Source organism: Mytilus galloprovincialis, chromosome 4, assembly GCF_965363235.1.
Source record: "Mytilus galloprovincialis chromosome 4, xbMytGall1.hap1.1, whole genome shotgun sequence".
Classification (NCBI taxonomy): Eukaryota; Metazoa; Mollusca; class Bivalvia; order Mytilida; family Mytilidae; genus Mytilus; species Mytilus galloprovincialis.
Window position 1 is genome coordinate 8,897,115 of NC_134841.1, and position 72,089 is coordinate 8,969,203.

The following is a 72,089-nucleotide window of genomic DNA, read 5'->3' on the forward strand; positions in this document are numbered from 1 at the left end:
TCAGCTTTTATCTCATTTCTAGATATCACCCGTATAATCAACTTCCCGTTTTTTTAATCTCGGTTAAAACATTGTTTAGGTTTAAAGATTTTCACTAATACAAACATTCATATTATCAACAATGTAGGAGCCTTACTGAAAAATATCGATCGAAGAATAAGAAAAAGTTAAAAAGACCATCCATTGCATTTTGTATAGAATATGAAATATAGTAGATAAGATGTAAGCTAAAAATAATGACCACTTTCAATACTTTAGTTAATACTTACTTTTTTGTTGGAATAAAGGCCATTATAGCCATCTGTAATTGTTTAGGCGGCGCTGTGCTTAGAATAAAGCGTTTATGGTAAGATACATTTTTTTTAAACAATCATACTGTGCAAATTCAGAATTGATGTTTTATTGAAATGATTAATTATAATCATGCATTTTGTATTTTGTTTCAGCTAGTAACAATAAATCAGTCGATCCTTCAGTTCAAACAGAAGCAAATAGATTTTCGACAACGACTATCTTGTCTTGAGTAAGCATTCTATTTTAATATATTTGATTGGATTAAAGCATAGACTATTATGAAAATCATCACGCAAACTCTGGAATACCGGGTTAACTTTGCGACACACACTGCCAATGAAGTCATTGCTCGAATTTTGCTACATAGAATTGGAAAATTTGAATCATCTGCTTTGTCGTAAAGCTATGATGTTAATTGCTAGATGTCAAGATATAAATTTGACTTAACTGAATGTTATATCCTTTTTTATCTTAGCTTCTTTCAATCTCCCACAAACAACTTATTAGTGAAGAATACCTCATCAAGATATGGTGCGAAGTACTTTCCAAAAGGAAAGCCGATTGTCCATTGAATAACAAAACGTTGCAAATATGTTGTTAGTAAAAAATATTTATGTCGCGAAATAAACGATTGCATTTCCAATTTTTCAACTCTTAGGTTGTGAGTTCGATTTCCGCTCCTGGCAAGTTCTGTTCGACTCCAATCCTAAAAGACAAGGATTTTCAGTGTTTCTGCTAATGTGGGCGCAACTCTATCTGACATAAAAGGTAAAAAAGTAAAAAATTGGTAGTCAACATTGCGTAATATTCTTAATCATTATAATACACAATTATGTTAAGGCAACTATTTAATATTTGGATTTTCATTTGAATAATAGACACTTATGAATTATTTCTTTAAGGAACCAGAACCTGTCAAGTTTGAGAAGTCAAAGAGATGAAAGTAAGTATTAAAAACAGTATGAAAATAAAGCGAAAGTTGAAAGTAAATAAATAAAATTATTTTGATCTTCTTATCTACAACAACTTTTAAAGTCGTTTTTGTGCTGTTTTTTAAGCAAACAGTGATAAAGAAATCTGGCATGGTTGTGTTTAACAAATACTTCCGTTAACAATCTGTTTATATTGATACGATCGAATGATATTATATAATATCACACAGTAATTCGTTGGTGTACACATTATCTTTAAACTACACGACAAGTTAATATTTTTGTAAGTTGTTAGCTTATAGAGTTTCATTTTTGTGCTTGAATAATAGTTTTAGAAAGACAAGTTATTGTTCAGATAAACCACAAGCTTTCTTTAAGTGCTAATTAACTCAAACCTCAAGCAAAAAAAGGAAGTAAACATATAACTGTACAATATATTGCAGAAGTTGAGGAACGCATCAATGCACTGGAAGGGCAGTATTCACAGCAAGGAATTAATATTGACGAAATCAAAAGTATACTTGAAAAATTGGTTGAAAAAGTAAACAAATTACATGGTGACACATTAACTGAAAACAAAACCAAGATTGGAACAAACCATCAAACACCCAATTCCAAAAAATCATCACGAATTAATCATTTTGAACCTGGATCTATAACTGACTTAAAAGGTCAGCTTAGCTCCAACGATTTAAGTTCAGAAGAATCTACAGAAAGAAAGAAATGTTCTTTGGCATACAGTTTCAGTCAAAAACGTGAAATTTTAGCCTCTGTTGATGAAAAAATCCCGGCAACTGCTATAGATACTTATAAAAAGTCACCACCTGAAGTTCAGAGTGATTTATACGCAATTGGAAATCCAACGTCTTCCAATGCTCAAAATCTACTGGATGTAAACAATAAAACTGCGACGACTAAACATGTATACAACAATGATGAGCAATATCAAATGTATTCATGTCACATGCAGGTTCCATTAAACAATATATGGTTTCCAGCAAATATTCCTGCAAATAAGACAGGCAATTTGAACAGAATGGAGTCCCACGATCCTATGCCGAAACATGGGCATCATATGGACGACAACAGCGATACAAGTGATGAGAACGTAGAACACAGTCCAGGGGTGCCATTTAATACCTTAGAAACGGAGAGGGGAATTGAATCTACAAGTTTCCATGCATCAAATATTCTTACTAAAAAAACATTAAAGAACAACTTTGGTTTGAAGACCTCACGTACAAATTTGATGTTTGACAATCGTGTAAGATTACTTACCGACCAAACATGCTATGAAGGTTTGTTTATTGCATCTGTTGAAGGAATCAATGAAGAGGTACCGCCATTAAATAATATCACTCCGACTCATTCGGAGCAGCCTACAACGGGAGATTTCAGGTATTCAAAGCTTAAGGCATAACGCGAATAAATTCTTAACAAATATTATCCCTTTTATACAGTGTAAACCATTCATAAAAAAAACCAGAACCAGAGTAAAATAGAGAAATCAAAACTAAGAAAAAAGAGAGAGATCAAAATATTGAAACAAAATACATTAAAAGAATACCGATAACACATGCAATAATAACAGGAAAATAAAATAGATAAAATGAACAAAACAAAAAAAGTACACAAAAACATAAAGACTGAGCAATACAAACCCAACCATAAAGCATACAAAAAAGGTTGTAAGCTAGGAGAGATGACAGTAAAGACAAGAAGTTAGCAATATCCTTTATCTCTACTTTTCGATATATAGATGATGTTCTTTCACTAAATAATTCAAAATTATCTATCCCATCGAACTAGAGATGAAGGATACTACAGATACAGTTAAGTCGGCCTCATATCTTGATTTACATCTAGAAATTGACAATGAAGGTCGGCTGAAAACGAAATTTTACGACAAAAGAGATGATTTTAGCTTTCCAATTGTGAACTTTCTATTTCTAAGTAGCAACATTCCAGCAGCACCTGCATACGGGGTATATAACTCCCAATTTATACGATATTCCCGTGCTTGCATTTCCTATCATGATTTTCTTGATAGAGGGTTGCTGCTCTCAAGGAAGCTATTAAACCAAGAGTTCCAAAAGGTGAAGTTGAAATCATCCTTTCGTAAATTTTACGGACGCCATCACGAGTTGGTTGACCATTATGGAATAACCGTTTCACAAATGATATCGGATATGTTCCTAACGTCGTAACTAAAAAAATCCCATTCCCTTTCATGAATGTGACCTACCGAATTAGACTATTTACCGGATTTGTTATCATATTAGCAACACGACGGGTGCCACATGTGGAGCAGGATCTGCTTACCCTTCTAGAGCACCTGAGATCACCCCTAGTTTTTGGTGGAGTTCGTGTTGTTTATTCTTTAGTTTTTTATGTTGTGTCATGTGTACTATTGTTTGTCTGTTTGTCTTTTTCATTTTTAGCCATGGCGTTGTCAGTTTATTTTCGATTGATGAGTTTGACTGTCCCTTTGGTATCTTTCGTCCCTCTTTTATAGGTTATTTCAAAAATCAATCGCAAACCTTTTCAAAACATTCGCCGCCAAATTAGATGAGTGTTCGTGTATTTCCAATATGGACATTGGCATAGGTATTATGCTTTATGTGCGGCGTGATAGATACTAGTTTTAAACGTCCCTATGCATATATGTTTTGACAGGTATGAATATGAGGCTTCCGATATATTTGAAGATGGTGAACAACGTACGGCTGGAATCGGTAAATGATAACGTTTTATGAAAGATAAATTTGAAAAAAAGTTTTTAGAAAAAAGATACTTTTCTAATATTCAGTTGCGAATATACATTAAATGATTTTTATATCTTTAAACCTCAACAGTAAAATGTAAATTTTACATATCTCCCTCTTGGACAATATATGCGATACACTTTCCTATAAATGAAACTTTTGATGTTTTTATTTGATGACATTGAATCGAATTTTACATTATCTTACCAGGTGAAAGTAGAAAAGCAACTATTGATGACTGGCATAGATATACTGAACAATTTACCATGGAAGGTGAGTGTAATTCGAAAGATATTTAACTAAAATAAATTTAAGATTAAATTTTAGACATTCAGACATGAAGCAATGTATCAGTTTGTTTGAGGGATAACAGACAAAAGATTTGCCCTCCGATAAGATTAAGGTGAAAAATAACAGGAATAACACTTCAAAAAATCAGCTGAACGTTCTAATCATATTTTATTGTTAAATTAAGGAAATTTCAAGCTTCTCAATGATGAAAATTAGTGATATATATCCAATGAAATTTTCCGAGTGTGATTCAATTGTTTTTCAATTTTATATTTTTTGTCAAAGGGTCAAAGTAAATATTTTGTATAACTTTAAAGAAAATTAAACAAGCCAACTTAATTTAAGTGTAGGTGTTTGGTACCATTTTAATAAAACAATCCAGAAACAGATTATTTGCTCATTTTCAGCAAACCTCAGGGTAAAGTCAGGTGTTGTTCAGCGAGGATGGCATGGCCACGATGTTACCCTAGTACTAGATGCATGTGAACATATGAGAGGAGATAAATTCGTCTCCATGAAATCAGCTGCAAGAAGATATATTGAAGGTACTTTATAATGTTAGCAAGACTAATTCATAGCATGAAGGTAGGATAAGTAAGTGAGTTATTTTTTTTAGAATTAAAGAGATTGACCAAGTATGCCAAAAAGGTTATTATCTCCTACTAAGTAAATTCGAATATTTTTCCCTTTATGCGAGTCCGGTTATATCCAGTACCTGTGTTCCATGTCATTACGAATATGGAAAGTTGAAGTAATAGGTTAATAGCTGTTTAACGCCAGGCGATAAATTTGACATGATTTATTATGACGTAATATGTTCATAAAACAAACTCTTCTCTACTTGACCCACCGTCCCCCTAAGTCAGCATTTTGATGATGTAGTTAACTGTTAACAGTTCGTACTTTGAACCGGGCAAATGTCTTATTATTAAATTCCACGTGTGGAAAATTGGCAAATACTATTTTAATGTTCAAGGTTCATCAAATGTTCATCTTCGGTTAAGAAAGTTACCCTCTAGAAATGAATAAATACAGATAATACAGATTGAAAATGTTGATCAAACTAACAATCATACACCTGAAACAAGAACGAAATCAGCGATACAGTCTACTGAGTTGGGACTGTGAAACATTTGAGATATAAGTTCTTTGCATTGTAAATAATTTACTGCATAAAACCCCTTCTGTTGATAATATTTTGCAGTTTTATATATGTAAATATGATAGCATGTTGAACGGCAACCTTAGTTTAACTATATATATTTACATTCGAAGGTGTCAAACAGATTCAGAGAACAAGAGGTTTAGTAGAAAATGTCGGAATCGCTGTGTTTTGTGGACGGAGTAGATTGTTACACGAGCATACAAGTGACTACGATCTACTGCTCAGCTTAATAGGTAAATTTATCTTCAGTTCTTAAGTGGTTTTTTCTGATGTTGTATTTGTAATCTGGGTTTTGTTTTATCACAAAGGATGAAAATTAAATCTAATCAACAAAAGAAGATGTGGTATGAGTGCCAATGAGACAATTCTACATCCAAGTCACAATTTGTAAAAGTAAACCATTAAAGGTCTAAGTACGGTCTTAAACACGGAGTCTTGGCTCACACCAAACAGCAAGCTATCAACGCCCCAAAAATAACAAGTGTTAAAACAATCAAACGGGAAAACCAACGGTCTAATTTATATAAAAAAAAACGAGAAACGAGAAAAAATAATGAACCACATCAACAAACGACAACTGCTGAACATAAGATTTCGGACAGGTGCAAACAAATGCAGCTGGTTAAACGTTTTAATAGGTACCAATCTTCACCCTTATCTAAAACAAAAGTGTAACATCCCAACACAGAAAGACACACTACAAAATATCAATTGAAATGGCTTAACTCAATCAAAAGAAATATAAACATAAGTGAACATACACTGAACGAATGAATTTGATCTATAATACAATGCAAATACAAATGTATACATTTATTTTTTTCTCTACTTAAGATTTCTCTGTAACAATTTATTAAAGCTAGATTCAAATATTGCAACCGAGTAAATTTGTCATTTCGCCAAATCACTCTGTATCCGTTTCCTGTCACGACTAAAACATAAACAACATTTGGAAACCTTCTTGAATTTTAAGCGCGTTTAAATAATGATACTAGCTACATTTTAAATCAATTTGAATAAAGTTTTTCTTACCTTTGTTCTTTAAATGGTAAAACAAGTCCAAGATGTAGGTATCTTAGTTTGTTCACATGAGACTGTGATACTGTAGATTATAATTAATTTGAAATACTGAAAATTTGCTCTGATATGCAATAAATTCTTGAGAAATTAACACTACATTTTTATCAGTTTTCTTTACAAAAATCATATGTCATATACTAATAACGAAAGTCTATTTTTTCTTACAGACGAATTGGAACCAGAGGGAGAAGCTCCAATAATAGGGGGACTTTTAATGGGAATGGCTACAGTTCTAGCTGGTAATTCAAATGTTTAAAAACAGCTGCATCATAATGCAGTTTTGATATTCCAAGATACATAAAGGTTGAGGTCTTAAAAAACTAGTGTAACCCCTGTACATGATTACGGCTTTGCCTATGTCCTTTTTCACACCTTAGTGTTTATTGTTTTATTATTTATAGTTGATCGACTATCTTTTTAAGTTTTTCTTTAATCTGTCAAAAAAATGCGTTTGACTCTCAGACGATTAGGAGAGGCAAAATATACCATATGGACATTAAATCTGATAAATAAACTGACAACGCCATGCCTAAAAACGAAAAAGATCAACAGACAAACAACATAGAAACTGAATACTAAGCAACACAAACCCCACCAAAAATGGGGGTAATATCAGGTGCTTCGTATGGGTAAACATATGCTGCTCCACATGTGACACCCGTCGTAGGAGCTTGACATTGGAAGTTTTGTAAACAGTTGATTTATAAAAATGACAAAATCAATGGTAATTCATGTCATTCACAGAAGTAATGACAATCGGGATGTTGAAACCCTCGGGTAGGAATCCTACACCAGACTTTCAACATTTGATCACATATGTCTTCGTAATCCTGCATATACAAGCAAGTTATCAATTATTCATAGGTAAAATTGACAATAACTTTTATTCAGAATCTGGTTTGTTTATATATATATAAATATAACTATTAAGTCATACACGATGTTATGACTTCTTATCTTTTTTGAAATGAACCCACAACATAAATGAATTACGATTGCACCTGTTTTACTTTTCATGATATCACCTTTTATACTCTAGGGACAACCACATGTTCTGGAGGCGTCCTGGTTCAAGGACACATGATAATGTTCACTGATGGTACTTCCTCAGACAAAGACCTGATAAGCGTAACGTATTCAACATTTATAATTCATTGCTATCACAGTTTTCATTTTCTCATTTGTGTATCATGACGATACACAACTCTGAAAACTTGTGGTTTTGTTATGGATTTGTGACATGACTGTCAATGAGATAACTATGACCAAATGCCATGGAACGAGAAACTATTTCTCAAAACATACCATTAAAAGACCAGCAAATTCTGTTATAAAATCAAAGGCATTATAAAATGTGTGACACAATAAAGGTCTCGTGAAATAATAGTTGCAAGAGAAGTTATAATATTCTTCATACCATTTATCAGAACACTTTCATGCATAGCTGCATGTGTTGGTGTCGAGAACAAAACATACCGGCGATATAACTTATTACTTCATTCTGAAAATTTATAAAATTTATAATATCGAAAGATACCAGAGTGACAACCAAACTCAAAGATCGAAAATAAACTGACCACCCAAAGGCTAAAAAAGAAAAAAGATAAACAGAAAAAAATAGTACACAAGACACAACATTGAAAAATAAAGACTAAGCAACACGACCCAACAGAAAACTTGGGGTGACCTCAGGTGTTCCGGAAGGGTCAGAAGATTCTGATCCACAATAATGGTTACATGTACCTATACTACATTTAAATATGTGTCATGCTATACTTATATCAAATGGAAATTATATGAAACAGTCTCAAAACTTCTTCGAACAAGTTAAAGATTGACCACACCCTAACAAAGATTGACCACACCCTAACTTTTTCAGGTGCTGTTAACTACATATTTTTTTTTCAAAATATGTTCATTTGTTATTTTTATTCCTATCATATAGTTTGTAACGATGTTACCTAGAGAATTCGATCCGTCAAAAATATCCCTTCAATACAAACAAAAGTGAGAAAAAAATTTAGGAAATGGTTTTACTAGTATTTAAGAACATGGATAACAACTGCCTTGTTCCACACTTGGGACAGGCATTTAAAAAAACTCTTTTGCCTCTAAAGTCTAGCATGTCTTTTTCGATTCCTTTTTTATGTTGAAAAATACTGTGATAGAAAATGATTAGGTGCCTACAAATAAATGCACACATATCAAACCTAACGCTTTTCATGAATATGATGTATTTAAAAAAAAATCAATTATACATACTATTGAAAACTGTCACATTTGTTAGTTTGATACAGAAAGTACGGTACCTTATCTCGGATTATGGATGTTGCCGAAAAGCTAAAAAAGTGTTTCTTTTTTTTTCCAGACTGATTCTGAGGTTTTAAGTGTAATAAGAACAATAGCGGAACATTCAATTAAGGTGTACTATGTTCAACTTGGGGAACAACAATTAAGCGTTGTGAGTAGATAATTATATTTTACTAAAAAGGTGGAAAAAAAACCCTAATGAATTCTCAATATTGAAAGACTAACTTGGTATGATTTCAATTCATATAATTAATTACAGTTTATTTTTTAAGAATGTAATTAACTGTACTTTTCTTATTTTGAAAACCCCGGGATAGTTCCAGTGTGTCTTCAGGTGACTTTGAAACGCCATTTAACCATCAGTACAATAGAAATCTCTTTCTATTGCGCTCCGGTAATATTTTGATATCCCGATGAAGTTACGTCCTCATATATAGTCATTAAAATTGTCTAGTATCGATATAAATATTTTTTTAGAACACATCGACAAAACAAATAATATTTTGTTATATCATGTATGTCAGTACGCAAAGTATTGTGCAACGCTATAGACATGAGCGCAGTTTATACTTGTGTGTTTGCAGCGCAAAAACGGTTCATTAATAAATAAACATACTCATTAATAAGATATTAAAGGATTGTTTTACACTTTATTCAATTATGCACCAACAGAACAATCTTGTGCGTGAAAAAATTATAAAAAAGCAGTATATCCCAAAGAATCATTCAAAAATTAGTCATGTATAATCAAGTACACACAGGTATTCCCAAAAGCATTGTTTTATTTAAATATTAGAAATTTGGAGCTTAAAATTTAATTTTGGTTATGTGCAGCTTTTTTGGAGGATACTCAGTTTCTTATTTTCACTAATCTAAATTATATTTGAGTATGTAACAGGTTGCAAGTTATGTCCTCGGCTGGTCATACCAAAATACAGAACTTGTATACAATTTAAATGCGTATTTCGAAAGTAATTTCTTCAGTGTTGCTCGAGGTCCAAATATTTGAAAATCCCATATCTTCTGCAATCGTTGAGGAACTGGCGTACTAAATTATAATCCTGGTACCTTTGATAACTATTTACACCAATGGGTCGATGACACTGCTGGCTGACGTTTCGTCCCCGAGGGTATCACCAGCCCAGTAGTCAACACTTCGGTGTTGACATGAATATCAATAATGTGGTCATTTTAATAAATTTCCTGTTACAAAACTTTGAACTTTTCGAAAAACTAAGTATTTTCATATCCCAGGCATAGATTACCTTAGCCGTATTTGGCATAACTTTTTGGAATTTTGGATCCTCAATGCTCTTCAACTTTGTACTTGTTTTGCGTTATAAGTTTATTGATTTGAGCGTCACTGATGAGTCTTATGAAGACGTAACGCGCGTCTGGCATACTAAATTATAATCCTGGTACCTTTGATAACTATTTACTCCTATCTTTTCCGTTTAGGTTACAATTGAAGACTACCACTGCTTCAAAGAACTTTGAATTTTTAGTTTAATGAATGTTATAATGTTTAATATTGTCATTGTGAAAAATAAGATTGCAAACCTTTACCAAACTTGTTCCGAGTTTAAGAAAAGAACTCAATGATCTAGTCTCAATGTGTCGTCTGAAATTAACGTTTTTGTTTGTTTAATCCAAAAAGTACTATGTTGCTGTATATCATAAACGTTTGATTAATTTCAATACTGTAAGAGCACATACCAGTTCTTTGACATAGAAACATACTAAAACACTTTTGTAAATTTAATTCGGTTATGACTTTTATTAAAGATTATGGAACAAGCAGTGAAAGAGACGAAAGGAAAAGTGATATCAATTAGTGAGATGTATCGTTTGATTCGAATGTCACAACTTCTTGTAAGTTTATTCCACTTTCTTCTGTATTCGTTATGTTTATAAAGGGAAAATGTCGTCACTCCACAAAATCAGGATAACTTACACCAACTTGGCGTTTTAAATGGAAAAATGTACATTTTGCCGATAAGGTCAAATACTTAAAAACAATAAGAAAGTAGTTGCACGATATTGAATACTAACTTTCCGTTACGTTATGTGGGATGTATTACCTTGCAATTCGACAAATTCAATTATCAATTAATGCAGAATCGTCCGAACCTTTTATTTATATCTAAGACTTGTACAGGTATTAGGTATGACAAGACACATTTTATTCAATATTTCATCAGAAATACATTTTGGTTAAATTATCAAGTTATTTCACTTAAAGTGAAACCTGTGTCTCGAAAAGCATAAGCTTTGCAGCACAAAACACATTGAATGATGACTAAATCGCGTGGTTAAGTAAATAAACAAGAGCATCACATATCTCATGATAATTGAAACACAATTACTATCTTCCATTTCAATTATAAAATTCCTTTTGTAGGATGAATAAGACTCTCGAAACCTTTATTGTAGTGCTTTGTTTACATCGAGATTTTCAGGTTAGGCTCTAACAATATTCCAGTATTTAACAAATAAGAGCAAAAGGAGTCACAATAATGTGATATGTCCTCACTACGTCACGTCACTACATTTTCTGTCTGTGTGTCTTTGTATTATTAACCAGCTTTCTTATATATATCATTGACACATTGTTTGTCTTTAAGGGAGTAGCTGCAAGAGTAGCAGGAGAGATGAAATTTTTATCCGAAGAACCGAACAGAGATTTCATCAGTCAAAAAATATACGAATTAACAAGAAATCCTGAGGACCAAAACGTAAGATATATTAATTTCTTAATTTAAAATAAATGACTTAAGAGAGAAAACTTATACACAATGTATACTTTATGTAAGTATCGGACGCATAATGCAGGACATTGGAACAAGGTACAAATTAGATAAATCCTCCATTTGCCGGAAACACTGAGTATGATTGATTACTTGTCGATTTTGAAAGCAACTTTCAGCAGTCGTTGACTATATTCTAAACGTAAAGTTTTAATAGACGAAGAAGCCAGAGTACACAAAGAGAAATATAGATCTTCAACAAGAAAGCTGACTAGCTCTAACAATTAAGATCAGAGTCGAACACACCTTGCCATGATCTGGATTCGAATTGACACCATCAGAGTTGACTTGATAAATAACTTAACAGAATGCTTTATATGTGTCAGTATCCAATTAACGTTATCTAATCAAGGCATGTTTACGTTATGTCTCTCATGTGTTTTTTTTAAGAAAGATGACATAAAGGGTATACATGGACCAAACAGTAAGTAGCCAACACGAAGAAACAAAGAACATTTAGAAAGAAACAAACGTATGACTAACAGAAACTGAAAAATAAATTGGCTCGTGTAAGCACAAATTCGATAGATTTGATTTATTATTAATGAAATACCATTGTTTTTCCTTTAATTTATTACACTCACACAGGAAGATTGTATTGACTTCGTGGTGGAATTTACCAACTCGCAATTAGAAGAAGGCATTTATAAGGAATTAAAATGTCGAACATTACATCTGGGAGATAGGGTACGACGTGGCCCTTTATGGACGTATGGTGACCAAGATGGAAACTGTCCAGGTACTGTAATAGGACAACACGACAATGGTAAGCATAGGAGTCGTTTTGCATCTTTAAGTTCATTTCAATATTTATTCTTAAAAAAACAGGTCATAAACAAACATTCAAACATTCTAAGTACAATACGTCTCGAAGTACGTATTAAGAGTTATACGTCAAAGGATGTTAACATCACCATTCTACGCTATCCTATAAATAAAATTTGTAGTGGGGGACAGGATTGCTGACGACAGGTTCGTGATACCTTCAAATACTAAATGCCCATCAGTAATAGTATCGACTCTCATCATGAAGATACCTGGCTTATTTTAGATCACATACCTGTAATTTGCTTAAATGCCACTGGTTGTGGAGTTTTATTCCCCGAGGGTATCACCAGTAAAGAAGTCAGCACTTGTTGACATGGATTATCATTGATATGATCATAAATAAACCGTTCACAGTATTTAGAATTTTTGAAATACTAAGCCTTTTTTACGTCATAAAAGATAACCTTAGCTGTATTTGGCAAAACTTTTAAGAATAATTGGTCCTAAATGCTCATTGACTTTGTACTTTAAACTTCAGCCTTTTGATCTGCTTTTATTCGAACGTCACTGATGAGTCTTTAGTAGACGAAACGTGCGTCTGGCGCGAATATAAAATTTCAATCCTTGAATCTATGAAGAATCTATTTTACACTCTTCAGTTCAAGTGACTCGAAGCAAAATAGAAAGTCTCTCTTTTTAAAAACAAAAATAAAGATCATTGAAAACCAAAATTTCAAATAATTTAGCAATATGTTGCCAAGATCATCAAAACCTCCTTCTGGAAAGGCTTAAGTGTTTAGATAAACTTATTTACGCTAATTTGCACAATGGGTTTGTTTTCAATTCACACTAATACTGATTTGTGTTGTTGCAAGACGAATCATCTTATTACGAAATATATTTCCTTTTTACATTAAAGTAATATTATGTTGAGATTTAACATGAAACACAATCTTTCACTAGGCAACACCTTTTTACACATTCTTATTGCACTTCTCGCAATATGTTTGTTTGTTTTGTTCAAACATGACTGTAAATATAATGGAATTATATGCGATTGTTATATTAATATGACAGTTGTTATCTATTCCTTTGATGTGTTTGGTGTGTTTGAGCTTTTTATTTCATTTAAATAGGGACTTTTCGTTTTGATATTTCCTTGGGGTATTTTTTTTCATTTTACCTTTTTTTTCAAACAGATAAAAAAATTGTTAAATAAAAAAATGTAAATATGAATTAATGTGTTATAATAGAATATGATTACATTTTCAATCTACTAATATTTAACGAGCTAAAATATTTGAAATCAACATCTTATTATGTAATGATATATTAATGTGTGCAATAAAAAATATAAAGTATAATTAATTTTTCACATGGCTTTAATCTCACTAGATAGTTTTTGTCGAAGTTTTAGTTCAAATTTTCCTTTCTACGATTCATGAATGTTTTTCACTTGCTTTGATTTCGTATTAACTTTCAAAAACCGGTTTTCAGTTCCATAATAAAACTTTCACATCTTCCATCTTTGTATATAGAGTTCATTTCGGTAAGATATGCAACATGAGATGAATCAGCATTGTTTACAATTTGAATTACAGGTTGGGTTCGTGTTATGTGGGACAACGGACACAATAATATATATCTATTTGAATTACAGGTTGGGTTCGTGTTATGTGGGACAACGGACACAATAATATCTATTTTGAATTACAGGTTGGGTTCGTGTTATGTGGGACAACGGACACAATAATATATATCGATACGAAGAAAGTTCTAACACATTTAACTTAAGGAGAGTGAATGAGAAGAGAATACTGGTTGACGAAATGATTGCTGTTGGATGTAGAGTTGTTAGAGGTGAGAAAACATAGATATTATATATAGGAAGATGTGGTATGAGTGCCAATAAGACAACTCTCCATCCAAGTCACAAAAAATTATAAAAGTAAACCATTATAGGTCAAAGTACGATCGATCTTCAACATTGAGCCGTGGCTCACACCGAACAGCAAGCTGTAAAGGGGACTAAATAATTACTAGTGAAAAACCATTCAAACTTACATATACATATTTTAAAGATAATTTGCAAGAATTTATCAATATATTTATATACAATTTTGTAATCTAGGTCATGCATCTTACTTTAATTGCATATTACGTAGTTACCTGATTTATAAAATAGTTATCTTGATACTGGAGAAACTTTGTCTTTATCTATTTCTTCGCAATTAAGCCCTTTAGCGCTAGCTCGACGTTAAACTTCCATCAGTCAATAATCAATCTTAATCAGTAATGTTTTAATATAAACAGGGGGAGACTGGAGATATGGAGATGATGACGGTGGATTTGGAACCATGGGAACAGTTCTAAACGTAAAACCGGAAGGTAGAGCTGTAGTAAGTATTTGCTTTTATTAGAGAAAATCCTGAAGACTGTTATAAAGAACCATTTAAATTTATTAGCATAAGGTAAGATAATAAATATCAACAAAAAATTATTTGATCGAATAAGAAAAATCAAAGTTTTTTAGAAACTTTTTCGATGTTGGTCATCAATATGTATATAATTATGATAATTCTTTAAGATTGATTTAATTTCATGACATTGCATTACATATTTATCAAATGAATATCTAAGAATAACAATTCATTGAAATAATCAGCTCCAAAGTCAAAGAATTTGTCAGACCTATTGTTACGATATCAATACAACTTTAAAACTGTTGAGTTGACATATCTTTCTTTTCCGCTAAATAACCGAAAAGGAACAATGCATGGGCTATCCATCTCAAGTTAAAGGTGTTAATTTGAAGTTCATATGAATATGGATTTAATGAGGTCGAATTATAAAGTGAATAATTCATCACCAGTGCTTCTTAGCTTAATTTGACGAAATTAAACCATACTGGTTCCTGAAAGCGAAAATTATTATTTCACAATTTCACTTTCATAAATGATGGAACAAAACAAATCATACAAGATTGTATATATATAACTCGTCTAAACATCAACCCAACAATGTTAGATCTGTAAATTCGCTTTCGCAAATGTTTTGTTCTTCCCTCGCCGGGATTCGAACCCATGCTACTGAGATATCGTGACACCAAATCGCCTGCAATGTAGCCGTCCCGCTAGACCACACGACCACCTGGGCTTCACAATAATAAAGCTTTCGGTGGCCGTGTGTTACCTTTCCTCGTCAGTTTTAATCTATTTAATCTTATATATATATATCAAAGCCAGTGTTCCTTTAATATGTGATAGCAAATGGTTACACTACACTAATTACGTTACTTACAGATATGCGGCTTTAGTTTAGTTTCTTACGAAAATTACATACCGTTATAAATGCCCTTTTGTTTAAATCAATACACTGTTTATTTCATGTATTTATAAGTAAAGTATATAAACATAAAAGGTAAAATCACAAAAATACTGAACTCCGAGGAAATTTTAAAACGGAAAGTTCCTAATCAAATGGCAAAATCAAATGATAAAACATATTAAAAAAATGGACAACTGTTATATTCTTCACTTGGTACGGGCATTTTCAAATCTAGAAAATGGTGGATTGAACCTGATTTTATAGCGCTAAACCTCTCACTTGTATGACAATCGCATCAGACTCAATTATATTTGCAACGATGCGTTAATCGATAAAACAGCTAAGAAAATATAATGTTTTGGAAATGCTTGCAAATATTTAGAAAGAAATATTGAATTCTAATTTCCTAAAATTACAAAATTAATACGTCATGTTGTTGTTTTAGGTCAGATGGGATAGTAAGAAAATGGGAATTTACAAAATGGGATACAATGGGTTCTGCGAAATTATGGTTGTGTGAGTATCAAATGTTTTTACAGATATTTATTTCTAATTGAGTTTTAGAAAAAAAATTCAATTTCGCGAAATTTAATATGATAATGATTTATGAGCGCAATCAAAACTCAAATATTCCTTGTATTTCTTAGGGACGAAAGCAGTACATACGGTGATGAACAAATACCATTTACCGATCTGGAGGGAAGGAGTCAAAATGAAGGTTTTACGTATTCAAATTCATGGAACCAGGCAAAAGATACAGGTATGACGATTTAATATCAATGGTTTAACTATGATATCGATTACTTTATAACCAGTCAAGTAGTCAGTACTTCTAACAACACATGAGTTATCATTAGAAGTATCAAAATTTTTAATAAACTGTTAAAAAACGTTTGAACCTTTATAAAAGTTAAGGATTTTCTAACTCAGAAATACATTAATTTGTCTACAGTTGGCAAAACTTTTCGGACTGTTTTAGGTCATCAATGATTTTCAATTTTGTACTTTTAAACACAACAAATGCGATCACACACCTAGTCTTGTGGAGTACGTAAGTTTTTTTGTAAATTTTACCACAGTTTTAGGCAAATCATGATGTTCGGTCATCTTGGAGTTATTTATTTTTTATTTATAAAACCATAATTGTGTGTGTTTAATTCATAATTTTACAACTTCATCATATAATGGGACAAATCTCAGATATTCTAAGTTATAATGTTTTATTGTATGGAACAGTAAAGTTGCCTTTAAGGTTTAGTAGCATTAAACGAGGTATCTTACCATGTTAAAAAAGTATTTTTCTATTCTCAAAAAATTGGTCATAACATATTACATTTTTGCAAAATCTAATAAGTTGGCACCATTTTTAAGTAGAAAAAGTATATGTTTTGCCGAAGTTAAATATGAGCCAATACAACTTCATCCTACAAAATGTGTTATTAAAAGGCAAAAAATTACCGAGAGCCTAAATCCATCCATATCTGTTTCAACTTATCTTTTTTCCATGAAAAATATATTGTTGTTGTCCCCACGTCAATCACATAACATAAACTGATTGATAAAGGAATTATATATTGACGATTAACTTGGAAACTCTGCATATACACCAACGACACTTATCAAAACAGAAATCCTTAATAAAACTTAAAGGCAACAGCAGTATAAAGTAAAATCACAAAAAGACCGAACGGTGAGGAAAATTCAAAACGGAAAGTCCCTAATCAGCTCAAACACATCCAAGGAATGGATAACTACTGTTATATTCCTGATTTGGTACAGGATTTTTTTAATGTAGAAAACGGTGGATTTAACCTGGTTTTATAGCTAGGTTAAATCCCCTTGCTTAACCTATCACTTGCATGACAGTTGTATACAATTCCATTATACTGACAACGATGTGTGAACGAAATAAGCAGACAAAATAGTGTGTTATAAAAGCATTTTAAAGGATGATATCTGCAAGGTCTTGTACGAGTGTCGACTAACTATTTGTACAGGAGTTATGGCCGTTAGAAATAGAAATATATATTTTTTTCTAGTTGAATTTTTATATCATGTTTATGAAGGAAGGATGTCGGCAAGTTAATGAAAAAGTTCCAATGATCATTCTTATAGGAATTATGCCCATTGGAATAAGAAACATATTGAAAATATTTTTTCAGTTTTCTCATTGCTAAGATATATTACCAAAAAATTAATAAATTAGCTACTTGTCTTTTCTTTTTGTTGTTGTTGCCCATTGGCTGACAAAATATGCAACGTATTTGACGACTAGTACTTTTTACTTTAGACGGTATTATACAGTAAGTTATGCTTTACTCGTGGTAGTGTTTTTATCGCAATGATTACGAACAAATTTGATTAAGTGACCTTTCTTGCGAGATTTGAACAGTACATTGTTGGTCTTTTGTTTAATGTTAATTTAGATTCAAATGACGAAGGTATGCATTCTCAAATTAATGTGCCTGCAGATGGTCACGAAACAAGTAAGTGATCATATTTTTTAAACTTTTAGAAATCTTTGCTGATGAAAAAAAAATTATTACGGTGCTACTGAGAAACATTTATGTTTGCTTGTCTTTAATTTGTTTTGCTAATGTGCTTTTTCTATATAACCTTTTATGTTTCTATGATACATATATAACGTGGCTCTGTAGTTATACATCCCGTCATTGTGTTATTCTACTATGGTAGTTTGTGTATTCTTATTTTAATTTTAGATTTTTGTGATTTTACTTTTGGTAAACTTTTTGGTATATTTTGATAAACAAGACACTTGTTTATTCAAAAAAAAGTTCAGTTCACAATGTCATCAGTTGCACATGAGTCAGACTTACTTTCTTTTAAGTGTGTCAGATATCTTTGGAAAATCGGTGGATATTCATTATGGAATATTTATGTCAGAAATGGATATTAACTTTTTGTAAAACTAAGATACTAGTATACCTTTCTTATGTTTTACAGAAAATGCGTCATGGGAGTACAAAGACAACAAGGATTCAGAATGGAAGAAATATCCTCTAGATATTAATTATAAAATAGAAAACGCTTTCAAAAAAAAACCAACAGAAAAAACTAATTTTAAGATGGATATGAAAACGTAAGTTTACTAAAAGTTAAGAAAAAGAATACCCATGTCCTAACAATAACTTGGTTGCTTTTGGAACTTTCGGTCCTCAATGCTCTTCCACTTTGTACTTGATTGGCTTTCGAACTTTTTTTATCTGAGGATCACCGATTAGTCTTGTGTAGACGAAATGTGTGTCTGGCGTATTCAATTATAAACCTGGTACCTTTTAAGAGCTATTATTTGTGTGTTTCTTTGTCCTATATGTTCTCCAATTTATTTGTATTGTAGTTCTGTCATGTCATGTACCAAGTCAGGAAAATGGCCATTGTTATATTATTGTTCGTTTATGTGTGTGTTACATTTTAGTGTTGTGTTTCTTTTGTTTCGTTGTTCTCCTCTTGATGTGTTTCCCTCATTTTTAGTTTGTAACCCTGGATTTGTTTTTTTTTTCTCAATCGATGTCAACCGTCTTCTGGCAAGAATTTCTCCGAATGCACCCGAACTTTTTCAATGTTTGTGTATCCGGAAATATGTTTCACCGACTTGCACTTAACTCTAATTCGTTAGTTTCAAACTCGTTGTCGAAATCAACATTATTTTGTCCAAATCTTAAACAATAAGTACAATACTTTTCCATGTTGTTACATATAACAACAGTGTGACTGTCCTAAAACGATGACAATGTCATTTTATAAATTACATTGTTTCGAGCTTCTCTTTGCGATAGAACATTTATCGGATACTTGTATATGTGCCTTCATACAATGAGCTCCGTGTCGATGTACTTTAGATATGCTTATTATAACATACAGTTTTAAGATGGTGACGTTATCTTGTCACCATCTTACGGTGTTTATATATCTCAACTTGTACGATTCGGTCGTGTATGTAACAATGTTTTAGATTTTAACGAGAGAAATTTATGTATTACTGAAAAATTATTACACCAGGGTTTTCGATATCACAAACTAGTTAAAACATTTACTTAATTTTATCATCGGTATAAGGACATCATTTGTAAATATAGCTTAACATGCAAACTTCTTATACGTTCAGGTATTTCACATCCAATTTTTTATGGAAATATTCTTTATAAAGCACAAAGGTGTCAGTATTCACCTCAAAAACTAACAAAACCTTTGAATAGACTTATTAAGAAGGGATATAGTTACGATACTGTTGTCAGGTCATTAACAATTGCATATTTTGTGTAATATTGATTCGCTTATAGGGTCTTTGCATCGGAACTAAACACATTTATTCAAAAACCAGTTGTTGGCATGACACGGGTTATGTTCTTCTCATATATGTTATGATGGTATGATACTAAACCCCTAACGGGAAGGATTGTGCCTGATGTTCATATGATGAAATCATAATCTTTCAGTCAGTTTAATTGAAGTCTGGAGCTGGCATGTCAGTTAACTGCTAGTAGTCTGTTGTTATTTATGTATTATTGTCATTTTGTTTATTTTCTTTGGTTACATCTTCTGACATCAGACTCGGACTTCTCTTGGACTGAATTTTAATGTGCGTATTGTTATGCGTTTACTTTTCTACATTGGCTAGAGGTATAGGGGGAGGGTTGAGATCTCACAAACATGTTTAACCCCGCCGCATTTTTGCGCCTGTCCCAAGTCAGGAGCCTCTGGCCTTTGTTAGTCTTGTATTAATTTAATTTTAGTTTCTTGTGTACAATTTGGAAATAAGTATGGCGTTCATTATCACTGAACTAGTATATATTTGTTTAGTGGCCAGCTGAAGGACGCCTCCGCGTGCAGGAATTTCTCGCTACATTGAAGACCTGTTAGTGACCTTCTGCTGTTGTTTTTTTCAATGGTCGGGTTGTTATCTCTTTGGCACATTCCCCATTTCCATTCTCAATTTTAGATATAAAGGTTTTTTTTCTTCTATAAACGAAGTTTAAAACGATTTATTTGTAAATTTTGAATCAGTGCACTGAGTGTTGTAAGATATGGGAGAACATATTTTCACGTCAGACAAACAGCAGGTAACGTCATAAACGACGAAGTAATTTCAAAAGGGAGTAAACTGTCCATCTGTCAGCAAAATTTCAATATGGGATCAAAACTGTATCATATGCCCTTAAAACAAGTTCTTAGTATCTAAAAATGTCAAAATAGAGCCCGTTCTGAAACGTGCACTGGACATTCCAACTGTTTAAAAGTCATATTGACATCTAAAATTCTTTACACTTAAAACAAGTTCTGAGTACCTCAAAAGTAAAAAAAGAGTCCGTTCTTAAACGCTCACTGGACATTCCAACTGTTTTAAAGTCATGTTGACCTCTAAAATTCTTTACACTTAACACAAGTTCTTAGTATCTCAAAAGTCAAAATAGAGTCCGTTCTTAAACGCGCACTGAACATAATTTTTATAATTCTATTCAGACTTTCTACAGTTTTATCAACAGTAAGTGAACTATTTTTTTTATATATTTAATATATTGATTGTTCAAAGCACATAACAAATAACTTAATTCAGCTAATACTTAATACTTTGATTTTAGGTACATTATAAATTTTGCAAAAAATATTCAGGTGAACCCACGAGACGGCACGGAGATTGAAGTTCGGCGATCAGGTATGATAAATATTAAGTGCAAGTAATGCCTAGGTCACACATTCACGGATCACCTTGCCGGATCTGCTACGGATTATATCTCACAGATGATCCCGGAAATGCATTTTCCGTAGTCTGATATGGATCCGATACAGATGCAGAACGGTATGACTACGGGTTTGACGTTACTACCACGGATAACGAAGGAAGGGGTTCATTTTGGCGACATGAGTGATACGGGTTTTTACGGTAAGACACGGTTAAATATGGAAATGACACGGTTTAGTACGCAACAACACGTGTCGTGACGTATGTTCTGCGGATAAACAACGGTTTTCTACGGTAAACGTAAGGGTTAGTACGAATGAGAACAGTTTGAAATGGAATAGTACAAACTGTCACATTTCTATAAGTTACTTGTTATTTATTATTCCAATATGGCAGTTAATCGTAGATTAGTTTTCGTTGTTGTTAAATAAATTATTTATCTGTCTGTATGTACTATGTTGTGTTATTCGTAAGCCTCGGACCAACAACATGTAGCAGTTCTTGAAATATATTTAGGACCATTCTTTCAAAGTTCTTAAATGTAGCTGAATTTTCCGCACATAATTGAGTCATGAGGGGCTCAAACTGGCCATGGATAGGAAAATCAGTCCCTAGTCCACCATACATTCTGCCTCCTGTCACCTCTACGTCTGCCACCAAGTATCTGGACCCTGTATTTATACAGAATCTAGCCTTATGTCAGTTTGTCGTCGTTTCAGACGTAATACTGTGGATTTGTTATTTTTCGTTGGATACCAATATTCGTGGTTTCGTGGGTCTCGTGCGTACAGGTGAACCACGAATTTGAAGGTTCAAGGAAAAATAATTGTATCCAGACTTTGGCAGAACCATGAAATCAAATATCCAAAAATTCAAGATTTCCGGAATCCACGAAAATTTGTAACAATGAAAATAAAAGAATCCACAGTATTCTGTATTTTGTCAGGTTATTTTCATGATATTCGAACGCGCCCTTGCCATAACCACGGTAGGCCAGAGCTCCTCGAACAACAAAAGAAATATTGATATTATACGTAGAAATTCTTTAAATTCTGATTTCATGTGACTTCATTAGACATTTTCCCTAGTGTTGAGTGCAAATTGAGGTGCATATTGAAGTTATTTATCGTAAAAACAGTGTAGTTTTGCTGATTGTTGTTATACAATATTATACAATATGGCGGACGGAGGGACAATTCCAAAAACCCAGACTAAAACGTATGCTGAGATAGCCTCTTCCGAATATACATCTTCAAAAGATCAGTCAGTAAGTGACGTAAAACCTATCTTCATAATGGAAGATGATTTATTTGGCTCTAGTAAGCCCACAAGAGATCAATATCTCACGCATGTCGAACTATATAAAGCAGTTGAATGCCTTGTAGACCCCAGTCACTTAAAAGGTTTACAAAGAGTGAGGGGGATGTGGAGGTTGTACTTTGATAATCATGAGGACAGGGAAAAAATGCTTACTAATGGTATTGTCATTCGAAAGAAACTTATTCAAACTTACGCCAGAAATCCTATGGTAGCTAATAATGAAAATCCATCGAACATTTGGGTGAGAGTAAAAAATATACCCTGCTCAGCGGATGATGGACAAATCCAAAGAGCATTAGAAGAGAAGAACTGTATTGTACACAAAATAAATAGGGAGAGGTTAAGAGTTGATGGGCGTCTAACAAACTGTCAGACCGGTGATCGCTTTGCTATTTGTGATCCCATCCCCACACCATTACCAAAAACTCTTCTTATTGGTAAATATAGAGCTATAGTTCTCCACAAGGGCCAAGAAGACACTCAGAAAACAGTCAAATGCAACAAATGTCTGCAAGAGGGGCATAAACTTTTTGAGTGTCCAAATGACTGGGTAAGCAGAACTTGTGGAGGCAGTGGACATAAATCTAATTACTGCACTACTTGTCCGAATGACTGGTTGTGTCAAACTTGTGTCAAATCCGGCCATACAGCCCAATACTGTAATGCAAATACAGTCTCCTCCAGTGAAGACAGCCAATCAGAATCTGATTCTGATTCCGACAACAAATCTAGTCATCAGCATGATCAGGAAAACAGAAATTATACTAAACACCAATCACCAGATCTGTTGGATTCTAAAAACAGATTTACATTCAACAAACAAATACATGTTGTAAGTGAAACAGGAGAGAAACAGGACAGTAACAATCAATTAAAAGAAAATCCGAAAGCATCTGATACGAATTCTACAGACGAAAAGAGGCAGGTTAGAAAAGCTAAACGACAAAAAACAAAAAAAGACAAACAACACCGTTCTTCTGGTGATCAGCAAAGCATGGATCACTTCTTAAAGGAAGCTTTTCTAACACCTTCTCAAAAACCCAATGATGAGACAAGAACACGCAACAAACAAAATGCAACCACCCCTACTGATGAGCTGCATGCAAGAGAGGAACCTGTGAAAAAAACTAAATCCTAATTTCCTCTAAAAAATTATCAAAAAATCAAAAAACAAAAAATACTTTCTATAAAATATGTTTTTAATTTTATTCAAATTGTATATATATTTTTGTTTACTTTTTCTTATAACTATAGACTGTGTCTATAATGTTAACATAAACATAATTTGTGAGTGTGATGTCTATATAACAGATAGAATACATTCAAAGAAGAAAAATTTAAATACAAGTACATGTAAAGAGTTATTTAAAAATATGGTAAATATTTCAAATACAGATAAAAGTCTATATGAAGACTGTTTAGATTGTAAAAACAATCTTTTGAATAAAGAGATAAAAACTCTATCAGAAACAAACATTGTTAATAAGTCGCTTGAAGCTGGTACGGCATTCATGAACTGTAAATGCATCAGCATCACTTTAAAAGATTTTGTTGATATGTCCAATATAATTCACTTATATGGATCTCAGTTAGGCAGTAAACTAATTCAATTTTATAGTTCTAAGTTTGGGATTAATATTCTGTCAAGGTCCATTCTTCTAGTATGTCAATTCATAAATTTCCATAAATGGTTAAAATCGATATCAGTTAGAATATCAATTTCACAAAATAATGATGTATCCACACTATATTGCAAGGTAAATCCTGTATATGATGTTTCAAATGTAAATACTCCTAGAATTATTCATTTGTTTACATTCCATATCATGCACATGTTGACTGTAAAAATAATTCAGGTAGTTGTTAACTCATACAAGGTCAACACATCAATCTTTGATGTTGAATCTGAAAAAGAAAAGAAAATTTGTTACCAGGTAGAAGGTAGCATATTTTATATAAATACCGTAAGTGTCAATTTTAACATAAAAACAAAAATAATTACACTTCAAAACTATCTAAATCCGGTACATTTCAATTACCTATTAAGAGAGATTTTCGGAAAGTCAGTAATGAAACTAAAAATAGATTTAAACTTTCACAATGCTATATATAGATCTATAAATAACCTGGTGTATATCTAGGTCATGACCAAGCTCGATAAGCAAAACTTCTGTTGGCATTTAAATGGATTTTTAGAACTGTTTTCTATAATAATAAATACAACTAACTACTATGAACATTAAAAATCTTCATATTTGTTCATTAAATTGTCAAGGGTTAGCAAAGCAAGATAAACGCTTTAGACTATACACATGGTTTCAACAACAAAAGTGTGACATTTTAATGGCACAAGAAACCCATTTCTCAAAAGATATTATAACGAAAATTAATAATGAATTTCATGGAAAACACCACCACAGTCTAGGCAAAACAAATTCAAGAGGCGTTTCTTTCTTTATACGCAAAACACTCGATTTTAAAATAATAAATGAATTTTGTGACAATGAAGGAAGAATAATTTTAATTAATTTGGAAATTCAAGATAAGATATTTACTTTATTAAACTTGTATGCACCAAATGAAGTCCACGCAAGGAACACATTCTTTAAAAAAGTACATGGTTTGATTGAAGAGCACAGTCTTGGTGCATTAATTGTAGGAGGAGATATGAACGACCGTTTATCTAGTTTAGATACAAAAAATCAAAATCTTCATAAAAAGTTTAAAAAACCAGTAAATAATCTTAAACAGGTAATTAAAACAAATAAACTGATAGACATTTGGAGGCTATTAAATAAAACCAAAAAACAATACACTTGGAAAAGAAAAAAATCAACAAATGAGGCAAGTAGAATTGACTTTTTTATAATAAGTTCACAAGTACGCATGCTGACAGTATCAGCTGACATTAGACCAGCTCAAATTTCAAGTACAGACCACCAAGCTATTTCTTTAAAATTAGATATTTATTCAAGTAATCGAGGAAAGGGTTACTTTAAAATGAATAATAGTATATTAGCTGACTTTCAATATCAAGAAATAATAAATAAATTGATTGATAAGTATGAGAATAAATTTAATAATGAAAATCTTCTTACTCAGTGGGACTTGTTCAAAATTGATACCAGAGATACTACAATTAAATACTGTAAATCGAAAGCCAAAGAAAGAAAAAATAAAATCAATGTTCTGGAAAGCAAAATTAAAACTTTAAACGAAAGGTTAGATACATTACCCACGGATACAAATAATAATCTTTCTAATGAAATTAAACAATTAGAAAATGAACTAGACCATATATATTCATTAGAGGCAAAAGGGGCTCAAATTAGGTCAAGAATCAAATGGGTTGAAGAAGGTGAAAAAAATACAAAATTCTTTTTATCTTTAGAAAAACACAGGCAATCAAAAAAATCTATTAATAAGTTATTGTCCCAAAATGGGGAGGTAACTGTAGATCAAAGTGAAATTCTTGATATGAGTAAAGAGTACTACAAAGTCCTATACAAAAGCTCTAACCCTGATACTGAAATCTTAAAATCATATATTGAAGGAACAAAGATAAATCATTCTTTGACATCTTCTGAAAGTAAACAGGTAGATGGTAAATTAACACTAGAAGAGTTAACATCCTCCATTTTTAAAATGAAACTAAATAAAACACCTGGGAAAGACGGTTTAACTGTAGAGTTTTACAGACAATTTTGGCCAAAACTGAAGAACATAGTTTTGAAAGTTTCTAATACTTGTTATGATAAAGAATCTTTATCTAGTACCCAAAAGATTGGGATTATATCATTAATTTATAAGAAAAATGACCCTTTGTCCCTGGATAACTACCGTCCAATAACTTTATTAAATATAGATGTGAAATTAATAACATATACTTTAGCACAAAGACTTAAGAAAATCTTACCATTAATAATCCATAGAGACCAAAATGGATACATAAAAAATCGCTATATAGGATTCAATGTGCGTCAAATTCAAGACATCATAGATTATTCTGAAAATTATAATATTGAAGGAGCTATATTATTTATTGACTTTTCTAAAGCATTTGATTCACTGGAATGGGATTTTATGCTGGAATCATTAAAGAAATTTGGGTTTAATGAATCATTTCAGAAGTGGATTAAAACCCTATATTATGATATAAAAGGATGTATCTTAAATAACGGGTGGATTTCAGAAACCTTTAATATTGAGCGCGGAATTCGACAAGGGTGTCCTTTAAGCGCTTTATTGTTTGTTTTATCAGTTGAATTACTTGCTTGCAGAATAAGAGACTCTAATGATATAAAAGGAATACAAATCAAAATTGATAAAAAAACTCATAGTCTAAAAATTTCACAATTAGCAGATGACACAACTCTTTTTTTAAAATCTAAAAATGAAATAAAGCATGCACTTAATATAATTGAAACCTTTGGATCGCTCTCAGGACTCAAACTCAATAGAAACAAAACTGAAGGTATATGGCTCAGTGCTAAGAAAAAATTATTTAGAAGGGGGGTTAAAAATGACAGATATAAATTCTTACATTGAAGCAATGAAAATAAATTGGGTTAAAAGGCTTACAGATGAAACTTGGGCAAACTGGAAAATTATTCCAACCTATTATTTCAGTGAGTTGGGGGTAAAAACCTCATATTTAAAATGAATCTGGGTTCTCATAAATCATTAGAAAACATAAAGAACCTGCCTACTTTTTACTTAGAAATCTTAAAAAGCTGGATTAAAAATGGTGGCGGAAAGACAAAAAAACCTGAGAACTATTTAGATATCAGGAAACAAGTTATATGGGGAAATCAATATATTAAGAATCAAGGCAAAAGTTTGTATTTTAAACATTGGATAGAAGAAGATATAATTTTTATAAACGATATAATCGACGATAAAGGAGAAATTTCAAAAAAAATCTTAGACAAACTTAAAAGGAAACAAAATTGGATAGCAGAAACATGTATTTTACGTAAAGCTATACCCAAATTTGGAAAGAAAAATTAAAGAGTAAAACATCTATAAATACTAAAATTCATTTTCAACAAGATATAAAGATGAATAGCAATGGATTGTATTACAATCTGGACAAAATTTCATTCAAAGAAATATATAATATTTTAATATCTAATAAAGAGCTCCCAGTAGGATTCTATGTATGGAAAAATCATTTCACTTTTGATAACGTTACTTATTTTATAAAGAAGAACCTTATTTTTACATTCCATTTTTTAAAAGATAATAGAATGAAAATGTTTAGATGGAAATTACTGCATAATATTACAGCAATTAATCTTAATTTGCACCGTTGGAAAATATCTGATAATCCAAATTGTGTGATTTGTTCCAAATGTGATAACTATAATCATTTTTTCTTTGAATGTAAATGGGTAAAAAATTATTGGTCAATAATTTATGACATATTTATGTATTTTAATATAGATCAACATGTCTTCTGTCTTAAAAATCTTGTACTTGGATATAAAATTGAAGATATTGAATATAATCCACTTAATCATATCATAACAATGGTTTGTTTTGTGATTTATAAATGTTTTTATTTATCAGAAAAGAGAACTAAATTTGTGAACATGTTGTCAGTTCTAAAAAATGAAATTGAAACACAAATGTTATATCATCCAGATAGTCTATTTTTGAGAAAATTTCAGAGGAAAATATCAAAACTTTGATTATATTTATTTTTTATGAGAATTAGACCTAATTTAAATACTGACAGAAGTATTTATATTATCTCAATAACAAAGAATCAATCAATCAATAATTTACAAATCAATCAAGATCAGGGGTCAATAGCTCCTTCTTTGATCTCTTCATTATATTTCATTATTACTTACCAGAAATATTTGATTATTATAAGTTTAAAAATTTACACATTTGATAAGTGACTTGATGACTGCAATAAATTACTCACCACTTCATGAAATTATTTGTCAAGCCATGAGGTCAACCATGCTTGATCATCTTGATCATTTTACTTTCGGTTAAACTAGTTTTATACAATCAAAACAAATGACGGACAAAAATCCGTCTTTTTTGGGTTTTATTTTTATAATTTCTTTCTTATATGATTGTTTATATATAGGATCACTGAATAATATGTATGTATTGTGTGCTCGTATGAATACTTTGTAAAATGCAACTAACACAAGATATAAATATAAGATATATTTTGCTAATCAAATCCCCTGGTTTTATTAGCAATTAACAACACAGGGAGGAACCTTAGCGTCATTGTTGTAGCGCTAAGGGACATTGTTCACAACCAGGAATGAAATAAAATATTTAAAGTTGAAAAAAAAAAAAAAAAAAAAAAGTATTTTGTCATGTTAAAACATAGTAAACCGTAATAGACTTTCAGAACCCTGGCTGATACCTACATGTAGCTATCCGTATTGCAACGTAATAAAATCGTGCCGTTACGTGGCACATTCGTAACAAATCGTATTGTATCTTTCCCAATGCGTGGTGCAACCGTACTAATACGTAGTTCTCCGAAACTAGCCGTAGAAATTGATCTGGTCTACGAATAAGAATGGATTAATACGGTTTTGATGGGGACTATACCGGATTAGTACGGTTTTATACGGTTTAGTAAGGAACTACTACGGTCGTTTTATCCGTGGTCAAATTTTACGCATGCTAAAAAAATGTCAAGGATATACAAGTGGTACTACGTATGGCTACGGCAACAATACGGACTAATACAGATTGCCACGAATGATGCCGGATCGTATCCGTAGCTAATCCGACGTCAAGTCCGTGAATGTGTGAACTAGGCATAAAGTTGAAATCTTAAAAAGTAGACATTTAGAGATCTTCCAATTCTTGTCCGGGGGTACAGTTAGCATCATCTGATTTTCGACAAATTTTAGTCCCTAGTATGGACATTGTATCACTCAATATTTTCCATAAACTATCATACATTACTTTTTGTTTATGTTATGCATACATTAGTAAAAGCAATGCGACGACAAGTTAAGAAAATGGGACATTAATTTTAAGGTAAATTTATGAAAATGAATTCTTTTATCTACATCTTTGAATATTTTTGTTTTTCAAATATATGTTCTTTCCATTTATTTCATTTCCCCTGATGGAGATAATAAGAATGAGATTTGAGTACTTATACATGTCTATCAAATAACATCTCCCTCAGGACTACTATCTGATGCTATTTTCACCGATCAAGACTTGTTATCGATATGTTGGTTTAAAGTATCTATTTCACATTATTCATAGATGGATTGTTCTTTCCTTCTTACCACCGAGCTTTAACTTCTATTTTAGTTGCGATTTGTTGTTCGTTTTTAGAATTATCTTTAAATAATATAATTTGATGACATTCGTTTTTGTGTTTATGTAACGACGGTAATATCCCCTTTTCGATTGAATTCATCGATCGAAAAGGGGATCGATCCTTAGTAAAGTTTAGCTCTTTCAAAACGACAAGTACTCGTTATGGCGATTTCATAGACAGTTGGAAAATCTGAACTATAAATATGACTAAAGGCATAGATACTCATAATTTTACAAGTCATGTTCGTCATGGGTATTTCATCAACGTTAAATAAGCTTCCTGCTTGTATTATATTATATTGGATGTGACTTTTGAATTGCAGGCTGTGTAATACATTAAACCCATGAGATACCTGCTCTGTTGATACACCTTGTCTCACTCCTTTTTTTGGAGGTTCTCTGATTTATTCATATTCAACACTGAAAATTCAAAATCAAAACTTGATACAGTAAATGTTAATGTCTTAATTTATTTCATTATGTTTCAGTATAAAAGATGATAGTTACCTGGAGGTGAAGAATATCCATTGAGAAGCCAGCATTCCATGTATTCATTACACAATACACGACGGCAGATTCCTTCAGAACATTGATAATCATTGCATTAGACAGTCACTTTTTTAAAAAAACTTTCAATTTAAATAGGTGGTTACTCTGTCAGAAAAAAAACATACGTATATGGGAAAATTAATTATGATTGAAGATTAAATATCAGAAAGAAACTGGTTTACATTTGGGCCGACTATTCTCATGAAAGAAAAATGACGGTGAACAACTCTGGTTATGAAAAACTTTAATTAATATACAAGTGACACTGAACTAGTACTATTGTGAAGGGGAAATGTTAAATAACGATGCATTTTTCAGTTTGCATCAACATTTGTTGAGAAGTCTTTGGTCATATTTTGAAAAAGTAGAATTGTTTCAAAATTGTGCATACTATATTTGATAAACTATTTTTTTATCCCTTTAAATAACTTTGTCCATTATTACATTTGTGCACTGCAATATGAACTGTTAACATTCATTAATCATGCTAAGTAATAATCTTTTTGTCAGTGTGTGCATCCAATATAATGTATCAATTGTACTAATTTCGAATTGTATGCTTTATCAAAATTGTATGACAATATGCATGTATTAAAGGAAGTTAGGACAATCAATTAATCACTGATATACTTTATCCCTTTATTGTACTTGATACCAGACAAAATATAATTGAAGTGAAAGAAATATGGTACATTGAATACTTTGGTTATTTCCTTTTTTTATTTGGATTTTCGAAAACCATTATATTAGTGGCATGAGCCTGATGTTAAGTGGTTAAAAAAGAAAACCAATCAAACAATTTTAATGTTACAATAAGACTAACAGATTTTCGTCTCTTACATATGCAAAGACTTTTTATGTTAACAAAATGATTTGAACAATTAACATAGTATGATATTATTATCAGATATTTCCTGTTCAATGTTGAAAACCCTTTAAATCTTATTCGCGATAGAAATAGATAAAATATTGAATACAATTTGTATGTTAATATTTCCAGGAAAAGGTAACAATTTAAATCAACAATTGGGTTTTTGAATAATATTTGGAAAACCAATAGTTACTTTTTTGTAGTCATATATGTTGAAACCCAATATATGAAACCGAGCGGAAGAAGTTATAAAGGAAATTAGGTTGAAACATTCAAATCATTGATTAAAAAAATGGTATTTTAAAATATAGCACACGTCTATTAACGAGTTCTTTCTTATTCGCTGTATTCAAATAAAGGTAAGATTATTTAAGGGTACAAAAGATGGGTAAATAGATAAATAAGCTTGTGTAACAATACCACACAGTATCAAATATTACAATTATTACACTTCATTTCAGTACACTTGACGAGAGAATATCTTTGACCTTTTTATACAAATAAGGCCATATTATAGATTATATGATCTTAAAATCGATCCAAGTACAAATTAGCACATAACCTAAAGTAGTACAAAAATAGTTCTTAGATAGTGATAGACTGTCAAAACATTGACATGATTGATTTTTAACGTCTTCTGAAAGAGACATTTTTTTTTAAGTCTTTGGTATGGAAACCAACCTTACGTATAAGAATGTAGAATTTTCCCTAAGAATTATCCTCCCCGTATACTGAATGATAGTCTTTGTCCTTATAAAAGAGGGACGAAAGATACCAGAGGGACAGTCAAACTCATAAATAAACTGACAACGCCATTGCTAAAAATGAAATGGACTAGCAGACAAACAAGAGTACACATGACACAACATAGAAAACTAAAAGATAAGCAAAACGAACCCAACCAAAAACTGGGGTTGCTCCGGAAGGGTAAGCAGATTCTGCTCCACATGTGGCACCCATCGTGTTGCTTATGTTAAAACAAATCCGGGAAATAGTCGAATGCGGTAGGTAACATTCATAAAAGGGAAGGGAATTGTAGTCACGACGTACACTTCAGTTATTATTGGCATCAAACAATTTATAGCAAAGAGAGACTGTAAGAGATTTTGTAAAATAAACGAATTTTGTCTAAAAAATCTGTTTTTTTTATGACTGTAAGCCAAATAATGAAGATTTTGTAAATTCCCAACAGTCAAATTCCATTTAAGTTTATGATTTTGCATGTTAATAGATATGATTGTCCAGCAATTTCATGAAGGAAATGAAAAGATTTTTTTATGACAAAGTTTGAAAAAGAAATGTATAAATGTCTTATCAGAGATGTGCAAAATTTAAGACTTAATCAAAAACTTATAACCATTTTGTTCATGCAGGCTACATATAGTACCATGACATGTCAGATTTACTTTAAAATATGATATATACATCACATGTTCACAGTCATTGATATTCAAAATGACAACAGGTGCCTGCTAGTGTTTGGTCGTTATTTTTAGAATAACAACTACAGGTCATCTTACGGCCTTAAACAATAAGCAAACACCTTAACTGCATTGAATACCATATCCATTGTTTTTCAATAAAATAAATTCCCCGAGCGTCGTATATTTGATCTGTATGATGTCAAATGTCATTCCCAAAACACTTATATACATACTTTTCGGAAGCCTTTCATATATATCAATATCAAGTTATGATATTATGGCCAATAAGACAACTTCACCAGAGACTAAATGACATAGAAGTAAACTACTACAGGTCATTAATTGTTTGATAGAGTCAAACTTACTTAAATGCTGCTTCATCATTGTCATAATCAAATTTGAACAACTAGGTTAAACACAAAAATATATTTCAAATACTTTTAACAGTGCAATCTCCCTTACATCAGGTTCCCCCTAAAACATCAGTGTGATCTATGCTTATTATCTTATTTTTATTCAATCTACATTTACAAAAACTATATTTCAATTCTTCTTATAATACTATTGTTTGTTCCTAGGAAATAAAGAATATGCAAAACCAGATGACAGAAAAGGTATGATAACTCGAACTATGAGAAGTTGTGTATCATTTATTTCCTCTGTGTAGAAACTTGAGTTATAAATCATAAAACTCTGTAGTAACATTTTTAATTATTCACTGTTACAATCCTTTAACTTATTTTAAGGTAAAGTTATGTTCAAGGACTATCTACATGTGTTTTGAAAATAACATCTACTAATTAGATTTTTTTTTATTATTGCTGGTCCTAAAATTAGAATTATCAACATATCTGGACGTGATAAACATGACATTAGTATAGATATTGTACTCTATAAGAGTAAATGATGTGTTCCATTGTAGTGGAGACTCTTGGTTTGTGATTCTCAATGTCTAGTTTATTGTAGACTTGATTATGATTTTCGACTTTTTCTTCTTCGACGTGACGTCCTGTAGTTTAAAAACAATGACCAAACATTTTTCATGGTAAATGTACTCGTAGCTTGTATTTTTGTTCAAGGTGATAACTGTGAAGCAGAAGATCCGTGAATTAGATAAGACCCAAAAAGAAGTATTAAACCGAATGGCATCTAATGGGTAAATTTCATCAATTCTTTCACCGTAATTATATTAACAAAATACATACTACCAATAAGACAACTATCAACCAGAGTTCCAAATGACATGTATCTTTGCAACTTTCGTCACTAATAAGCAAAACCCATACCGTTTAGTGATATAGAAAAGGCTTCGACACTTAACTGAAATATAATTCAATCGAGAAAACCAACTGCCTGACATAAAATAAACCAATGAAAAAGACACTAGCTAATGACAGCAGCGAACGACGAGAACTGAATTCGTATTTCATCACGCAGGTTCAAAAGGCACATAAAGACAATGGCGAGGTCAAAAATATTTATGAACGCTTAATCATTCATTTTGCATTGTACAAGGAAGTAACACTAAAAGAAGAAAGCTGGGAAAATGTAAAATGCGCAAGTTACAAGTTTATAATATAGGTTCGAAATTATTTTGATATTCCCTCTTGTACAAAATGTTTTAAAATTGTGTTCAGTATTTCTGAATAAAACCGTTTGTGCAATGCTTTAAATCCTTTTTCGCCTTTTTTCAGAGAATGCTAAAAAATGAATGGAAAAATTATATGACATATATACATATCTTACATTTTAAGACGATCTTACAATATCTCCCCTTGTAATGAATAAAAAACTGTTTATTTTTTTTAACTAAAATCTATTGTTAATGTGTACTGAGTCACATTTGTTGTTTAATTGAATTTAGTTTATGTTTCAGTAGGAGTGGTTATTCAATACTGACTGCTGCCTCCAAAGAAATTTCACGTAAGTTTATTTGAAAACATTTTTTGTGTAAAAAAATAATTTCCGAAAATCTTATGCATATCCTTTATGCACTGTTTTAGACTTTTGTGATGGATTGTTTTTGTTAAATTAGACGAACAAAAATCTATCCACCAGATTTGAAATTATTAGCTTTATCGTTTTATTTGTTTACTTGTCATGACATTAATGTTTGCTTTCAGAGTTAGAAGAACACGTGAGCCGAGTGGACAGTAAATCGGTTGAATATGCTAACAATTTGAACACTGTAACAAAGCAAATTTCCGATTTATTGTCGAAAACAAGTAAATTAAATGTACTTGTTGATAAGCTACAGAAAACGGCACACTTTGGCGAGAGATATAGAAAAGTTTGGTCTAACGATCTTCCAAATAATGATGAATATAGTGAATGTTCATTAAATGAAATAGAAACCAACGAATTAGTAGGTAAAATACCATGCAGGCAAAATAGTGAAGCATTAAATGAAAACGATACCAAATATATATCTGACAACGAATGTTATAGCGCTGACGTTAATATCCAAAATCCTCACAGCTATGTGAAAATCCAGACAGTAGAACCGCTGACGCATAACGCAGTTCAATGTTTCGATTCAAATATTAATCCTTGTAAACCTTTTGGTAAAATCAGCGAAACAAAATTCTTTGAACAACTAGGAACATGTAGGGATAAAGATAATGCTCAAAATTCTTCCACTAAACGAACTAGTAGCGACGAAATTTTTCTAGATGAAAATACAATTGAAGAAGACAACCCATTTAATGCATCAAATAAGGAAAAGGTTAACGATAGTGCGTCTGAGATTGACAACTGTAACACATCAAATAGGAAAACCAAGATTCGTAGAAACGAGTCTGGCTATAGAAGTAGAACTAGAGAAATACAAAACGACAATCGCATTAGCTTTCATAACATTTGCAAAAGTTCTGGAGGGGGAGGGAACATAAAGGAAAAAGTTAGCAGGACAGACATTCAAAGAGAAGATTCGAATGTTTCAAATATTAAACCAACTGAACACGTCACAGAAGATACAAGAACAATGATGAAGTCAGTGACATCGTAAGTATCTACAAAGAACCTATTGTTTAATATCTATATGTTTTTTTACTTTCTTAAAATAATTTCGATTTTCTGTTATTTTTTTTTTCCAAACAAGAACTGACGAATAATGCGCATATCGATATCGTAGCAAAAGCTTTCACATTGTATCGAAAATGTTTATGTAATATTTTTTCTACTTGAAAGTTCATAGAAATATGACTCATCCAATTTCTATTGTTTTGTGTTCAAATAAATCCTTAAAACTGATACAGAAAAGCCTAATCACCGTATAAAAAGTTCATTATTAAGCAAATACGGAAAATAAGATTGGTAAGTTTTTAAATACAAATTCTATATGAATGGTATTTGCTATATCATAATGATATTATTCCATTCACAAAGCAGCAAAATATTCCGAAATCTGGTAAAAATTTGCCTTTTTGTTATGAATTATAAGCTGTGGTAAAATTATTGTTTATCATAAACGGTGCACCGACAAAATACACCATATCAAATTGCAAATAAAAGTTAAAACAATGCAGAATAACCCAAGGAGACATTCAGAGGAGACGATCAACATCCATTCACTTAAAAACATTGACATCATGATACAATTATTTACTTTCATTACCAGCAACTATGTTTATATTGATCTTGCATATGAAAGTACATATTTCATGATTAATAAGGACAATCGTCTTTTATAAATATGGTCAAGAAAATACAACTATTCATGTTATATTTAGATACCGTTCGTCCAGGCCTTCATCAAGAAGAGGACACGATGAGGACATATATGATGAACGTATGTAGGATAAATAAAATATATAAATAGGTGAGGTATAGTTGCAAAAAAGTCAACAATCCACCAAAGAGCAAAAAATGCAAATGCAGACAATCATGGACACAACCAACCTTTCATAAAGATAATTTATACTTGTTTGGCTGAGATATGAAAATGAAATATGTATATATTTGTGCGAATGTATACTTGCGGTAAAAGTTGTATTTGTAATATTATTATGATAGATACTGACTTTTTTCTATGACATTTTTAGTTCAAAAGGCAAACTTTGTAATTGAACATATTGTCGAAAGATTGTAAAAACTTTTATGTGTTTATTAATCAAATACTATGCTTATAATGTACATTTGAAGGACATTTCGATGCCGGTCAACCCAAAACTGTTAGAGAATGGTATCAGTATACCAAACAAATGAAAGCATATGGTAAGTGCGTGACATCAAATATATTAACTACAAAACAGGATAGTGGTTTTCGTCTTCAAAGAGTCGATATTTTTACGGCATAACGGTATATCGATTTTTAAATTCTCCATTTCGGAAAAAATAAGCTACAGAAGTTTCTCTCTAAACATCTATTTATCATGATTTGTAAGCAAATATAAACAATATATTTTGACGTTAATACGTTTAATAGTCATTAGTGGGTTCACTTTCATTAGCAAAGTTTGGTTCTTAATATATTGGAATAAGAAGGCATAAAAATTAATTTGTCGATGTTCAAAAATCATAAATCAAATATAGCAATGCCAATCAATGTAAAATCAAAAATCAGTAAATCGTACTTAAAAAGAATGAGACCCGATGTTTTGCCAATGTCTCGCCATGTATCTAGTTCTGCACACATCACCCGCCATATGTATCCCCACTAATTTTAAATGTTCAAACGTTTAAAGTTTAAAAAATAATCTCAATAAATCTTCAATAAGAACATATAATAACTGAATGTTTGGAAAGCAAAAGCAATTACATATGATAACGAGCATAAAAGAAAGTATTGTATCGAGGTATTCTGAGAAAATTTTACAATTTTTGACTCAATTTCCATGGCATTTTGTAGCTTCTGCTAGAATGAGATCAGGAGCAGTCAAACTTTCAAGATCCCACAATGTTATTTTGGTATTGGATATATCTGAACGTATGACAAGTTATTTCCAGAAGTTAAAATCAGCTGCTATACAGTATGTGTATGGTGAGTAAAATACAAAACAGCTGATATTTTACTAAATTAAAGATTACACATGATAAAATCATAGAAGAGATATCACATATTAAAAGTTGAAATACTTATTGTAAAATAATGGTTGATACGAGGGATACTTATTCTGTTTATGCTATCAAATTTGTACATTTTTTCTCTTTCCTTTCACACTTGATAATGAATTCGCTAAAGCTGTTTACCATGACCTTACAGCTACAGTTTAAGCTGGAAGGTTGGTACTTATTCTACCACGTTTATATTAAGCAACGTATTAAACAATAACAATCGCATTTGCTTTTCAATTGAATCTTTGTTTGTTTTGTTTTTTTGCCTGTAATCACATTTAAAAGAAATAATTTCTAAAAAAAAATAAAAAAAATGGGTTTAGACACTTTTATTTTTAAAATTTTAAAATTTAAACAAGTATTTTCAACAGGAATAAAACAAAATTCGGAATGTAGCGATTTAGAAAATGGCATTGGTTTAGCAGTATTTGGCAGAGAAACACGACTAATACAAGAAGCAACTAGTGATTATGAATTAGTTATAGACTTGATAGGTAATATCATTTATATTGGGTCTGTCATATTTTTATTCTGTTAGTATAATAAACCAAAGTAAAAATATCAACATAGGTCTGTTAAATGAGTATAAGGGAAAAAACGCTTTATCTAAAAAGAAACAAAGATGTCTGTGGCACAACATAAAACGCATCAAATAAACGTTGCTGATAATTTTGTTCACTAGAGGCGCGTTTTGTCCACAAAAATCTTATTCGTGACGCTCAATTCAAAAAAACTTTAAAATAATGAGTACAGAACTGACAAGTATTAAGAAAAATATATTTCGAAAGGCTTTGTCAAATACAGCCTATTTAAATTATTCTAGTAATGAGTAAAGTACCCAAAGCTTGAAACACGCAAAAAATAAAATATGTAACACACAACGGCACCTAATATTACGTCAAAAAGACCTGAAAGGAAGACATTACTTCTACTCTATGCTGCTTATTGTTTTTAGAGTATCGGTCTTCCGTTTAAATTCATGTAGTTATACAATTACTAAAATGATAGTATACAATTGTTGCTTAAAAGTTTTAAAAATAGGTCATTGCAAAATGTGTCAGAGAACGATATTTTCTATCAATTTTAATCGCATTATAGGACGGCTAAGACCGGAAGGAGATGCCCCTGTTTTAGCAGGACTTTTGATGGGATATGCTGGTGTAACTTCATGTAAGTTAAATTAAACATTACTTTGATAAAACTGATCTATTCCGGTTAAGACACAAAATGTTCTTAAAAGTCAAGAATTCGTTTCTTTAATATTATTAATTATAAAACCCTTATCTATTTTATTATTTTATTGAGTATAAAAGTGGAGTATATTCGGTTCTATTTTTTAATCACAGAAATGAATCGACTTAGATATTTGATTTGATTAGCCTTCTTATTTTTGTACAGGTTTTTTAGGATGCTTTGAAGATATTTCGTTACAGGCACATATGATAGTTTTCACTAACGGATCGTCAGAACAATGCAAACTTGCAACAGAAAATGGAGAAAATTTTATCTTTTCTTTGAGGAGATCTCGAGTTAGTATGATTACACGATTTATATTATATAATGGTAATTTATATTTTAAGACACAAATAAACACAGTCAAAGACAGGTAATTTTGATTTATTAACTGCATCATCAATATAGGCAACAGTAAAATACCGCTGTTCAAAAGTCATAAAGAGACTATCGACTTACTTGCATTTTTCATAAAAAAAAATACCCGTTCGAAGTTATTTAAGTATTATATCGCCGTACCATGTGATGCTTAAGTTTTCGTATTGTTTATGTACTGTGTAGTTTCGGGTCAATTTCGTGTATTTTATTACAATATTTGTAACATTTCTTTTGTTTATTGAATTCATAAAAGACGATGTCTTATACAATGGAAAGATTTAACAAATATGTACCAAGTATTAACCACTCAATGTTGAGGTTTACACAAAGAATACCGAGGATTGATTATAACATGACGTTGCTTCGAGCAATATTGTACTTTTTGGAGACTTTAGCTTTTAGAAGAACATACAAAAAGAAATTGCATTAAACGAGAAGTAAATGTATGCCTGTGAAAATTACGAGAGTAAAATTACCGAACTACAAGAAAATTTCAAGCCGAAAAGTCCTTTATTAAATGGCACAACTAATATCCTAAATTACTAGTATGGAAAAATTATGAAGTGGTATTTACAATATCTATTATTTAATGTGATTAAAAAGTAACAAGATCTTGTTGCTGTTGCATTGGTGAACTGAAAAAACATTTTTGAAATTGTACTGGTTTATTTTTCGGCGATGTTAAAAGTTCTTAAATGATTGTTTACTTTAAGGTACCATCTGACATTAACGGTGTTATTGACAAGATAGCTGCTACAACTACAAAGATTTTTTATGTTCCTATTGGTGGAAATCAATGCAACGACGTAAGCATTAATCGTTTTTTAACATAACAAATGTTTATTTTCTTAACTTTTTTTCAAATTTTCAAATGAATTGTTTTTGTTTCAATCAGTATTCCTCATTGATACACTAATGTTGACAGTTACATGTGCATTTCCTTGATTGTCATACAAGTATAGACAAAACTTGGAATTGAAAGTGAATTTTCTCTTGTTTTTTAACATTCTGTCATTGACAATAATCATCGGTTGCCGATATCACCAGCTCTAATGACTTTGAACTTTGAGCTACTCCATGCTTAAAAGCAGATTTAAAGAACTAATTTCTTAATCATAAAAAGGTGACAACGAAGACAAAAAATATTGTGTTTAGAAAGGAATATATCATCATTTAAAACTAGAGCAACTCTAATACCAACAAAAAAAAATCTGTGAAACTGACCACAAGATGTTTAACTATTCTACTTTCAAGATACTTGTTACGTTTGGAGGACGTATTTTTCAACAAACTTTCAGTATTTATATGGGAACTAATTATGCAAGCAGGCTTCATTATCACTGGACTAGTGTACATATTTGTTTAGGGGCCGGATGAAGGACGCCTCCGGGTGCGTGAGTATCTCGGTGCATTGAAGACCTATTGGTGGCCGTCTGCTGTTGTCCGCTCTATGGTCTGGTTGTGGTCTCTTCGACACATTCCCCATTTTCATTCTCAGTGTTGTTCATGAAAAGAGATTCTAAGGAAAAATTAAAAAGAGGTAGCATTTCTTTTAACGTTATTGTCCGCTATAAAGATAATGTCCTCTTACTGAATATACTAAAGGCTGGTGACCATGCAAAACATACCCACATAAATGATACCAACAGCAACATATTACAGCGTCTGCATATTGAGTTATATAAATTTTCACTGTTGAAACGATATTATTACAATAAAAAATGAAGTCATTGCTTCGAAAGTTTTACGGACGCAATTACAAGTTGACATCACCGAATGAACATTCATATGATATGCACAGCAAAAAGGATATCACATGTGCAACAGGAAATGCTTTCCCGTCATCCCTGATTTCAGAGGAGGTCGTGTTGCTCAATTGATTGTACATGTATTTTATGTAGCGTGTTTCGGACATTGTTTTCCTTACGTTGTTATTCATTTTTTGCCATGTCGTAGTCAGTTTTTGAAGTCCCTTTTTTATCTTCCGCCTCTCTTATTACTCGTACTTGCATGTACGTTTGAATGAACCAACTGGTTGACAAAAATATTGTATCAATTTTTCTAATGCATCATACTCTCATAAAATAAATAAAAATAATGATAAGTGTTATTTCAGCTTATGTTTTGATTTTTTTTTATACAGGTTGCTCATCAATGGGCCCGAATTCGGAAAGTTTGCCTGTTGATTGTGTGGTTACATATCAAAACATTGAATGTTCATAATGTTTTACAGGGTGTGTTAAATTTAGTTGGATTGTGATTAATCATAGGATTTCTTTCACTGTCAAATTGTTAAAATGGTAATATTTTAAACTTTTGGATATATTTGACTTATTTTAAGTTTTGCTGTTTTCTTTTCTTTTATGCAAATTGAATTATATATTATTAAGATACACATCAACGTTAAGTGGGGCAACATAATGAAAATGCTACATACTAGGGTGCATTTCTTTAAATTAAATCTGTTTAAGTATTATGTTTTGAAATCGGAAACACGATTTAATGTAATCTAAAAACTATAAGTTTTTAGAAAAACCCCAACATGTTTCTGTTTCCTTAAACATTTTGCTTTTTTCTGTTTTCTGTTTTCTATTCTATAAAACGAACTGCTGTCAACGATCAAATAGTTGTTGTAGCAGCTCTTTTCTTTCTTATGCTGCAAAGTCATGCTTTTCAAATGTGATCCATGAAACTCAGTTTAGCCCAAACCATTTCTTACTGCTTAATATTTATTGTCCCGTCAATGAACAGCTGAGAAAATACAATTAGGTGTAGAAGCTATGTTGAATTAGTTGTTCCAAATTGCACTTTCAATAAGTTTCGCCAGTATTTTTAACACCCCAGATAGAGAGGAACTTTTGATGCTTTACTTTGCTATATGGATAGATAAGCTACTCGCCACATTATTTATGTACGTGCCTGTCCCAAGTCAGGAGCCTGTAATTCAGTGGTTATCGTTTGTTTTTGTGTTAGATATTTGATTTTCGTTCATTTTGTTTTACATGAATAAGGCCGTTAGTTTTCTCGTTTGCATTGTTTTACATTGTCTTATCGGAGCCTTTAATAGCTGACTATGCGGTCTGCATGGGCTTTGCTCATTGTTGAAGGCCGTACGGTGACCTATAGTTGTTAATGTCTCTTGTTGATAGTTGTCTCATTGGCAATCATACCACATCTTCTTTTTGTATATTGAATGGACATAAACTAACATTCAGGGCTGGTATGCCAAACAATTTCTCAGAGAAAATTTATTCATAAACCTTTGGTAATAGGGTTACCAAAAAATAAAACCATGGTATAACAGACAGATTTGATGTTCCGAATATAAGTGTTTACAAAGTCTGAAACTGTTTGAAGATCAACCAGCTGTATAAAATTGATATGACAACAACTAAGTGTTCTTTCAGACTTTGGAACAAGCCGTGAGAAAGACTAATGGAAAAGTTATACCCTCTGATGAAATGTACCGCTTGATTAGAATGACTAAAGTTATGGTACGAATAGTTTAATATTAAGGTCTTTATAGAAAAATTGTTTATAGTTGTTTGAATATTATTAAACATAAATCAAAGGATATTTCTCTATAAGAAATTACAATTGATGAATTATAAACAATGTCCATGTAGAAGAAAGTAATACTTTCATTAACATAAAAATCATATTATCATAATACAGAAACTCTTTTCGGTTTAAAATATTTGATAGTGTGTACACAACACGTCATGAAGAGAACCTACAGGTAATTGTCGTTGTAGTCCTAAGATATCTGTTAATTTGACGTTACATTAAATTTCGAAATTCCATTATAACTCACAATCGAAATAGTTTTGTTATCTTTCTCCTAAACTTAAATGATTTGGAAGCCACTTGACAATCAGTTCATTTATATTCAATTTATATGTGGTGACTACTTTTATGTATATTCATATTCAACTTTATAAACATAAATGTGTGCATGCACTTTTAAATAAGTGTAGGGAAGTGATAAAAAAAATTCCACAAATAAACAAATATTATTATCTAACTATTTGATTTTATTTGTTTGACTCTTTATTATTGATTCTGGACATTAATGATACATTTCAATTTCTTTATATTGCTTATTCCTTTGAATTATAGGTAACAATAGTTTACAAGTATCAAAATCTTATGAATAACTTATTTTGAAATTTGACTGAAAAACTGCATGATTTATTCTAATTATAGACCACTTTTATTTTAGAAAACAAATATATTTTGTAAACCTTTTAACGTAGATAATGTGTCTTTAGGTAAACGCAAAGTAAAACAATTCATCACAAACATTCTTTGGTATTTCTTGTGTTTATTGAAACCTGACCACTTTTGCAGTTTTGTTTTGTATTTTGTTCATTCAGAAACCAATATGTATCTCCAACAACTTTAGACTTCCTATCAAAAATTTAAAAAAATATGTTTATAAAAAAAATTCTCGTTTTTTTATATAGATTAGACGTTGGTTTTCCCGTTTGAATGGTTTTACACCAGTAATTTGGGCCCTTTATAGCTTGTTGTTCGATGTGAGCCAAGGCTCCGTGTTGAAGGCCGTACATTGACCTATAATGGTTTACTTTTTTTTAACTTGTTATTTGGATGGAGAGTTGTCTCATTGGCACTCACACCACTTCTACCTGTATCAACAAACTGCGGCAATTTTATATTTTCCAGTAGAAATCTACATATGCCGTCTTTAAACTTGTAATGCAAAATAGATTTACATTACAGCTTCTGGCTATACAGATAGCATCTGAAATACGATATACAGAGAATCAAAGTAGAGATATTATAAAGAGGAAAATATTAAATCACACTAGCTCAGATGATCATGTAAGTTATTGAAGAGTATGTACGTCACCGATTTATATTTGCCAGTTAATAAAAGTACCTAAAATAATAATCAATCCAGAAATTTCTCAACTTTAAATAATAATAGTGTTGCATGTTTTAAAAAAGATGGGGATTTTAATGAAAATCAACTAAGAATGTATTTGCGAAAATTTATAAAGGAATAGCCCAATGATTTCTATTTGAATAAAACAAATACTCGACTTTCATCATCGGATAATTTTATTGTTCCTTAATCAAATTCAAAATTATACAAGCCAGTTTTTCTTTTAGTGGCCCAAACGTGTGGAATTCATTGTCCAGTGAAATTAAAAAATCAAAAAGTATATCTGCATTCAAAAATTCTTACAAGTCATTTTATTTTTAAAAGTGTTAAATTTCTAAGTTAAGCCACAATGTATACCATGTTTTTGTTGTTGTTGTTATATTGCTAGTTATCATATATTTAGTACAAAATACAGCTGTTTTGTATATCTAATAAAGGTTCTTTTTTCCAGTCTGTATCACCTACCCTGTATCGCATACCCCGTATCGCATAGCTAAACCCGTATCGCATACCCCGTATCGCATAGCTAAACCCGTATCGCATAACCCGTATCCCATAACTAGCGTTACGTCATAATTCGAATGACGTCATCGTTTGGCATATGACGTCAAGTTGCTCCATTTGCAATCCTTGCATAGGAAAAAATGAGTTCCCACTAAAACAAATGTCCTATCATTTCAACTTAAATTGATATTTTTTCAAAAATTATTTCCCAGTAACTTTATGAGTGACTTTTATATAAATATATATATATAAAAGACACAATAAGATGTAGAAATATCTGAAGTTTTATTTTTTGTTTGGTCATAATTTTCGTGAAGTCTGTTTTCATTACCTGATGGATTAAACACAAACGCAAATTTTATTTTTATTTTGTTGGAATAGATAGCAAACATTTCAAGGACAATTTTTCTTGCTGTTCGTTCACCTCGTCAGAAAATGAAAATTAAAATTAAAATGATTATGAATAATATCATCGTCAAATATACAATAAAACTTAAAATATTTCTACATCTTTGAAAAATGTTAATTTTAGTTGAAATAATAGGACAGTATTGTTAGAGGATGCATTTTAATACATATGTATGGTTTTAAACGTATATTGAAAATGTTATAGGTTAAAGAGGACATTACGATGTGGATATTAAGCAAATAAGGAAGTCTATAAAAAAAAAGTAAGCTGGAAAAATACAAGAAAATCATAATGTTCTTTTCTAGCTTATAATTTCAGACGATTTAAAAAAAATGGATATCCCATGAATCTGATTCTATTAGAATATATGATAAACAGAATAATACATGGCAAAATCGGTATGGCATGCTGTATCACCACTCGACCAATATCACCCCTCGGGACCTTGGTTTCTCATGGTGATATAGCATGCGATACGGATTTTGCCATGTATTATTCTATATATACTTCTATTGCTTCCATGTGAGTAATAGTAGATTAATTATATTTTATTCATATTGTTAACATTGTATGTAGAGAGCCTTATTGAAAATTGGTTTAATCCAAATGGTTTACTCTCTATAAATAACATCATCAAGAGTATTCTAGATATGAAAAAAAGTATTATAAATCATGAACTGACAGAAGTTACAAAAACAATTATTCAAAAAACATGAACTTATTAGTGTTTTGTTTGTAGGATGACTGTTTAGATATGGTACAAGACTTCACCAATCCTTTAAAGTTTGATAATAGGCGGGGTCTTTATTTAGAGTTAAGTTGTCACACACTCACTTTAGGAGATAGAGTGAGACGAGGACCGGATTGGACTTACGATGATCAAGATTTAGGTCTTCCAGGAACAGCTGTTGGACAAGATCGAGACGGTAAACATAATTAAATAGAGATATGATAACACAAACCGATAATATATCAAAATATAGTTTCCACCAATTTCAAAAAGGTTGAAACGGACTGTTTACTTAACTCGGTTGGCGTCCGTTTTCTGCAGTCTATCAAGAGATAATTAGTTTCCAAGAAAAAAATCCCAATAAATAAAATGAAAATTTTGAACGAGATAAAGGCGATTCAGAAGTCTAATAGAGACATGAAATTGCTTAAATAGATGATTTAAACAGAACGGGCTACCCGTATGAAATTATTGTAAATAATGAAATAATTTCCAAGCAAAAACTGAAATTTATTTACTCAAAGAGGGTCAACAGATACCAGAAGGACAGTCAAACACACGACACAACATTGGTTGCAACCTAATCGGGCAATTCTTACCTTCGATGGATTTGCAGTTTTTTTCAAATGAAAGTGGATTTCGATGCTTCAGACATTTATTAACTTGGGATCTCAATCTGTTTGATTTTAGCCTACTCGGTAAAGGTTATTCACAAAGACATAGTTTCAGCTATTAACTGTTATATCGAAATACCACATCAGAATCAATTTAAGAAATAGCAAAATAACTTCAACTATTCAAATTGAAATGCCAAATGTTTATACTCTTATATTTGATAAATATTTAAAGGCTAATATTTTTTTTAATATAGGTTGGATTATAGTAGAATGGGACCATGGAGCTATCTATCCATATCCGCATGATGAACAGATTGATAGACTTCAATTAAGAAAGGTTAATGAACCTAGAATTTTGATCGATGAGCTGATAGCAGTTGGTTGCAGAGTTGTCAGAGGTATATGCAATAGAACTATAGTATTAAATTTCTAATTTCATAAGACTTTATCTACGGTTTGCATATTGTGTTGACTATTATACATGTTATATTACTTCTTTGAGCGTTTCTCTGTTATGAATGTTCTTTTTTTTAACATTGTCATACAGTGGGAGATTTGATATGTTATTAAACACGGTTCAATTCATCTTTTTGTCTTAAAATTCCCGGCCAAGTCAGGAATATTTCGTTTCTATGCGTTCTTTTTGTTGCACTTCAGTGTTCCTGTTTCTAATTTAAACCAAATTCTAAATGTTTGTTTTCAATGATATGGCTTAATCTAAGGTCACTATTTCGCGACTTTTGTTGTATAATCTGCAAAACTGTTTGTGATAAGGAAAAGGTTGTTTATTTGAAATATAAGTTTCGTAATATCAGTCCTGAATAATTGAGTTAACTTTAAGGCCCGGATTGGAAATATGGCGATCATGACGGAGGTCTAGGAACAGAAGGAACGGTGTTGGGTGAAAGACAAAGAGGAAATGTAGTGGTGAGATTTTTCCATATACAATAATAAAACACTAGTGTGTGCATATCTTTTTTTCTATTTTGATGTACGTTTTAAATTTTTTAACACCTAAAAATATGTATTTTATAAGGTGAAAAAGGAAAACAAAAGAAAAAATACCGAACTCATAAGAAAATTAATGATAATGAATACTTGGAAGACATAAAAAAATGCGACATATAAATACACAGAAGGGTTACATTGACAATTATATTAAGTAATGAACTATATCTTTTTTTTTCTATCCTGAAACCAAGATCGGAAATGTTAAAATATTTGTCCTTTATTGCGAATACACAATTTAGAAATAACCGTGCAAAAACAAAACAACACCGAACAATTAACTGATTAAGTAAAGAGAATCTCGAAATAGTCAAATACTAATCTTATTTTGATAGATATCACTTCTATGTACTTACTTATCAAGCTTATTAGTGAAGTAATGTAATAAAATTTACTCATGACCAGTAACTTAGTCACCGGAAAATAGTCAGCTGCAATCACTTAAAAAATATAAACAGAGGACGAATTTACATATTTTACAGTATGTCAAGTGAAATATATCTAACTTACTTTAAATCAAATAGATGTTTCAACATACAAAATCATTTGACAGACACCTTTTAATGACACAAACACTAATTGTTTTAAACATAGAAACACGCGTACACGGAACTGACTGTTGGCATTTTTGGTATCTTAGGTTAAATTTGTATTTTAATTAATTACGTTTATATAATTTACCATACAATATTTTCTTAGATATTTTAAAAGCGAAGAAAATTGATTGGTATTATTACTTTGCACGCTTAAGGCTTACGCTTTTAATAAAACATTTACTTGGTGAAAGATAGTCTAATTAATAAGAGAAAAAATAATTTTCAGGTACGATGGGACAGAAAAAATGTAGGCATTTATAAAATGGGATATGAGGGACTTTTTGAAGTGAAGTTAAGGTAAGAATAAAGTGTAGTTCAAACAACCATATATATCTACATCAGCTCATACCTGAATCGTCATTGCAAATCAATAATTAATCCGTCTGATCATTTATTTATAGCTTTTGTACATAACGTTCTGGCACCATGATAAATAAGGTAAGTAGATAATTAGAGAGACTAACAAAGACGAAATTGGTTTTTTAGCACAACAGAATATTAAACACTACCATTGCAATGCTTGAATGTGTCATTTCAATTAGTTCTTAAAATTCAAATGAAATTGTAGCAACAGGTTCACTCATGCTTTATTGAATTTTAAAACTATTTTCCTTGATTTTTTTGCATATAATTACAGTGATCACTTTTTAAACAGCGGTAATGAAATAGGAAGTGAGAAAACAGAAAGGTATGGTCGTATAGGACAAAAGTTACAAAAGTCAACATCTGGAAAATACCAAAATGATCCATATGTAATGAAAACAGACCAATGTGATACTGAAGACTATGTTATTCCTATATATTCCGAAACATCAGGTGAGCCAATAACATGTCTGAAAAAATAACTAGGCTTTGAGAATAAAAACACCTAAAATTTCAAACTTTGATTTATCTAAACATAGACATGCAAAGCACAAGGTTGTTTGAAGTAACTGATCAAAACATGTTATTTATTTAGCAAATGCAATTGGCACTCATTGGCATTGACACTCATACCCCATGTTTTTATATCTAATTACATTTTGTTTTTGTAATTGAGTGCTATTATGATCAAGATATGATATTGTTTTAAACTGAACCAAACACGTATAAATAGACGTTTACTTCGATCAAAACACATCTCATACGAACATAAACTTTTGCAGTCATGTTTTATCTTTTTTGTCATTCTGAACTGCGATTTCGGTTTCAAAATTATAAATGAAAAAAGTGATATGATATGACTTTTAATCGATAAAATAGTTCATTTTGAGTTACCTTTGCCTCATCCATATATTATATGGAAACAGATGCCAGGGACATTTTTTGACTGACAGCGAGATGCTTACTTTTTGTGTTGAAAATTTCATTATTACTCACAAAAAGAGGCAATGAATGAACGACTGTCTTAATGTTTTGCGTATTTCTACTTTGTTTATACCCTATTCAAACTTTCCTATTATCATAAAATTCTGTAATTCTTTGGTACATATATATGATGTAACTCTGTACTTTAAAGATCCCGCCATTATGTTCGTTTCAATTTTTTTGCACCTTAAAGATCTTCATACCCGATCATACTCTTGTATCGATATACATTCAATTCCATAAGATTAAAAATTATCTTTATAAAAGAGGGACAACAGATAACATTCAAATTATAAATCGAAAATAAACTGACAACAACATGGCTAAAAATGAAAAGACAAACAGACAAAAAATAGAACAGATGATGCAACATAAAAAACTAAAGAATAAGCAACACGAACCACACCAAAAACTAGAGGTGATCTCAGGTGCTCCGGAAGGTTAAGCAGATACTGCTCCACATGTGGCACCCTTCGTGTTGTTCATGTTATAACAAATTATGTAAATATATAATTCGGTAGGTCACATTCATGAATGGGAAGGAAATTGTAGGTACGACATAAGGAACATATCTGTTATCCTCAACGCTCTTCAACTTTGTACTTGTTTGGCTTTATAAATATTTTGATATGAGCGTCACTGATGAGTCTTATGTAGACGAAACGCGCGTCTGGCGTACAAAATTATAATCCTGGTACCTTTGATAACTATTATCATCTGTAAAATAGTTATTCCATAACCAACCAACTCGTGATTGCGTCCGTTTATAAGCTTCAATATCAAGGTTGCTTGGTGACAAAAACACTTGTTTATTTACATTGCAAAATTCATTTGCAGATTGAATGGTCCCATGTTTGAATATGCTGTCAATTTGTGTCCGTCATTAATTTTGCATAACTATTTAAAACTGAAATATCTTATTGACTTGGAACCTCACTTGGGGATATCCTTTTGACGTGGCTCTGTAACTAAAAATCCCGTCAATGTGTTGTTGGTATAATCTATCAATTTTGCTGGTGTGTTTTGTACGTGTGACTTGTTTTGTGTTTCTTTGGTAAATATGGCGTGACTCGGTGGACGTTTCGTATCACCAGCCAAGAAGTCAGCACTTCGGTGTTGACATGAATATCAATTATATGGTATTTTTTTTTTTTTTATAAATTTCCTGTTACAAAACTTTGAATTTTTTGAAAAACTACGTATTTTCTTAACCCAGGAATAGATTACCTTAGCCGTATTTGGCACAACCTTTTTGGAATTTTGGCTTCTCAATATTCGTCAGTTTTGTACTTGTTTGGCTTGACAACTATTTGGATCTGAGCGTCACTGATGAGTCTTGTGCAGACGAAACGCGCGTCTGACGTATTAAATTATAATCCTGGTACCTTTGATAACTATCTGTACTTTTAAAGATCCCGCCATTATGTTATTTTTCTAGTATAACGCCATTATGTTAGTTTTCTATTATAATTGTGAAAATACTTTGAACGACAAAATTATTTTACTCGCGTAGAGGTATTAACAATATGTGGATTCTTAAAATTCTTTAGAATTTCTGGATAATTTTTAATCTCGGTCTTTTTCTAAAATTAGTTTTATCAAAACTTTTGATTTTTAAACCCTGTATACCACCATTCCCCATGTGAAATTATAATTTTGAAAATACTTTGAACGACAAATTTTTTTTATATTTCTTCCTATGTGACATTTACATTCTGACGTCAAAAACGCGACGATAAATTTGATAGAAACTTTTTGTGCTTCTTTGTTAAATATTTGTTTGGTTTTGTTCTAATTGAGATTGTGACATTGGAATGACTGATGTACCCCTATTTTGACAATTTTACCTATTATGTCTATTTTGTTCACGCATCGTTGTAAATATAATGAAATTTGATGCGATTGTCATACACGTGAAAAGTTAAGCGCTATAAAACCAGGTTTAATCCACCATTTTGTACATTTCAAAAAGCCTGTACTAAGCCAGGAATATGACAGTTGTTGTCCATTCGTGTGATGTCTTTTATCATTTGATTTTGCCATTTGATTATAGACTTTTCCTTTTGAATTTTCCTCAGTTTTTCACCCGGAGTTTTTGTGATTTTACATTTTGGCCAAAATGATACTTTAATCTTTAGTAATTTATATGTGCTATATACTGGTCATGGATCTACCTGATCTAGTGCATTGGCAAATAATACATTTGTTTATAGATTGAGTACCCCTTATTTAAATGTTAAAAAATTGGAAATGAACCGCTACAAAAATTCTAAACACATGTTTTAGTCAAACTAATACTTTGTACCAACCCGTAGATAAATGCATAGATACGCTCTGCTTTAAGAATTATGATTAATGACCCCATTGCCTACAAAAGTACATCTAGCAACCACCGTTACCACAATAAGAGAAATTAAAAAAAAAATTAATGAAAAATATCATATTATCATTCAAAAGAGCATTTGCTACTGAAAGAAGTCAAAAGATACATAAGAGAACTATCAAACTTATAAGTATAAAATAAACTGAAAACGCTATGGTTAAAGAATAAACAACCGTTTAGAAAACACAACGCAGAAACCCGAACCCCATAATAGACGGTTGCTCCGAATGGAAAGTGCCTCCTACTAATTTTTAACTTTAGTTAAATGCTGTTAGTATGATCCTCTTTTAAGAATTTGTGTCACGGATCTAACTCACTTTATGATTATAAAAAGACAAGTCTGCTTAATTGTTTTTAAAGAAATGCCTTTTTTAAATATAGACAAAAGTGGGTTTTTTTTGTCAAGACATTTGCATCGAAATTACTGTTTAGTTGACAGGATAAAGAAATGAGTATAGATTACTAAGTCCTACATGGGTCGATGCCTCTGCTGGTGGACTATTAGTCCCCGGGGGTATCACCAGCCAAGTAGCCAGTACTTCGGTACTGGCATGAAAATACGGATTTTTTTATGTTTTTAAAATTTGCTGTTACAAAATGATAGAAATTATTATAATTTAAGGAATGTATCTCACTCATGCAAAGCTCTGATTCCTTTCACGGATTTGGCTATACTTTTTGGACCTTTTGGATTATAGCTCTTCACCTTTCATATGAGCTTTGGATTTCAAATATTTTGGCCACGAGCATCACTGAAGAGACATGTATTGTCGAAATGCGCATCTGGTGCAAGAAAATTGGTACCGTTAATTGTATTATATGCTATATTCTCTTCAATTTCTCTCTTTTAAGAATATGTGTTACGGATCTAACTCACTTTATGATTATAAAAAGACAAGTCTGGTAAATTGTTTTTAAAGAAATGCCTTGTTTTAAATATATTGACAAAAGTGGGTTTTTTTGTCAAGACATTTGCATCGAAATTACTGTATAGTTGACAGGATAAAGAAATGAGTATAGATTACTAAGTCCTACATGAGTCGATGCCTCTGCTGGTGGACTATGAGTCCCCGAGGGTATCACCAGCCAAGTAGCCAGTACTGGCATGAAAATACGGATTTTTTGTGTTATTAAAATTTGCTGTTACAAAATGATAGAAATTATTATAAATTAAGGAATGTATCTCCCTCATGCAAAGCTCTGATTCCTTTCACGGATTTGGCTATACTTTTTGGACCTTTTGGATTATAGCTCTTCACCTTTTATATAAGCTTTGGATTTCAAATATTTTGGCCACGAGCATCACTGAAGAGACATGTATTGTCGAAATGCGCATCTGGTGCAAGAAAATTGGTACCGTTAATTTTATTATATGCTATATTCTCTTCAATTTCTCGTACTTTATTTCCACTCATTAGTTATTTTGATTGGACTTACCTGTTTGTAGATCAAACGCGCGCCTGACCTACAAAATTTGAACCATGACACTTGTCATGAGTTTATAACTGACGAACATTGAATCTGTATATTGAGGTTAGGCACTGACTCATTGGCTGATTCTTGTCTGGGATTCTGACTCACAGAGACAGTAAAGCCAGGCAGAATACAGTGACATGTATTTGTTTAGTGGATACTAGATGATGTATATGTTGCAAATATTCATATTGCCACAATTTTATTGAAAAATTGTTTGATTTCATAGAATATGCAAATTTAGGAACAATTAGTATAGAAATAATAATCCTAACATAACTGTTTATATCTAGAGTTACCAATTAGATAAAAGTGTATATATATATTTACCGGATTTGTTATCACATAAGCAACACGACGGGTACCACATGTGGAGCAGGATCTGCTTACCCGTCCAGAGCACCTGAGATCACCCCTAGTATTTTGGTTGGGTTCGTGTTGTTTATTCTTTATTTTTCTATGTTGTGTCGTGTGTGCTGTTGTTTGTTTGTCTTTTTCATTTTTAGCCATGGCGTTGTCAGTTTGTTTTAAATTTATGAGTTTGACTTTCCCTTTGGTATCTTTCGTCCCTCTTTTAAGGTCAACACCGTCATTATCCAATGATATTAACTTAATATTCGTAAAACGTACATGCAAAAAAGAGTATCATATGTTTGTTTTTTTTTTTGTTTTTTTACAGTCAGTGCCCTTTGGGAACACCAGAAGGGTTCACAATGGATGAAATATCCATCCGGAATAAATGCAAAGATTGAAAAAGCCTATCAAAGGAAGAAAACAGGGAAAATCATTATCGAAATGGATCGCACAACGTACGTATTTTTTTTAATTTGATAAAAATATTATTTGTTAAAGAGGAAAGATACCCTGATATGAAATAAACACTCACAGTTTTTTATGACATTGTTTTACAGGCACTTTTGTAATTTGGGCATGAAGTAAAATTTCTTATGTACTAATTCTGAATTATGGCAGTTGTTATCTAACAGATCGTTTCTATGTATGTTGGCTTGTCGTTTGTTTTTTGTTGCACTTCAGTGTTCTGTTGTTTCCTTATTTTCCTATTAAAGTTGATGTGTTTCCGTCTATTTTAGTTTGTAACCCGGATTTGTTTTATCTCAATCGATTTATGACTTATGACCAGCGCTTTACTACTGTTGCTTTTATTTATGTGTTATTGCAAAATTTTGCAAATACTTTGAAGAATATATCATACAGTCTAATCTTCCACATCGAACAAACATGTTATTTTAGCCCAAAATAAACAAAAAAGACAACAAAGGGACAGAAAACATGCCTTATTTTGAAAGAAGATTGCTAGAATAATTAAGGGATACTAAATGAGTTAATCTAAATTAATCAGTCTGATTACAATTTTACAATTCTCCACCAATAACGATTATAAATCTCTGTTTTTTGTTTGATAGAATGGTTATTGGAATACGGGTTAAACGTTTATGCTCTTAGTTCAAATATTGCTCCAAGCAACAATGTTGATATTGTTTTATCTATATTTTGTCAAGGTATTCCAAGTTTTATACCCCATTACGGTTGACTCCTGCTATTAATCCGGAATGAAAAAACGTACATGTTGATTTACATCAGGTCAAGACAATACAACAAAGATAACAGGAAACAATCTGCTTCGGATATTGTAATGATTTTGTACTTTGTTTTAGATATATAATACATTTTGGGAGAATGGTACAAGAAAATGCTCAGAATAAAATGGAAATGGCAGTAAGAAGGAAAGGTGAGTTGATTATTAGCTACATAACGTTGCATTGGTACGAAATGTCATACAGCAAAAAGACATATATTTGAATCGAAACTTAATGTGACCTACCGAGCAACACGACAGGTCCCACATGTGGAGAAGGATCTGCTTACTCTTCCGGAGCACATGAGATCACCTTCAGTTTTGGGTTGGGTTCGTGATGCTTCGTCGCAAGTTTTCTATGTTGTGTCTTAATTGTGTACAATCATATGTCTGTTTGTCTTTTACTTTTTTTCCATGGCATTGTCAGTCTTTTTTCAATCTGAGCGTTTGAATGTCCCTCTGGTATCATTCGTCCCTGTTTCACGTCAAATAGTAAATAAATATTTACCAACAAAAGTGAACAAAAACGAAAGAGCTGATATTAACATGTATCTCCTTCCCTATGCCTATATCACACAGCTCATTAGCTCCGTAATTCTCGTATCACGACTTTGAGACGTCAGTTGGTACTAACAGAGTCGTCACAATATGTGAGGAGAGGTTATCAAGCTTGCTTTTGTCAATCGTAAAACTATTATATTATCGAAAACCAATCAAAAACGATAAACAGAGAATCTTGATCTCTTCGTATAAATATCGTAAAATATCAGCCCCTCGACACAGTGTCAAGCTTTTGAACTCTTTCACATTGTGGCTCGATGCTGATATTTTACGATATTAATGTGTAGAAAACCCGATAATCTATACTTAATACCAACGTGAAGAGAAATTTGTATAAAAGGCGGCAAACACTGATTGATTCTTTAAACGATATATGTGTAGTTCACTTAAGTCTCAGAGTAGTTCGTCATTGTCTTTTTTCCTGATCGGTGAAGAACTGTTAGAAACGCGAAATTAAATTTAATAGAGAACAAGGTAAATCTTCTAACCAAATCGGTGCTTTCAATGGCTATCACACAGTAATTTGCATCAAAGAGTTTGAGTCATCATTTAAATAGAAACAGTCCATAATAACTTAAAGACGAGCAAGCATAAATAATGGAAGATATTTATCATATTAATTCTACTGTGTTATATTTAATAGTAGGTTTAAATAAAACTGCCTTTAGCTGACGCACGTTTATATTGTCCGGTTAAACTTTACTTTCGACATGAAATGTTTCTTTAAAAAAATATGCTGTGTCCATTCATTATATTATATTCATAACTGTTGTTTAATTTTGATTTGTCTTACAACTCGTGACTTAAAAGTAAGATCAAGAAAAATACGATTTCCGTATGTAGAAAATGGTAGATTAAACTAGTCGCGTAAAATCTCATTACATTGACACCAACGTGTAATCAAACAGACATAATAGGTAAAAAAATTAATATTTGGATACAGCTAAATATGCTATTTTTCGGTTGATTGATAAAAAAAATTACAAGTGAGTATGTTTTTTCAAACCATGTAGCAAAATGAGCGTAAGTGATTAACGCAAAATCTGACACAAAGTATCATTTCTTTGATGCCTCAGTATCTTGGTGTCTGGTCTCCGCTTGCTCGTAAAGCTGTTAAGATGGAAAATCGGAATGCATGCATTGAAACTGTATACCCAAATTGTGCATTATTTCATCTTATTTTCTCACAAACAAACTATTGTATTGTATCTCAAAAGAAAATAACTTTCATGAAATTATTAACAATACTTCAAGGGGTTTACTTGAGAATACAATGATCACTTATATTTACAGTTATTTGTTCTTTTCTCTTAGACATTGTTACTGTCTTTCCCTTACTATTACCTTCTTCTATTCCAAGTGCTTTTACTTTCAGATTGATGTATCTTTACAATGGGGATAATAAACTCCAATATATCTAAGCATAGCTACATTAAAGAACAACAGTGGAATAAAATAGTTTTAAATTACAATTATAATTTAGATTAAAGTGCTAACATATACACTCAACACTTCAAAATTATGCAATCAGCAGTTTTTATTATGTATGTTATATTCAAAGCAATGTTAATCAAACTATAATCGTTTCAAATTCCTCACACAAAGTTGGCTTCATATGGATTTAAAAAATAAGAAAGATGTGGTATCATTAATATTGTCATTGAGACAACTCTCAACGATAAACCAAATGACACAGAAAATAACAAAATAAGTTAGGAAAACCAAACATAATTAGCAGCAACAAACGGCAACTACTTAATTACAGGCTCCTGACTTGTGACAGACACATACCGAATGTGGCGGGGTTAAACTAGTTTGAAGGCGTCAACCCTTCCCTTTATGATGGATTTATGGATAGTGGTGTAACAGTACAACAAAGCAACCAGCAGATAACAAAAATACCAAACGCTGCTGAAAATTTAAAACGGAAAGTCCCTAATCAAAAGCTCAAACACATTAAACGTAAAGAGCAAACTATAACAATCAGTTGAAAATATTACAGCAGAATGTATTGAGTATGTAGGTAAAAGACATATCTTTGGTTACTTTGCTATTAGGTGAACCGTGAATTATTTATTAGGTTAGGTTAAATACCCTCATTTAAAACTAGACTTGTCCGACAGATAACCAATCTGTAGGACTAGATTACTCCAAAAGGAGGGTAGTATACTTTACCTCATAATTACTTTAAATAACATTGTAGAGTTTGCCAGAATAACATTTGTTACCATCAAAAGACATTATCACGTCGGTACAATGCCAAACGCATACTAACAGCAAACCCTTAAAAATTGAGTTTCACTTCAAAATCCTCACTAACAAAGTCGAGGGCGAGCATAGCACATATTGTTTTGCATAGAGAAGCTGTCGTATTGTCTTGCGTTAAACTAACCCTTCTGTAGAAGTAGAGTAGATTTCAGCATTAATTTTACTATATAAGAACTCATATTAGGCTTAATATAAACCAGACTGAATAGATAACTTACTTTGTTAAGAATTTCACTGCATACAGAAAAATATCATCGTTGAGAAGCCAATTTACTGTTGTGGTTTTTTTTACGGCGACGAATTTATTAATGTAAATAAAGGCAACAGTAGTATACCGCTGTATACAAAACTCATAAATCTATGGACAAAAAACAAAATCCGGGTAACAAACTAAAACTGAGGGAAACGCATTAAATATTAGAGGACAACAACGACACAACATTAAAATGTAACACACACAACAACGGACTAAGCATTAGACAACATCCGATGAGAATAACCAATATAACATCAAAACCAAATACATGAATTTGGGATTGAAAAGCACCGTGACACGTCTTATAGTAATGTGAATTCACACTCAAAAATAGGAGAAAACAAACGACACAACGGAAACACAACGTAAAAATGTTACACACACAGAAACGAACTATGATATAACAATGGCCATTTTCCTGACTTGGTACAGGACATTTTTAATGAAAAAAATGGTGGGTTGAACCTGGTTTTGTGGCATGCCAAACCTCGCACTTTGATGGCATTGTTAAATATAACATTAAAATGACAACATAATAATACAGGACTACAATACAAATAAATAGCAGCACGTATTAGGCATAGAAACACATGAATAATAGATAACTATCTCGGAAATGTTTAATTCTCTGCCCTTACATGGAAACATAACGCCACATCTTCAAATTAATGTTAGTTTTGTGTTTTAAGGATAGTCACATATCCAAATAAAACAATATAAAACACATTTACTAAGTAGCAATATACCAACTTCACCTGCATATGGGATATATATTGCCCAACATATTTGATATTCAAGAGGCTTGCAGCTCCTAATCAGACTTTGTAAAACGTCATCAGTGTCTGAGTAGAAAGTTGATGAACCAGGGATATGTCAAAGAACGTCTCGTCCTTTTTCTAAAAAAGTTCATCGAAAGGTACTAAGACTTTGTTGATAAATATTCCGTATCAACTTCACAAATAATACATGATAGTCTTGATGTATGGATTCTGCGTACTGATGTTGTTTAACATCGTAACAACGTGTTATCTTAGATGCTCATAAAAAATAACAAGATTGTTATTGGCAGGAAATGGCCACAGGATTTATTAACAGATATGATATATGTACTATTATATGAAATGCAATTTGTGATATGATATATGATATATGTACTAATATATGAAATGCAATTTGTGATACATGTAGATCTATGAACTAAAATTAACTGATAAAAATGCATATGTGTCTTTGAAAATGTTATATGATGATCGCCAAATATGTTTGACGTGGCAGACCATATATGAAAAGGGGAAGTTCAAGATAAGCTATTAGCCCTGGAAATCAGAGGCTAATGCTATCATACGATTACAATAAGTCTGTAAATGCAAATATGTTATTTAAGCGCAGCGAAATCTGCCATAAATCAAGCGACTAACCCTGGATATCAGAAATTATCGCTACCAACGCAAAGTTTACATGTTTGAATGTAATAAATTTCTTTCCAAGTTATCCATTCAATTTCTATATGCATGTAAGTCCACTCCTCGTGCAGGATTCGTCTTTTTCTTGAATGACCGTCTCGTCATTAAAACTTTTATATATCTTTCCACATTGAATGATGGTTAAATCGATGTAGAGAATACAATTCTAAAATAAACAAACAAAACCAAACAGCAGTATCTTCCATCGGAATAGCATCTTACTAATTTAAGGGAGGGTGGGAGGGTTTTAGAAGATAAATCTATGGCTAAAAATGCGTCTGCTTTTCTTAAATGTCGACGTCAAAAGGAGGATTAAGGGTAAATCAATCACTTGCAAAGATCGATAATCCAACTAGAAACCAAATACTATTACTTGACGAAGTAGTATAACGACGGACAGTGGTATAAGCACTACCGATAACTGATTTAAAATTTAGATTTTAAATCTTATTATATTGTTATTTCATTTGTCTTTGTTCTATTATTAATATAACTTTTACTGTTGGATTGTTTTATGTGATATCCATTTAACGTGGCTCGTTACTTAAACATCCTGTCAATGTGTTTGTACTGTCTTTCAATTTTTGCTGGTGTGTTTTGTATATGCGACCTTTTGTATTTCTTTGGTTCTTATAACGTGACTCTGTACTTTAAAAGATCCCGTCAGTATGATATTGTTCTATTTTATGTCATTATGATATATTTCTGTTATGAATTACAAAATACATTGAACCACAAATGTCAAAATTATTTTATCGCGTAGTGGAATGAACTATTTGGGGACTCTTATAAATTCTATATAACTTTTGGACAATTTTAAATCTCGGTCTCTTTCTGAAATCAATTCTTACATATTTTTGATTTTTGTACCCTGTATGCTAACATTGCCTATATAAAATTTAAAATTGTTTGTATATACATTTAACGACATATATATGTGACGTATAAAATTTTCTGACGTCAGACATGCGAATCAATGAATGTGTTTGTAGATAGAGGTTTTTGTGTTCTGTTAAATTGTTCCTTTTAAAATTGTTACACAATGATGATTGCTTAACCATATTTTGACTATTTTATTTATTATGTCTGTTTAGTTAACGCATCATTGCAAATAAAACGGAATTAGCTGGGACTGTCATCAAAGTGAGAGTGTTAGCTCTATGAAACCAGGTTTTATCCACCATTTTCTACATTTGAAAATGTCTGTACCAAGTCAGGAATATTACAGTTCTTGTCCATTTGTTTTTGATGTTTTTTGTTATTTGATTTTGCAATGTGATTATAGACTTTCCGATTGGATTTTCCTCTGAGTTCAGTATTTTTGTAATTTTACTTTTTATGAGAAGAGTTTGTTTGCGGGTTTACTAAATAGAAATTATACATGTCATAACACATCCTTAACAGCTAAACCACCATTTTTAAAAGTAATTATACGTAAACTGCATCACAAAATTGCAGAACATACTGTGAATTTATACATCGCAAATAAATAAACCCCTTTGGTAAGAATTATACTTGTGATAATTAAACAACTAGTATTTAAAACTTAGGATTATTATTGAATCCGTTAGGACACAGTCTTACACAATCCAGGAGATAATAGTTAATATTCTTATTTTAAGTGGTAATAGAATGGCGAAAGATACCAAAGGTACATTCAAACTTATAAGTCGAATAAAAATAATGACGCCATGGCTAAAAAAGAAAAAGGCAAACAATAATACACAAAATAGATTATAGATAACTAAAGACTGAGCAACACGAACCTTAAAAAAACTGGGGTTATCTCAGGTGATCAGGAAGTGTAAGCAGATTCTCCCCCACATGTGGCACACGTCGTGTTGCTCATATTAGTACAAACCCGGTTTTAAATCCTAATCAGTATGTCACATTCTTGGAAAAGGGGGCGGGTTTGAAGGCCACTAGTTTATATGATATATTTAAGTTTGAAATATGACGTGTGCCTATTACATGTAGCTGTTTATTTATTCTAGCCGTACCAAGTGTCAAGTTAGATACCAAGGGATTTGAATTTCTTAATCATTGTATATATATAAAAAAAATCATTCACATTGACATCTGTATGTGCATGTTTTTAAATAGCAATTCTCTGTAACCATCAACCACGTTGCGGTACGTTGATTTTCTTGATATTTGGTTTGTTGGTAGCTATCGATTAACAAACTAGAAATATGTTGACAAAATAATTGTTTATGACCCCGTTGCCATGGTAAAGGGTCCCTTTGGATGTTGCCTCAAAAATGCATATTTTGACGAACAAAATTTGCCCATTTTAAGCAGTTATCATGCACACATTTCAAATCCTATGAATATTTTGATTTTTGTTCATTAAATTTAAGTATAACACTTTATGAGTAAGATGCAAGCTAAAAATTATTTCTGACAAAAGGGGAAGAAGGGAGCAGCACTGATTCAAATAGTGGAGTTTTCAATGTATTCAAGACGGCAAATTAGCGATAGCGAGGGACAAGATATCGGCAAAAAGGGACAACCCGTGGTAAAATTACGATATATTCAAGCCCCCATGAGTTATTTTGATTCTAATAGGACAAATACGGCAATTATTTTGGATCGAAGCGCTCTAGGTGGAGGCAATAATTGCCATTCCCATAAATGAACGCACTAACAAATTGACATAAAAGAACGGAGCAAACCGAATTAGTGACATGCTTAAACTATTTACCATAACGTATTTAGATAGTTTGTGGATGAATTTAAATGATAATTTACTATTTGTCTCATTTGTATAATAAAAAAATGGCTTATATCACATTTATACCACATTTTAGCATCGTTTGTTTACGTTTCCTTGTTGTGATGATTTTCGGTTTCACAAGCGTGTATTTTTCAGTAAAATGCTTATATTCTAACGTCATCGTTCTATGTCGGGCACCTCATTCATAAAAAAACATATGACGTGGGAGGACAATCGAAACAGCCCTGGCATTATATTCATGTTTCACCACGGGTGTGTAATCAAAGCGTTTGAAGAAGGTCATGTTAGAATAAGGTAATAAGTGTAAACTATCACTTTTGCTTTGGGATAATTTAACAATAAAGGTTTAGGAAATAGGTTGCTAGGGTGGTGGCTATGGGAACATAAAAGTGTCATTTTTGTTTTTTTGTAAAGGATTTTGACATTGTTATTTAAATAGCTTAAAAAGAATTACAGATACAAAATAAAAATCATTTGGGACATATTTTGCATTCAATGACCTGAAGGTTGACATAAATGTCAAAGGTTATTGATGACCTTGACTTTGACCTTCAGTGTTTTTTTACTTAATTTTGTTAGGAAATTGTATCAAGTAAACCCAAAAAGTATTTAGAATAAATATATAGACCGAATTTTGCTTTTATTTTGTAAGAAAGCAAAATGCAAGGGGTCAAGGTTATGTTTAAAGTTCTTAGCAACGACTCTACTTGATAAAAAAGAACCTAGCAACCATACATAGTTTGGTTCAGATTAATTCGAACTATGATATAGATCCTACTGAAAAGTAAATGGGTCAATATTGTCAACATAGACTTTACCAGCCATTCTCATATAATTTGAAAATGCATAGCAACCATCATTGTATTGGTGCTTTAGGTAAACATTCTGAAATTTTGTAACTAAAGTTGTAATTCATTCTTCCAATCTCAAATTTCTTTAAAGAACAGTAATTGTGTTTCTTAAATAATTCACATACATGATTTAACTCGTGTAAATTTCAGTTAATCGCCAGCTACTTTGTCTCCTGTTATTACTTGAATTACAAATGCTGTTTCTTCCAAAGTATATTATCAATTTACCAGTTGAATCATATTATCGTTTCCCAAGAGCATTGTGTTTTACTTTCATTTTCTTAATCCTAAAACTTCAATACATGGATAGAAAGTAACATAACAAATCGTTATTTCTATTGAAAGCTGTATGGATAAATGCACAATTTGATAGCAAAAACTACCAACAAGACTAATCATTAAATCAACATATCCGAAATTTACATTTTACTCCATATAGGCGTTTTGCCCTTAAATGATTACTAAGGGAGACACATTCAAATAACATCATTTCTTCTGGTTTCCTTATCCCAATTAAGTACTCTTGTTCATGTACTATTGTAGCTATACATAGCTTATTCTATATTAAAATATTTATGTTACTGCTAAATGACGATTGTTACCCCAAATCATTCGCCAGTTCATGTCATAAACAACTTAGTGAAACCATGGTTACTGACAATATTAATGAATCATGTACTCATCTCACTAACACTATCATTGAAATTGCTGTTGAGCACATCCCTTTTAAGAAAAGAAGGAAAAATAATAAACCAGAAGTCTCCTGATGGAATGAAAACTGTACATTGGGGATAAAAGAACGCAATAATGATCGTCACAAGGCCAGACGTACGGGAAGGGGGGGGGCATGATTATTTATAAAACAAATGAAAAGAAAAGGAATGTAGAAACACTATTGAATTAACACAGAAACAATATTTGGAAACCTTCTGCAGTGGCTTGAATAATAATAATGATAATATAGGGCAAGTATGGAATACAATTAAGAGAATGATGGGTAAAAAAATTAATTCTCTAATTATGCCTACTTTGATTTACAAAAATAAAATATATGAATCTACTAAAGAAAAGGCTAATATATTAGCTGAAGCATTTGCCAATGTAAGTAGTTCAAGTAACTGTTCAGAAGCATTCATATCATATAAATATAAAAAAGAAGATGTGGTATGATTGCCAATGAGACAACTATCCACAAAAGACCAAAAATGACACAGACATTAACAACTACAGGTCACCGTACGGCCTTCAACAATGAGCAAAGCCCATACCGCATAGTGAGCTATAAAAAGCCCCGATAAGACAATGTAAAACAATTCGTAAGAGAAAACTAACGGCCTTATTTATGTAAAAAAATGAACGAAAAACAAATATGTAACACATAAACAAACGACAACCACTGAATTACAGGCTCCTGACTTTGGACAGGCACATACATAAATAATGTGGCGGAGTTAAACATGTTAGCGGGATCCCATCCCTCCCCTAACCTGGGACAGTGGTATAACAGTACAACATAAGAACGAACTATAAAAATCAGTTGAAAAAGGCTTAACCCATCAGATGGACAAAAATACAGATGGACGTGGCCCGTTACTTATACATCCCGACACAAAAAGACACAATGAACAGATCTGAGAGTACTCGCAGTTATCTGACAGCTAGTTCAAAGCCACTAACACCTAATAAAAAAATCATGCAACTAAGACTAAACTATCAATCCGTACACATCCAACATTCAATGGATTTAGTGTAAAGACGTCATAAACAGCCAGAGAAAAACATGACCTTGTGCAATGCCAAGTTGCAGGTATCGACAGATTGTTGATCCATGAATATGTAGATGCATATAACATACTAGGAATATATTAAGATCATATTGAGTCTATAGAAGCTGAAAACTTGAAACAATATTTTTCTGAAAACTACCAAAGTTAAAATGAACCATTTACCCTGAATGAACTACAGGATGCTATTGCTGATACATCAGATACATCGCCTGGTAAAGATAAGATTACCTATAGTATGTTTAAAAGCTTTAGACAAGTGATAAATCACTTGGTGTACTTCTTTTATTATATAACATAATAAGATCTTCTTCTGGCTTGGAAACATTTAATAATAATTCCAAGCTTTAAAAAGGGGAAAAGATTCAAGTGACCCACATGCATATAGACCAATAGCTTTAACATCTAATGTTGTATCAATTATGGAAAAGATGATTATAATAGACTGATGTGGTACCTTGAGAAAAATCATATTTACTCACCTTATCAGAGTGGATTTCATCAAAATAGAAGTGCGATAGAACAAATAATTAGACTTGATAACGATATATAAAAATCATTTTTAAAAAAAGAATATTTAGTTGGAGTATTTATTGACTTCCAGAAAGCATTTGATATGATATGGAAGTTTGGACTTCTAAACAAAATGGTTAAAATTGGGATAACGGGTAACATACTCGGTTGAGTTAATAGTTTTCTCATTAACAGACCAATAAAGGTCAAAATAAATAACACTCTTTCTGATATTCTCACGATCCAAAATAGTACCCCCTCACGGAAGTTGCATCAGCCCGACATTATTCAATATTAAGGTAAACGATCTTCCTTCACGTATTACTAATTGTTCTTTTTCCCAATTTGCAGACGATAGTGCAATATGGCTGTGTGGTAAAAATCTTGGTTAAATTCAAAGAAGAATACAGAAAAATCTTGACAATATCAAATCATGGTGTGATAAATGGGGATTTCTGGTTTTCCCCTCTTTAACTGTAGCTATTGTCTTTAGAAGAAAGAAAAAGTCTGAGAGGTTATTATTAACGTTAGGTAACAATTTATTACAAGTAGTCAATGAAGTGAAATTTTTAGGAATAATTATTGATAGTAAATTGACCTTGTGTACAATTTGGAAATAAGTATGGCGTTCATTATCACTGGACTAGTATATATTTGTTTAGGGGCCAGCTGAAGGACGCCTCCGGGTGCGGGAATTTCTCGCTACATTGAAGACCTGTTGGTGACCCTCTGCTGTTGTTTTTTATTTTGTCGGGTTGTTGTCTCTTTGACACATTCCCCATTTCCATTCTCAATTTTATTGGTTATAACAAATATAATATATATATATAGAGTCAAAATGCAGTAAAGTCATGAATTGCATGAAACTTCTAACAGGTACTAAGTAGGGAGCAACAACCATTTAGAACATATATATTGCACTTATAACATCTATAATAGACTACGGATGTGAAGTATATAATTTCGCCTTACATTCTGTAAAGAGTACTGGATCGGGTGCACAGCACTTCGAATGTGTACTGGTGCATATCAAAATGTAGCCACAAGTGGACTGCAAGTAGAAATGGGTGACCCACCCTACGAAGAACGTAGGCAATGCCTTATTACAAAATCATTTTTAAACATATCTAGTCATGAAGACAACTATCTAACTAAGGAAAGTTTAGCAAAAAAGGCAACATTTCTTTGCCACTCCAGGGAAATAAAACAGAAAAAAAACCATATTTTATTGTTTCAAAAGATATGATTAATCAAAATGATGTAGATATTAACTAAATATATAAAAAAAAAACACAATTTTCAACACCCCCTTGGCAATTGACTAAACCCCGTGTGTGTACACAACTCTCAAATCACATCTCGAAAAAGGGTAATCCTCACTTAATTCGAAGTGAAAGTAACTTCATGATTGATACACAGTACCACCAGTTTTTAAAAATATATACGGACGGATCTAAAGATCCAAATTCTAATAAAACCTCATGCGCATTTGCAATACCTGAAATGGGAATAAAAAAAGGTTTCAAACTGTCTAAGAATATATAATTTTCACTTGTGAGCTTATGGCAATATTTCTGTCTCTTATAAATATGGTTAGAAGAATTTAAACCAAATAATGTTATTTTGTTTGTCGACTCTTTATCAGCTCGCCAAGCCTTAAAAAGTAATTTGTTCAAGGTAAAAAATTATTTCTCGTACGACAGTATATTTTTATACAACCAGTTAGTCAAACAAGGTAGCAACATAATATTTGAGTGGATCCCAAGCCACGTGGAATTTTATGAAACGAAATTGCAGACCAGACTGCCAAAGTGGCTCTAAATAAAGATACAATAGATTGTCAGATTCCCCCGATATAAGGAAGACCTCAAATGTTTAACAAAAATAACATTTTAAAACAAATTTGCCAAAAGCAGTGGTCAGACAACCCAAAGGGAAGATGACTACACTCCTTTCAAAATAATGTATCATTTAAGATTACTATTCCACAAATGAGTAGAGAAAAATATTCAGATTAAGATATGGCTCTATTAATGTCAATAAATGTCTTCACAAAATACGGAAAAGCCTAAGTGAAATTTGTGAAAACTGCAAAGTCACAGACGATGTTGTACACTTTCTATTAGTTTGCTCAAAATATGATGTGCAACGTAAACAGTTGTTTGATACGCTTAAAACTAATGGAGTCGTAGATCTCTCATTGAAACACCTCCTATCCGGATACACACAAACTTTTAGTCCCGTGCATAACTATCCACGGGAAACTAATATACTTATAAGAAAATAGGAAGACTCTCAACTACATGTATTAATGTAATTTAGAATTAGTTTAGAGATTATAAAACAAATAATTATGTATTTGGAACTAGTGTATAGGAATTATTTCTCAGATGGTCTAAGTTAAATTATTCCATCAAGTCAGTATACAACCAGCAAGATTAAAGATGAATGAAAAACTCACCCGAATATTAAATAATTTCCTTTTAAAGTATATTTAGAATAATCATAAGCAAGTCACTAGTACAATGCACACTTCACCTTTGTGTCAGTCCATTGAACTTAATCAAAGATACTTTTTTTCTACCTGTGTCATACATCAGTAGATCATTCACCTTTCAAACACCAGTACTAATTGACCATGAAATGCACGCATTTAATTTTAACAAGTATCAATATTCAATTTAAACACTGTGATTTATTGAAGATTAGTATGCTAGATAAGTTAACAGTACATGTTAAAGGAAAATACAACATCACTTTAAGATTCTCTACAATGGACAATCACAGTTATATTTTTTTAGAAATGAAAACAACAACCACAACACACTATGCTCAGATATTTAACAATACAAACATTTGCTACAGGCTTTTTTGGATGAAAGTGCTATTAACTTTTATCTTAATTATTTAACGTTATATGTTAAAAAGATCAGAGGAAAATACAAAACGTCTTCTCAGATTTTCATAAACTGACAACTATAGTCATATTATAGAAAATAACAAAAATAAACAAACACAATCACTAAGTTCATACATTATTAGAATAGAAACAAGAGTTAAATCCTTTTCTATGACAATAAAATGATAAAATCTAAAATTTGTACTAGAGGATGTCAGTTAGACAAACACACACATATTATTGTATAATTATATATATGCACATCCCATCACTTCTGTTTCGCTGACATTCTCTGTACAACAGAATCAAACAATGTCATTGTTTTAATAATATACTGGTATTATTTTTTTTCATATTTTTCTATTTTTGCTCTATTTATAATATATATCTAAATATGCGCTTAAGGGTGTAGGTAGGGATGATTTCTCGTTCAATGAATTTTTCTCGTCAGGGAATGAGGAATCATTAAATACCAGTATGTCTTTGGAAATTTATTTGGAAAAAATTGACGCAACTTGCCGTTACATTGGTAGCATTTAACTATCACATGTCTTGTTACATGCTTCTAAATATACTATCTTTTATATAAGGATATCACAGACGACACAAAGGTGAACAACCAGATAAAATTTCTAAACAATTTTATGATACCTATCAATTAATAATTTACATTTCATTAGGGACTATCATTTGGGTTTTTTTTATTTTCCTATTACATGTACCTTCTATTATGTGTTGGTTTTTTTTTTTTGTTTTTTTTTTTGTCTCTCAACATATTTGTATTTCTTAGTAATTCAGTCAACCATGTTCATCAAAGTTTCAACTAAAAAAAAAAATTAAGGACTGAAAGTATATATACATAATATTTATGTTATATGAATTTAAGGCGCAATTACTACATAAGTAAGCCGCCTACCAAAACCAATAACAACAGCAACATTTTTCAAAATTATTTACATTGTAAAACCGCCATCTTGGAATCTATGAGGATCCCTTATTTACATATCATTCGTTACTCTCCGATAATATCATTGCCATTGATGATATAATTTCCTGTGCTTTTTGACTTAAGATGACGAAAAGCTCCTAGAGACACGGGAAAATAGAATGCACTTGGAACTCCACGGCAACACTTCCGGTAATAACAATGTCGGATTCCACCATACAAAATACACTTGAATTATTTAAAGGTTCGGATTATACAGTGCAAACACAATAACAGGTAAGACAGTAGTTGATTTTTGGAATGATATTTGAAGCCGTTAATTGAAAATATCTATAGATATAAATAATAAAATAGAAAACGCTTTCAAAAGGTAACCAACAGAAAAAAACTATTTTTAAGATGGACATGAAAACGTAAGTTTACTAATAGTTGAGAAAAATGAATAACTTGGTTGAAGTCAGTCCTATATAAACAAAAAACTCTTCAGCGGTACGACCATTATAATTCAAAGTATTTATTGTGTATATAAGAATCATATATAAAAAAAAAATGTTGGCATATTGCTAGATAGATATATTTGATATATTGATTGTTCAAAACACTTAACAACTAACTTAATTCAGCTAATACTTAATACTTTGATTTTAGGTACATTATATATTTTGTAAAAGATATTCAGGTCAACTCACAAGACGGCACGGAGATTGAAGTTTGCAGATCAGGTATGATAAATATGAAGTAGACGTAAAGCTGTAATTTTAAAAAAGTAGACATTTAGAGATATTCTAATTTTTGTCCAGGTATATACTTAGCGTCCTCTGATTTTCGATGAATTTTAGTCCCTCGTATGGACATTGTATCACTAAATATTTAAAAAAAACAACAACTGTCACAAATGTCTTGTTGTTTATGTTATGCATATATTAGTAAGAATTGCGAAGACAAGTTAAGAAAATGGGTCATTAATTGTAAGGTTAAGTAATGAAAACGAATTACTTTGCCTACTTTTTGCAATATTTTTTATTTCTAATTTACATTCTTTCCATTTCACTTATTTTCACTGATTGAGATATGAAGGATGAGATTTGAATACTTATAAAGTGTCTATCAAGAAACATTTCCATCAAGACTGTTATCTGATACCTTGTCTCACTTCTTTATTAGATATAATGCTTTTCTGATTTTTTCATATTCAACATGAATTTTTCGTAAAAAATTGATACAATAAATGTAAATGTATTTATGTTTTAATTATGTTTCAGTGTAAATGATGGTTGTTACCTAGAGGTGAAGAATATCTATTGGGAAGCCAGCATTCCATTTATTCATCAAACACGTTGACAGATTACTATCACACATTGATAATCCATACTTAGACAGTCCACATATTTTTTTCTTTTTTAATATACTTTCATTTAACAAAGGTGTAAAATTGCTCTTTAAGGAAAAAACACACATATGTTTATGGGAAAATTAATTATAATTGAAGATAATAATCAGACTGAAACGAGTTAACATTTGGTCCGATTATTCTCGTGAAAGAAATTGAACGTTGAACAACACTGGTAATGAAAAACTTTAATTAAAGTGAAAAAGAAACTAGTATTATTGTGAACATGCTTAAATAACGATGCATTTTTCAGTTTGCATCAAAATTTGTTGAGATGTGTGATCATATCTTGAAAAGTAGAATTGCTTCAAAATTGTACATACATGTACTATATTTGATGAGCAATGTTTTATTTCTTTTCATAACTTTGTCCATTATTATAATACAATATGAACTGTATACATACATTTATAATGTTAAGTAATACTCTGTTTGTCAGTGTGCATCCAATGTCATGTTGACCGTTATGGAATAACCGTTTCACAAATGATATCAGATATGTGCCTTACGTTGTAACTACAATCCCCTCCCTTTTCATGAATGTGACTTACCAAATAAGACTATTTTTCGGATTTGTTATTAAATAAGCAACACGAAAGGTGCTACATGTGGCGCAGGATCTGCTTTCCTTTCTAGAGCACCTGAGATCACCCCTAGTTTTTGATGGGGTTCGTGTTGTTTATTCTTTAGTTTTCTATGTTGTGTCAGGTGTACTATTGTTTGTCATTTTTCATTTTTAGCCATGGCGTTGTCAGTTTATTTTCGATTTATGAGTTTGACTGTCCCTCTGGTATCTTTCGTCCCTGTTTTCAATTGTTATAATTGAGGACTGTATGCTTTATTAAAATTGTATGACAATATTCATTTATTTATAAAATTGAGAATGGAAATTACACATGTAAAAGGAAGTAAAACAATCTATCAATCACTGATATACTTTATCCCTTTATTGTCCTTGATACCAGACAAAATGTAATTGAAGTGGAAGAAATATGATACATTAATTACTAAGTTAATTTTCATTTTTATTTGGATTTTTGAAAAACATTATTAGTGGCATGAGCCTGCTGTTAAGTGGATTATCAAGGGTTATCATTAAAAACAGGTAGCGGTAAACATACAAAAATGATAAATCGATACAAAACACTAATTTTAACACTATTATTAAGAAAAAAATTCTATATACTTGTATGCACAAGATCATCCAATTTTAAGGTGAACACAAGACAAACAGCATTTCCTCTATTTCTCGTGAAAA

The 72,089-nt window shown here is 31.5% G+C and overlaps 3 protein-coding genes across 3 annotated transcripts; all 3 read left to right on the forward strand.

Moving 5' to 3' along the window:
* Window positions 1–450: 450 nt before the first annotated feature.
* LOC143071298 (uncharacterized) lies at window positions 451–32,050 on the forward strand. Its single transcript, XM_076245524.1, has 21 exons — window positions 451–523; window positions 1,197–1,237; window positions 1,670–2,624; window positions 3,903–3,961; window positions 4,202–4,264; window positions 4,690–4,827; window positions 5,558–5,680; window positions 6,695–6,766; window positions 7,567–7,655; window positions 8,896–8,988; window positions 10,623–10,709; window positions 11,462–11,572; window positions 12,233–12,410; window positions 14,129–14,272; window positions 14,726–14,811; window positions 16,185–16,255; window positions 16,387–16,499; window positions 18,166–18,225; window positions 18,704–18,839; window positions 21,340–21,413; window positions 30,569–32,050. The coding sequence occupies exons 3-21, from the start codon at window positions 2,176–2,178 to the stop codon at window positions 30,571–30,573; spliced, it is 2,151 nt and encodes a 716-aa protein (XP_076101639.1). The 5' UTR covers window positions 451–523; window positions 1,197–1,237; window positions 1,670–2,175; the 3' UTR covers window positions 30,574–32,050.
* A 2,333-nt stretch (window positions 32,051–34,383) lies between these two features.
* Window positions 34,384–35,931, forward strand: LOC143070958 (uncharacterized). Its single transcript, XM_076245059.1, has 3 exons — window positions 34,384–34,391; window positions 34,789–34,847; window positions 35,048–35,931. Exons 1-3 carry the CDS (start codon window positions 34,384–34,386, stop codon window positions 35,929–35,931), a joined length of 951 nt encoding a protein of 316 aa, XP_076101174.1.
* A 1,135-nt stretch (window positions 35,932–37,066) lies between these two features.
* Window positions 37,067–57,227, forward strand: LOC143070483 (uncharacterized). The gene is made up of 16 exons (XM_076244756.1): window positions 37,067–37,139; window positions 37,774–37,905; window positions 38,351–38,473; window positions 39,078–39,149; window positions 39,378–39,508; window positions 40,304–40,396; window positions 42,998–43,084; window positions 44,334–44,435; window positions 46,152–46,338; window positions 47,014–47,157; window positions 47,601–47,686; window positions 48,590–48,660; window positions 49,001–49,179; window positions 54,246–54,375; window positions 55,243–55,316; window positions 57,100–57,227. The coding sequence occupies exons 1-16, from the start codon at window positions 37,127–37,129 to the stop codon at window positions 57,102–57,104; spliced, it is 1,629 nt and encodes a 542-aa protein (XP_076100871.1). The 5' UTR covers window positions 37,067–37,126; the 3' UTR covers window positions 57,105–57,227.
* The last annotated feature ends 14,862 nt before the right edge of the window (window positions 57,228–72,089 follow it).

Bases quoted from the DNA above. Each gene is read 5' to 3' on its own strand.
- LOC143071298 (XM_076245524.1), top strand. From the start codon at position 2,176: ATGTATTCATGTCACATGCAGGTTCCATTAAACAATATATGGTTTCCA. The intron at 3,962-4,201 runs GTAAATGATAAC...TTATCTTACCAG, and splicing joins ACAACGTACGGCTGGAATCG to GTGAAAGTAGAAAAGCAACT. The intron at 16,500-18,165 runs GTATGACGATTT...ATGTTAATTTAG, and splicing joins GAACCAGGCAAAAGATACAG to ATTCAAATGACGAAGGTATG.
- LOC143070958 (XM_076245059.1), top strand. The intron at 34,848-35,047 runs GTAAGTTTATTT...GTTTGCTTTCAG, and splicing joins TGCCTCCAAAGAAATTTCAC to AGTTAGAAGAACACGTGAGC.
- LOC143070483 (XM_076244756.1), top strand. The intron at 37,906-38,350 runs GTGAGTAAAATA...TATTTTCAACAG, and splicing joins TGCTATACAGTATGTGTATG to GAATAAAACAAAATTCGGAA. The intron at 44,436-46,151 runs GTAAGTTATTGA...TTTTGTTTGTAG, and splicing joins ACACTAGCTCAGATGATCAT to GATGACTGTTTAGATATGGT.